The sequence below is a fragment of the Archocentrus centrarchus genome, chromosome 14 (assembly GCF_007364275.1).
Source record: "Archocentrus centrarchus isolate MPI-CPG fArcCen1 chromosome 14, fArcCen1, whole genome shotgun sequence".
NCBI lineage: Eukaryota > Metazoa > Chordata > Actinopteri > Cichliformes > Cichlidae > Archocentrus > Archocentrus centrarchus.
Window position 1 is genome coordinate 22,849,965 of NC_044359.1, and position 54,457 is coordinate 22,904,421.

Here is a 54,457-nt window from a genome sequence, read left to right on the forward strand (position 1 = left end):
TGCAGTGTCCAGTGGACAAAAAACCCACACATGCCCAAAATCTGTGTCAGTGACCTGAATGGCAAAGATTTTTATGCCAGCTCGGCCTGTTTCCCTATTTGCTATCTGACTGCTATTTTCCAAATGCTTTTTGTGAGAATTTTCCAATAGCTGTGATAAGCAGACACCTCAGTTTTCCTTTTGGAGGTGTTTCTCGGAGGAAGAATCGAAAGCTTGTAATTACCCGAGTTTGAACGTGGAGCATTTCATTTTAATGAACTCTTTTAAGCCATAAAGCATTTAAACACTGAAAGTAGGTCCTAAGTGCTTCACACATGAACTCTGGCCGATGTTGCCCTTACTAACAGGCAGTTTACAGGAACAGGAGAGGACACATGACTCCTACTTGCTGTAATTTCTATGGACAGTTACCTGGACTGTTCTCACATGGGCTCAGTTGAAGATGACACTGATTTTGTACCAAAATGCTGGAAGGGCAAAGTCTGTTTAATATCCCAGCTGACTGATTTGGACATTTGGAAAAGTTCTCGGCCATCGTGCATGTGTGAAAACAGCTTGAGAGATGTCCAGAGGCTATACTGAGGACTTCTCAGTGAGATCAGTCAAAGGCTCAAATTTGAAATATAAGTTTGAATTAATAAAAGAAAAAGTGATTAAATTAACATACGTCAAAAGGTATTATTCATTACTTTAATGGGACTTGATTACATATGTAGGCCTACATGATATTCATTTTATGTGATTATGGTTTTATTTATTATTTTACGTGTAATTTAACAGATTCCAGTCATTTTCCTTTTTAAATGCCTGTTTGTTTAATATGGTCACTGATGCATACTGGTCACCCCATAATGAGGCACTGTGGACAAGCACAGTGGGTAAATTAATTCAGAAAGACATCATCCTGGCAGCGGGGGTCAATCTGACCCCGGAGCCCTGCTGTCCTTCAAATGATCGATTTGATGTCATCAAGCAAAGACCCGAGAGAGATGGCCTGTCCTCAGTGCAGTGGAAGCTTTTTTGAGTCCTCTGCCTTTACGAACAGGACTTCAAGATGTCATTTGGGCATTTTTTTTTTTTTGAACATTGATTTATAGCATCTTTAAATTAGGGAAACTGGGATTGATAATGTGCTATAAAAGACCAGATTACAACAATATGAGCAGAGGTTTCTAAACTGCTGTATGGTGAAAGTCCAGCAAGATATTTCCATAAGTCGAATTTAATCTAACCTGATAAAGTCAGCTAATCCTCATGGCGATTTTTTTCCCCTATGTTCTCATTTGTTATACATTGATGTATCAGAATTTAAAGCTCTGCAAGTTAGCTGTGCGACATGTATGACCTGGAATAACTGCCACACACTCTGGCTTGTGTTAAAATAATCATCTAATGCAGATAAACAGCTGCATGAAGTCTGTGTGATGATGCATAATGTCTGATTGAATTCAGTTCAGTGTTTCTCAGGACTGACACACGACGATGTGACTAAGCACGACCGCTCCGATCACGCATTAAATCTGCGCAGAGGATGCTGGAACACTGCAGCTTATAAAAAGGAAGCTTCCATGAAGTCCTCTTTCACACCTTGTTGCAAAGCTGTGGACAAAAAGAGCATTGTTGGGATGCCACTATTTACATCCCCTCATTCATGTTTCTGCGACATACTACACCATCACGATTTACATTTTTTTCTCCCCAGCACAAAAGGATAATTGTGTGTCAAGCTTTAGATCACATTACGTCCTTATAGTAATCATTTATATGTTGCCTGGTGGGTGTGCTATAATTAAAACGCAATTTGAATCTTTCAAAAGGCTCCAACTCTCACAGGCACGAAATTTGGTATACATCCAGCTCCTGGCACGGAAGAGTCTGACAGCACAACAATTCATCAGCAATGGCCCCAAGAAGCCCATGCATTCACAGAAGCAGAAATGCGAGGAAAATGTCAGCCACTGTGGTATAAATATTGAATATCCTTCAAAATATGATTAAATAACGCTCCTGGAATTTCTACAGCAGTGGGACTTTGGTCCCACCTTTAACTTAAAATGTCAGCACAGTATAAGCTAAACAGAATTTACTGTGTGTATATAGGTGAGGTACGGAGTTTAAACCGTATACCTCAACTTTATACCTATGATTTAGGGTTTTAAGGAACAAATCACATTTGCAAACACTGATAGAAAATGGGTCACATTAGGCTGATAATAGGAGCTTCTTTATGTTTTATTGTTTGGCAGATGGTATGTTTTTATGCCTGGTTTTGATGATTTTTCTTCTTTTCTTCCTGCGCACACTGAGACTGTGTTGGCTTGCTGGTATAACTTACAGTTAGGTCCATAATTTGTTAAACAAAGACACAGCTGTTTTGTAGTTTTGCCTCTGTGCACCACTACAGTGGATTTTAAATCAAAGAATGACTGAATCAATGAGTGACTGAAGTGCAGACTTTCAGCTTTAATTAAAGGGGTTTTACAACAATTATGCATTAACTGCTTAGGAATTAAAGTCATTTTAGTTCCCTATTTTCAAAGGTTTAAAAAAACAACTGGACAAACTAACATAATTTTAAATATAAGGATTGCTTTTAATTGTTGGATGAAAACCTTTACAGTCAATGACTGCCTGAAGTCTAGAACCTATACTGAGGTGCTCTGTGAGGTCTTTACTGCAGCCACTGTTGCTGCTTGTTTGTGGGTCTTTCTGCATTTGCACTTAGCAACTGAAACGCATGCTCTGTTGGGTTGAGATCAGGTGACTGACTTGATCATTGAAAACTGTCCCATTTCTTTTGCTTTGAGAAACTCTTGGGTTGCTTTTGCAATACGCTTTTGTTCTTTATCTTCTTTATTTGCAATGTGAAGCTCTGTCTGTTTGGCTGAATCTAATCAGAGAGTACAGCCCTGCACACTTTACAATTAATCCTGCTACTTCTATCAGCAATCACATCGTCAATAAACACTAGTAACCTGGTTCCACTGGCATATGCCAATGCCATAACACAGACTCCACCATGTCTGACACATGTCTGACACATCTCTACTTCTCCATCCTTTTCTCTTTCCACCACTCTAGTACAGGTTCATCTTGATTTATTTTTCAGAACTGTGCAGGCTCTTTGAGACGTGTTCTGTCAAAGTCTAATCTTGCCGTACTGTTGCGCAGCGTAACCAGTGATTTGCACCTTATTTTAAACTCTGTATTTACATTCATCAAAGCGTCTCCTGATTATAGACCTTGAAAATGACACCTCTACCTCCTTGAGTGTTCTGGACCTGGTCAGATACTGTATTGTGAAGTTGTTTCTCTTAATAGCAGAAATATTTCTGTCATCGTGCACTTTAGTTATTTTCTGTGTTTGTACATGTCTGTAAGATGTCGGCCTTTTTTTCTGCTTAGAGAGCTAACAGTAGTTATCGTCACAGCTGTGTATATAGCATCCGATGCTAATGTTAGCACGGCGCTCTCTCTTCTGCTGAACACCATTAACGAACCCCGACGGTGTTCATATTATCGCGGGAGACTTTAAGAAGGCCAACTTGAAGACTGTACTCCCGAGATTCCACCAACATGTCAAATGTTCTACAAGAGGAGAGAACACTCTTGACCATGTTTACTCCAACATTAAGCACGCTTACAGAGCCAAACCTCTCCCCCACCTCGGCCAGTCCGACCATCTTTCCCTGCTGCTCACCCCAGCATACACCCCCCTCAGACGGAGAGCCAGGCCTACTGTAAAAACCATTACAGCCTGGCCTGAAAACGCGCTCTCCGACCTACAGGACTGCTTCACATACACAGACTGGGACTTATTTGAACCTGAGGACCTGGAAACATTCACAGGGACGGTACTAGACTGCATTAAGTTCTGTATCAGAAATGTGACTGTTAGAAAAAACATCCGGGTTTTCCCTAACCAGAAACCCTGGATGAACAGCCAGGTCCATTCACGCCTCACAATGCTGCCTTCAGGTCAGCCAACAAAGCTCTGTACAGTGTTGCTTGAGCCGACCTGAAAAGAGGAATTAAAAAAGCCAAGGCAGACTACAGGAGGAGAATAGAGTCCCATCTGTCCAGCAATAACACACAGGAGGTGTGGCAGGGCATTCAGAACATCACAAACTTCAGAGGCTGTGATGTGACTGCAGGAGACCTGAGTGTGTCACTAGCAGAGGAACTTAACTGTTTCTTTGCTCGCTTTGAGACACCTCAGGACCACCCATCTGGTCATCCATCACCAGCCTAAATGATTGCCGCCCTGTGGCCCTCACACCGGTAATCATGAAGTGCTTTGAGAGGCTGGTTCTCCAGCGCATCAAAGACCATCTCCCCCCCACTTTCGACACCCATCAGTTTGCATATCGTGCAAAGCGATCCACAGAGGACGCCATCGCTGTAGCTCTCCACTCTGTGTTGAGCCACTTGGAGCAGCGGCAGAGCTACGCTCGCATGCTCTTTGTGGAATACAGCTCAGCTTTCAACACAATCATCCCGGACATTCTCACTACCAAACTGCACACCCTGGGCCTCCCCCCTCTCACATGTTCCTGGATAAAGGGCTTCTTAACCAACCGGCCCCAGACTGTGGCCCCCATCTCTCCTCCACCCACACACTGAGCACTGGCTCCCCACAGGGCTGTGTTCTGAGCCCCCTCCTGTACTGCCTCTACACCCATGACTGCAGAACAGCCCACAATAACAACCTCATCATCAAATTTGCTAATGACACCACAGTGGTCGGACTCATCTCAAGAGGAGATGAGGCAGCCTACAGAGAGGAGGTCCTGAAGTTGACAGCCTGGTGTTCGGAGAACAACCTGGCACTGAACACCAAAGAAATCATCATTGACTTCAGGAAACACAGGACTGACCCAGCCCCCCTCCACATCACCGGCGAGCGTGAAGGTCCACACCTTCCGGTTTCTTGGTGTCCTCATCTCTGCTGATCTCTCTTGGTCAGATAACATCACAGCTGTTATCAAGAAGGCTCAGCAGCGACTTCACTTCCTGAGGGTCCTCAGGAAGAACAACTTGGACTCAAACCTGCTGCTCACCTTCTACCGCTCATCCATTGAGAGCCTACTGACGTACTGTATCACAGTATGGTACGGCAGCTTCACTGAGGCAGACAGGGTGAGACTTCAGAGGGTAGACAAGACAGCACAAAGAATCGTTGGCTGCCCTCTCCCCTACCTGACGGACATCTACACCTCCTGCTGCATCAGCAGAGCAGGAACATCATCAAGGACAGCTCACACCCTGGCTTTGAACTGTTTGACCTGCTGCCCTCTGGCAGGCGCTACAGGAGCATCAAAGCCAGAACAAACAGACTCAAGAACAGTTTCTTCACCAGAGCAATCACCACCCTGAACTCACACACTCACCCACTCTAACTGTGCAACACCCACATCTCTGTGCAATATTATATTATTCATACTGAACAATATCTATCACTCCTATATTGTGTAATATCCAATATTCATTCAACAAGTGCAATACTCACCATCTTCATTATTATATGTATACACCTATTTTATTCTTTACAACATATATATTTTTATACATTGTTTTATTTCCTGTATATTTTATACATTGTTTTATTTTCTGTATATTTTATACATTGTTTTATTTTCTGTATATTTTTAGAAGTTCTAATTTATATTTCAGAAGGTTTGACTTAATACTGCATGGCACTGACAGGAGTGGCCCTCCAATCTCACTCTACATCCTGTATAATAGCAATAAGGGCATTCTATTCTATTTTAGTGTTGCTGAGCTGGCCAATGCATTCTGTTAGTTTAAGAATGTACAGACTGTTGAGTTGGCTACTCCTAAAGTTTTTATTGATCTCTGATATATATATATATATTTTTTAACCTCTCTCAATTGCACAGACATCTCTTTGGGACGTTTTAAAAGATTGTAACAGCATTACTGTTGCACATCTATTTCACATTTATTGTACTCTTCCCTTCAAATCTTAGAAACATGGTGTCTAACCACATAATTACTCTGGATGGCATTACTTTGGCCTCCAGTAACACTGTGAGAAATCTTGGAGTCATTTTTGACCAGGATATGTCCTTCAATGCACATATTAAACAAATATGTAGGACCACTTTTTTTGCATTTGCGCAATATTTCTAAAATTAGAAACATCCTTTCTCAGACTGATGCTGAAAAGCTAATTCATGCATTTATTATTTCTAGGGTGGACTATTGTAATTCATTATTATCAGGCTGTCCTAAAAGTTCCCTGAAAAGCCTTCAGCTGATCCAAAATGCTGCAGCTAGAGTACTGACAGGGACTAGAAAGAGAGAGCAGATTTCTCCCATATTGGCTTCTCTTCATTGGCTCTAAATCTAGAATAGAGTTTAAAATCCTTCTCCTCACATAAACATCTTGAATAATCAGGCCCCATTTTATCTCAAAGACCTTATAGTACCATATCACCCCCATAGAGCACTTTGTTTTCAGACAGCTGGCTTACTAGTGGTTCCTAGGATACTTAAGAGTGGAATGGGAGGCAGAGCCTTCAGCTTTCAGGCCCCTCTTCTGTGGAACCAGCTCCCAGCTTGGATTCAGGAGACAGACACCCTCTCTATTTTTAAGATTAGGATTAAAACTTTCATTTATGATAAAGCTTATAGTTAGGGCTGGATCAGGTGACCCTGAACCATCCCTTAGTTATGGTGTAATAAGCCTAGGCTGCTGGGGGGTTCCCATAATGCACTGAGTGTTTCTATTTATTCACGTCTTTCTACTCTGTTTATACCCCACTCTGCCTTTAATCGTTAGTTATTATTAATCTCTGTCTCTCTCTTCCACAGCACGTCTTTTGTCCTGTCTCTCTCCCCTCAGCCTCAACTGGTCACGGCAGATGACTGCCCCTCCCTGAGCCTGGTTCTGCTGGAGGTTTCTTCCTGTTAAGAGGGGGTTTTTCCTTCCCACTGTCGCCAAGTGCTGCTCATACAGGGTCATTCTGACTGTTGGGTCTTCTCTGTAATTATTGTAGGGTCATTACCTTACAATACAAAGCTCCTTGGGTTGACTGTTTGTTGTGATTTGGTGCTATATAAATAAAATAAAACTTAATTGAATTTCTCAGTATGAATCAAAACACAAGATAATGTGAAATTGTTGGAGGTCTGGAAGCTCCCTCATGTTGCTTTTTAAACTCCTATTAAGCTGCTGATTTCCACACCTCTTTTGAAACTGAGAAATGCTGCTAATTAGTGTTTACCCTGTTACATGACCCCTTTGTTGCAGTGTTTGTAACTGTGATTTAGAATCACTGCAGAGTTAGACACAACAAAGGCATAACAGGATGTCTCTTTTGACCCAGTGAGTTCTGCAGTGTTCTAAATTTGACATGTTATTACTGAAAACCTGTGCAGCACTGTGAGAGAAATATGAGATGGTGAATCATTCAGGTATTCCTACAGAAATAATGCATTTAACATGTGACCATTAAGTACCTTGTAACAGAGGAATAATTACTCTGTAGATTTTTTATTTATTTATTGACTACCTCCAACATTTAATAGATAAAATGTATTCATGGATCTGATTATCAGCCTGTTGGTCTCCAGGTCTCCATTTGTAGGTAATTTGCTGATACATAAATAACTAAAGGCAGACAGATATGCAGGGAAGCTGCTCAAAGGGTTAAGACACTCCTGACCTCGGTGCTTTTTCCAAATTAAATCTGAATCCTGTCACTGTGACCCCCTTTATTTGTTGATTCGTCTGTTAGTACCTACGTTGAACACAATATGGCCCATCAACAATGCTTTCACCAGCTATTAGGACAACAAAGGGAGAGCTGCCAATGCTTCTCCCATGAAACTGCATCCTTTGTTTATGATCTCTGCAACCCTTGTCTTTTTTTTGCTCACTGCTTTCATCTTTTCTTCGCCTTTCTTTGTCCAGCTCGCTACACTCATTTCCCATCGTCTCCCCTTTTTTTCTTCAATTATCCACCCCCCCCACCACTCCTCCTTAATGCTTCCTAACACCCAATCTTCCTCTCCTTTTCTTCTTTATCCTCTCTCCATTTCTTGTTTTGTATGCAAGCCCTAAGGGAGAGAAATGGGTGAAAAGCACTCTCTCTGCACCACTGTCACAAAAGACTGGTGAGTCATCTCCACTTATGTTCCAGTCTCCCTCCTCCCACAAAAACAAAAAAAAAAAAAATCACACATATACAGGAAAAACACTCAAATTACCTGCCGTGCATTTACAGGAACATGTGCACAGATGCACACACATCAGTGAGAGCGCTGGCATACAAGGAACAAAAATTTGGAGATATAAGTATGCACACAGACACATTCCATAGCTTTACAAAGCAGCCCTGAAATTAAAACCCAAGGCACATAATGAAGTTAATAAGGGTGGTTGAAAATGGCTTTCACTGATGTGTGCTGCTTTTTATACCATACCAGATTACTTTGAATTACTAAAAGGCAAATTCATGTCAATGAAGATGCCAACCCACAGAATCAGAAAGCTAAAAAGACAGCAGTTCATGCAAGAGACACTCCAGGACTGGGAGACACAAAATTAAATATGGAGAAAATGGAGAAAATTGAAGTCAAACGTGTGCAGGAGAAATTCCAAGATTTAGTAATGTGGTTTTGGTCTACCTGTTATTTATGAGCCACATATGAAATTCTCTTCCTCCATCTGCTGGTAGAATGAGTGACTTACAATGCAGTCATGGTGCTGCTGTGTACAAATACTCTATTACAAGTATGAATCCTTAACTACACATGAATGACCAGAGTGGCTGCTTTCAAATCCCTACAATCAACTACTACAATTATTCTTATTCTAATTCTTATTCTAGCTGTTGATTGTAGGGACTGTAGGAGCACTGCTGGGTAGTTCATGATTTACTGTACGATGATGTTCCTTATTCTAAATCTTAGAACTATTATCCTCAAAGGAACTAGACTGCAGTGGAATAATGTTTCACACTGAAATGTGGTGTAATGGAAGTACGGTGTTGTGCAAAAGTCTAGAGCCACACTACATTTCTTTAGATTTTGCTATAGGAAATAGGTGCAGCAATTTATGGAAAATACAACTTATAAGGCAAAAACAGAATTTGTACAATTCTAACAAGCTTAAAAGACAGTATTTGGATCTTAAAATCATCTGTAAACTATTGGCAAAACGGTTGCAAAAAAAATACTGCCAGACATAATAAATAAGGATCAGAATGGGTTTATCATAGAGAGGCAAGGATACCACAATATTAGAAGGGTTCTGAATATTATTTGTTCCAAAAAGAATGCTAATGATAGAGCTCTCCTTTCATTGGATGCAGAACAGTCTTTCAATAGGGTAGAATGGCCTTATCTATTCAACATTCTGGATAGGTTGGGTTGTGGAAGTAACTTTATTAAATGGGTAAAAAAAAATTATATAATAATCCAACAGCAGAAATTGTATCAAACAAAATACTTTCAAAGCCAATTAAAATCAAAAAGGGCTGTAGCCAGGGATGTCCACTCTCTCCATTATTATTCACGTTAGCAATCGAGCCGTTGGCAACAGCCATTCGTCTTCATCCACGAATCACAGAGATCACAGAGGGATCCACCGAACACAAAATCTCTCTGTTTGCAGATGATGTCATTTTGTTTTTGTCAGATCTAAAAAAGTCGGTTCCGGCAGTAATGGAAGTGATCCATGAGTTTGGGAGAGTCTCAGGCTATAAATTAAATAATAGTAAATCTTCTTTTTTGTTATTAAATATAGATGAAAGGACTAATCCCATCAGGGAGGTTATGCAATTTAAATTAGTGGGAAATTTTGACTATCTAGGTGTTCAGATTTTCCCAGAACTGGAACAGATTGAACTACAAACACCTAATGAAAACAATAACTGCTACAATCAACAATTGGACAACCCTGCTTATATCCATATTGGGAATAACTAATGTCCTGAAAATGAGTATACTACCAAAGTTACCTCTTTCAAAGTATTCCCCTACCACCTTTATTCCACTGCAACTATTTATTTGGCTTAAAAAAAAAACATTTTGGGCTTTATGTGGAACAATGGAAGGCCTAGGCTATGCCTCCATTTGACAGAGGGGGGTTAAAGTTCCCCAACTTCAAATTATACTATTGGGCCACACAATTACGGACCATCATGTTCTATTTTGCAGACAAAAATAATCCACACTGGTAGAAATGGAGTCCCACAACTTAAAATTACCCCTTCCTTTATTCATATACTCTGACACAGCAAAAAAATTACAGAAACAAACCACAAATCCTATTCTGAAAAACACGATTAAAGTCTGGCATTATGTTAGAAACTACCTCATGGAGCCAAACAGTTTGTCACAATTTAGTCCAATATGGGGCAATCAGTGGTTTACTCGAGGAAGGGCAGATGGCACTTTCAATCTATAGGCATTGCTAGGATTAAAAAGGATTGGTGGCCTTTACCCATCAAATTCTGATATATTTTTATCTTTTGGAGAGTTACAATCCAGGTTTAGGCTTGACAAAAAGCATTATTTTAAATTTCTTCAACTGAGAAGTTTGTCAATGTAATCTTAACAAACCTCCCCTTACATCACTTGAAAAATTAATGACTAGGAACAAATCAAGGAACGGCATTATTTCAGACTTTTATAAAGTGCTCATCTTTAACTCACCAGAGAATTCAAGTAACAAGCTCATGAACTGGAATGTGGATTTGTCATCAACTATTAGTGAACAGGAATGGGAAAGTGCTAAAATCCATACAATGTCCATAAATAGCCATCTTAGAATATTACAATTTAAATGGCTAATGTGCGTAAATTACAATTCTAAAGGGACTTTAATACACTGCATGTGGGAATACAGACAAATCAATATATTTTGGAATTGAAAAAATTCTCTCAAAGCAAATTACACTTGATCCTAAATTGTTCCTATTAGATTTATATCACGAGAAGCATAATTTGCATTTGCATAGTTATGGAAAAATATACATCTTTTGGATGAAAATAGTCCAACATGTCCAAGAGCAGGTCAAACACCCTAAATCGCATATTTACTAAAAAGTCCATGCCCTCTAGATTGGAAATGGCATGCACTGATACTTGTCCCACTCTCCTCAGTGTCATGGACATGACATAGGTTTACAATGTGTATCATATTGAAATACATTGTTTTTCAGTGGGCCTATGCACATCAGACTGAAACAGCGATGCATCCCAAAAAATTTATATTCAGCTTCAACCCTCCAGCATTAATAACAGTTAGGCTCAGGGGACAATGAAATGGTTGAGGGGGCCCCCAAATCAATTTTTGCTTAGGGCCCCTTCAAGGCTTGGGCCGGCTCTGGCATTGGCAGTGTGTTTGGGATCACTGTCATGCTGAAAAATGAAGCCATTGCCATTCCAATGCTTACAAGATGGTATTGCATGGTGGATCTGATGGTACTTTTCTGTGATCATAATTTCATCAACTTTGACAAGATCTCGAACACCACTGGCTGAAATGCAGCCCTAAACCATGACATGCTTTGCAGATGGCTGTAGACACTCACTGTTGTACCTCTCTCCTGACCTGTTTTGTACATACGATGACGATTTTAACCAAAAAAATTCAAATTTGGATTCATCACTCCATCAGAACTGTCGCCACTGATTTTCTGTCCAGTTCTTGTGTAATTTGGTATACCTCAGCCTTTTCTCCCTGTTTCCCTTCCTTAAGAATGGCTTCTTGACAGCCACCCTTCCACTGAGACCATTTCTGATGAGGCTTCAGTGAACAGTAGATGAATCAGTAGATGTTCCTTGTTTATGCTTGAATGGCCTAAGAAACAAAAGCATTCCTCTGCCTCCATTCCCCTGCCAATCTGAAACCTGAATATAATTTAATTAGCTAATCCACTGAACACCAATTGTCAAATTTGAGAAGCATAATCAATAATTTATCAAAGCAGAATTCATATGGGCAGACAAAGATCAAATGGCCACTGATTTATTCATCAATAATGGCCTTAAATTTGAAAAGAAATATATTTTATATTTATAAAATAGTTTTCAGTAGCTTTCTGTATCAACAACAATACAGACAGTTTACCAGTGGGGAGCAGAGTGATTGTGTTTTGATGATGTTGCCCTCTGTTGGTCTATGCCAGAGCAGACTCCATCACTCAGAGCCACCACCTGATCACTCTTTACAGAAACCTGCTTGTGCGCTATTCAGAGACATCAAATATTGAAAGCCTGGAGTTTCCGTTTCACACACAGTGAGGGAGGGAAGAGAGCAGTGACAGAGCAGGCAGACAGAGCGGAGGAGGAGAGGGAAAAGCCAAACCCCCCACCCCCAAAAAACAGTGGGATTAGGAGGGAAAAAAACCCAGCAGGCACCCTGGGAGGGAGACACAAGAGCTGGGATGGAGGGAGAGAGGGAGGAAAAGGGACAAAGCACCGAAAGGTAAGGACAGGGGTGAATGAATGTTTACGACTAATCAGGTCGCCTGGAGTGTAACAACAGATGCTGATCCCTTGTAAGCAGCTGATGACTGATTGGTTGATAACCTTCTGGTCAGGCCGTTAGGAGGGCATGTTTTTTAACTCTTCTGCTTCTCTTTCAAACTTCAGTGGGACAACTTTCACTCAGGCTGAAACAGTGACTCAGAGCTGTGGCAAGGAAAGTGATGAGTCACAAAGCCTTGAGGAACCAGGGGAGGAAGACCAGGCTGAAGGAGGAGCCTTTGATGGAGATGAAGAGCCCAGCCAGGTCAGATATGATAAAACCAGAACTGATAATATAAATGGAACCCAGACCCGTCACAGTTAATGCAACTCAGATAAAAATGGTAATTGGAATAAATGAGCATTTGGTTTTTCACTTTGTGTGGCTGATAAAGGGTGCAAGCGATCAATGTAGCGGAGCAGAAGTGTTAGCAGAGAACTCTCTGGTAGTCGCAGACACACAGGACGATGCTGCGTGCCTCCCATCTTCCTCCCTCCAGTCGGACGAAGAGCTGACCCCCGCTTTGGTGTCATCTCATCCCTCTAACACACATAGTAGGTCACACGCCTGGCTGACAGGTGCATGGGGTCTGTGGGGTGCATTTGTGGCAAGCACTTGCTCGTGTGAACTATTTAAATGAGAATGGGTTATAGTTAATGCTGATTAAGTGCTTTTTACCATTTGTGTCTTCACAGATCGCCCATCTGAACCCTGCTGGTACTGCTTGAGGTCACTTGACTCAGATTATCGTCCTGAAACTGCAAAGCAGGTTTTAATATTTATGACAAAATTTCAGTGTTGAGAAGCTGCTTCATGCATTCTGTCCATTTTAGTTTTCTATAATGTAACCCACACTTTTATGAGTTCAGTGCCCCATATTCCAATAAAATCAGAAGTTCTTCATTCACTGTCTGAGGAATGGAGGATTTGTTGTTGCCATCCATATTTTTGCAACTTTTAAAGATTCAAATTAAACCTGAGCTGGAGAAAATAGGGCTCTGCCCTTTATTGTTATGCAGCTCTCTGCTTTCTCTGTGCAGCAGGACGACGCTGATCCTTCGTCACCACTGCCCTCTGGTGGCCAGAAAGTGAGCTACCAGACAGACCCTCGGCCACACTTCGGTGTAGCTTGGTCCTCCCACTCCCCGTGTCGCCCACTGTGGGGCAGCGAGGGGCCCTGCTGGGGACAGAGAAACCAGGAAGTGCACTATCAGACACACACCTGTCCCCACTGCCATCTGGACTTGCCCCCTGACACACTACGCTGGCATGAGGTTCAACACAGACACAACTAAACACACAGAGACATAAATAGATCATAGCTAAATATACCACAGTTTATGCCACTTTATTTTCTTTCTCCCTGCACAGGCAAAGTGTCTGCTGTTTGAAGATCTGAGGAAATAAAAGAAAAAGAAGAAGAAACTGTTCCTTGTACTATTTTGTTATTAAAAATACTGTCTACTGTCTATATTAGAATATTCTCAGGAATCTTTAAGCATCTTAGTTTTGTGCAGTATCTGCTATGCGAGTAAAGAGCTGTCTATTTACAGCTAAGATGATTTGTCGTTTTCATTCCTTACTTATTTTTGACTTAATGTTAAATTTCTGTGTTTGTATACTGTTACCATTAAAAATGAAGGCTGTGGCAGAGTGAAAGGAGGGAAATGTGAGCAAGCTCTGTCTCCTTAAACTTCTTGCTGATTTTTATTCAGCAAGATGAAATCACCTTTTGTTTCTGACATTACTCCCTTTGTTAAGCTTCGTATACAAACTATTTATTTTCTTTTTTGTTCTTTTGTTAGTAGATCGTGTCAGAAATGGACTACAAAGACAAAGAAGGCACAAAAATGCACTAAGACCCTTTGTTTCCCCTTTTAGTCATGTGTTTAACTTAAGATTTTTGGGAATACTTTCTAATCTGGTGTTCATTTGGAGTTTTGTCACATGCATATCTTGTCTGTTTTAAACACTAGCAATGAATTTAACATATGTACAGGTATAAACATTAGGGAGTTAATAAGTGTTCATAAGCAGGGCTTTATCTCAGTGTTTTCTTTCTTCTTCTTTTCTCTATTTTTAATCCTATTTATAGACACTTACCCAAATTCACCTAATTTCCTATCTGCCCAATTAAGCCTGACTGGTAAAACTGCTGTATAATAACTAATAAGACAAGTCCTAATTCCTCCCACTGTGAACAAAAAGAAAAAAAGAATGCAGTTTCACCCATTTGTGTCAGTTTTTCATTCAGTTCATCAGCTGTCAAGTAGTGTTGTAGTCAAGACCACCTAACCCGAGACCGAGACAAGACCAAGACCAGAGGGTATCGAGACCGAGACAAGACCAAGACTTTTAGGGTCCGAGACCAGTCGAGACCAAGACCGAGGGGGGGCGAGACCGAGACAAGACCAAGACCAGAGGGGTATCGAGACCGAGACAAGACCAAGACTTTTAGGGTCCGAGACCAGTCGAGACCAAGACCGAGGGGGGGCGAGACCGAGACAAGACCAAGACCAGTGCCTGACACTACATGACACAATAAAATGTGAAACATGATCAAAATCACTTCTCAAATTGATCTGAAAGATCCGCATTCCCATAAAATCATCCTGATATTAAACACTCACAGCTCAAATAAATATAACCATCTTTATTTAATACTCCTGGGTGACTTCTATCATTTATCACAGAATGTAAAACAATTATTCATAGTTCATCACAATAGTCTTAACTTTTCTCTGCCTTTCATAAACTATGCATAAAGTTGTGTTGTTTTTAAACCAACAGCCTTTGTAAAAATGGGTGCTTTTTCAAAACCACATAGCTAAATGTGTAAAACTGAAAAAACACTCATCAAGAGTAAGAACTAAAGCCTTTAATCTTATACAGATTAAAGCTGCAGGATGTAACTTTTATAAAAAATCTGGTTTTTACATATTTGTTAAAACTGTCACCATGTCAGACAGTATGAGACCGATAATCTGCGAAAAAAATGGAGCTCCTCCACCTCCTCCCTGAACCGCTCCCAGTCAAAAACAACCGGTCAGAGCCAGGAGGAGGGTCTTAGCACTGTCAATCACTCCTGGTGTATGCTGCTCAATGTAGTTGTGTGCAACACTTCATAATTTGGTATCGATCCTATGCCACAGGGCCATTATCACCGATACTGATACCAATACTTTTTAATAATTATGAAGAATTTCCATGAAGTTTAATTGGTTTGAGATTTTTTTCCTTTGGATCATTAATTAGTTAAAACCCAGAATAGAATTGGGCAAAGTTTATATGTAAGTAGAAAATACTTTATCAAAATAAAAGTTATTGTTCTGAAACAATAGAATAAAACAATTTTCCCCATACATTGATGTCTGGAATTTTTTTTCATAAATTAAGTGTACAAAATCATCACTCAAGAACAAATGCAAACTTTTTTCCAGGTAGATCGTTCAGAAAGTATAATAAAAAAATTTTATAAAAAATGTCCCTTCATTCACTAATTTTCTACAAATTTAAATTTAAATTTGATTTAAATGTTTCATAGCAAAATCCTTTTTTTTCCCAAATAAAATATGTTATGCATCACATGACAGTATAACAAAACACTGTGGGGAGGGGAGGAGCAAAGTGCTCTGTGCTGTGACAGGAGCGACACTTAGACAGTCAGCTCGCATCTTTGATGAAACCGCAGCACTGCATACAGGAGAGAAACTGAAGCCAAAGTATCGATCTCATCACACTGATATTGATCAATACCAACACAACGTTGGCATCCATATTATCGATATTAGGATCAATCTGCCCACCACTAGCTCAATGTACTAATGGCGGAGAAACAACTTACTTACTTCTCTGCTGTTACCAGTGGTGGTGGCCATGGTAACTTCTGGGTTCTAGCAAGAAATATTCCTCACCCCAGCACTAATGCTAATGCTAATTAGTAAGCTAATACTAACCACCAAATGCCGCTCCCACTTGTTAATTGAGTGATGGGGCCTAAGACATAACCAGAAAGCAGTAATCAGTTTTTTTGGACGTGTAGTTACATTTCTCGAGGTGCATGTCAGGTTTGCTTCAGAGAGGATTTTCAGTTATACACAAAGGATCAATGCAGAACTCTAAATCAGGCCTTATTAGATCGATAGAATGATCATTTTTGCATATAATCCAGAAAAGGTACATTTATACATCAAGCATTTAATGTGTCCCAGAGTGCCGTTTCCTTCCACTGTGTTTGCAGAAATCACATAAAAAAATACACAACAAAAACATAATCCAGATTCCTCCGCTGCTAATAGCATTTCCTACATTTGAATATCAGCCACCATATTGTGAGCATAAACTATCACGTTTTTAATGCAACAATAGGAAGTGACATCATCTTGCTGGGAACTGTAGTATTTTATTCTTGAAGGCCTCTCATAGCTCTACTGGTGCTGAAAACTAATGTTTGACTATGGCTTTCTGAATACAAGTAGGGCTGCAACTATCAATTATTTTAGTAATCAAGTATTTAATTGATTACTCCGTCAATTAATCAAGTAATTGGATAAGAAATAATTTTTCATTTTAACAACTCATCAGCATATTTTAACTTCCGTACTGCAGATGTTTCTCTGTGTGAAACAAACAGGGTGGATGGAGCAGCTACAAAGTTCTCTGTTCTTCATGTTGCTGATCAGGTGGTTGATAAAAACATTTTGAAGGAGCCCCTCTGTACTGATGGTGGTGGAGGGGGCACCGAACGATTGCTAGTGCTAATGGCAGCCCCCCTTTCCCCAGTACACTGTGGTTATAGATCTGTTCTGGTGGCTACAGCTGACGTAAAGAAAAAAATAACAGCTGACATCCTCTGCACAACACGTGCGCACATTCAAACATGCGCACTCACAGCACAGAGAAGTAGGGGCGTGAAAAAACATCTCAGCGATCCACTCGTGTTAAAGGCTCGTTTTTGTTTTTTAGGAAATGCTCCGCTTACACAGAGACACCTGAGCTGCAGAGCTGAAACCAAACATCAAAGCAACAAATTTGTGTCGAGGATTTTTAATAATCGAATTGCGTTATTCCAAGAATCGTTGCAGCCCTAAAACTTGCATTAAATTTTTAGTTTGTGTATCAAAATACATGAAGGTTGGTATTTACCTTTCATGCTGGGATTTTTTTGTTGAATCGGAAGCCTGAAATTTTCCTTTGATCTTCATTTTCCCTCTTACTTCTCTTCGTGTTCATGCAGTTATTTCGATTTATGCAGCACACGCGTGACCATAGTGAGATCAAACATACACATTGTGAATGAAACTGTCCGTGCTCTGTGGTAGATTGCAAACTGCGGTGAAATGATACAGGCGTAAGCAGCGATAATAGCAGCGACCTAGCCGGGGCGGAGTCTGTGAAGTGCGCTCCTTTGAGAGGCAGAGGAGCGCAATATTTGTGGGATTTGAATCAGTACGTTTTGCATCCAATAAAAGCAAAGATGTTAACAAATAAATTGGACAGTATTCTGGCAATTTAGTGATATTTCCACAGCTGTGGTCTTGACTGGTCTTGAAATAAAATCCCGAGTCCGCAAGGTCCGAGTCCATGACAAGACCGAGACCAAATGCGGTCGAGTCCATGACAAGACCGAGACCATCAAAAAGCGGTCTCGAGACCGGTCTCGAGACCAAGACCGATCTCGAGTACTACAACACTACTGTCAAGCACATGCTACTGTCATAATTCAAAAACTGCACTGGCTCAATTCTTTGTCTTAACCATCTTGGCTTCAAAAAAAAAAAATCTTTTAGGCATTTTTATAAATTTTGCAAAACAAAACATATACGAAGAAGTTATCTGTGTCACACCCCTGATCTTGGAAGCTCAGCCAGTTAGTTTACAGGTTTCACAGGTTTGTGGCATGACCTGGTATGGAATTAGGGCACCCAGGGACCATGGGGTTGCAACATTATTAAACAAAATATCCACCTATCCATTCTCTTCCGCTTATCCGGGGCCGGGTTGCGAGGGGCAGCAGCCTAAGCAGAGAACCCCAGGCACCTCCACCAGCTCATCTGGAGGGACCCCAAGGCGTTCCCAGGCCAGCCGAGAGATATAATCTCTCCAGCGTGTTCTGGGTCTACCCTGGGGCCTCCTCCTGGTGGGACATGCCCGGAACGGGCATGTCCCACCAGGATGTCTGACTAGGATGCCTCCTGGGTGCCTCTTGGGTGAGGAGTTCCTCCTCACCCAAGAGGCACCCAGGAGGCATCCTAGTCAGATGCCCGAGCCACCTCAACTGGCTCCTCTCGATGTGGAGGAGAAGCAGCTCTACTCTGAGCCTTCAGAGGAAAGGGTCAAAATGTTTTTTCCGCCTCTCATTTGCAGCCACAAACTGTTCGCAAATTGACTTCTTTGTCCAGTAAGTCAACTTTATCCTATATATGAAATTAAACTGACAAGACGTTATAAATAAGCCATATTCACGGCAACATTCCCAACAGAGCGTTTTACCTAATTCAAAAGTTTCTGACTCCTGTCGCTGTCTCCTGCCTCCTGGAACCGTTCAGAGCAGTGTTGCCAGATCTCACGATAGAAACAAGCAATCAGCTCTGTGAAAACAAGCCCAAAATAAGCTCAACTGGCAATCTGCAACACTGTGTAAAACTGAGGCTGCTTTTAAACAGTATAGCTTCAATGCAGTATAGCTCATTTCTTTGTTTTGTATCATTGTGTTTTGGAGCAGTGAAACCCATGTTTCTTAGCCTCATAGAAGAGAAGGGCGCACATTCTTTTTGTGTGCTTCTCGGTATTAGCACATTGCATTAAATCAGCATGGTGAGCACATATTTCACACTTGCAAAATCTGAAAAATGCCTTTGATACGTCTCTCATCAGTACCGCAGCTACTTTCTGAGGTGTTTGCGTACACAATTTTCCACTTTGTACTGTTAGTCAGTTTATGTCCATTTTCACAGGCTAGCTCCCACTCTAGATCCTTAATCACAACATTCATTTCTAATTCCCATCTTTCCTTTGTCTCAGGAGGGCCCCTCAACATATATGACTGCAAGCACTTGTATAGATTTGACACCATCTTATAACATTTTCTTTCTTTATTGGCTTTTATGGAGAACATTTCTAAATCAGTAGGTCGTGATTTAAGAAGTGACCATTCTTTATGGGACATCAAACATTTCTCATCTGTAAAAACCTATAAAAGTCAGTTGAAGTTAACCCATGTTTCTCCTAAATTTGACCAAATGACTTCAGAGTCTCCCCTTCAAACAAGTCATCAATAAAAATTAAATTCTTATTTTCCCAGTCTCTGAACCCTGGATCCTGTTGCCCCAGGAGAAAATCTATTATATCCATGATTTTCATCAGCCTGGATATAGATTGAGGAGCTTTGATACTTTTTCTAATAATGCTTGGAATCTTTTGGGTACATTTCATCCAAGCGTTTGTGATTTTGTACTATTTTGCCAATTTAAATCAAACATCTCTTTGGTGATGCTTTATTCTTGCCTTAATGCTTTATAATGAATGCCCCAGTTTTAGTTTGGAGGTGTCTGTTTAAAGCTGCTGTAAGCAGAAATCTAGGCCAGAATTCCCTTTTTTTTAAAGCCCCTCCCACTGGATAAGGACAGGCTAAAAATGCTGACTTTTGGCTTCACATCAATCACAAACTCCTAAATATCTAGCTTAATGCATGTCATGGTCCTGGGCCATGTGCTCATCGTTTTGTGTTTAGTTCTGTTTTCACTTAGTTGTTATTTCTTAGTTTGTTTTGTTTTTCATTGTTCATCTTAGTTCTGGCTTTGTTATCAGTTGTGGTTTTTTTAGTTCCCTTTGGTCCTGTCTCCCCTGCATCCGTGTTCTTGTGTCTGTTTTGTCATGTCGCAGACCTCACGTGTTTTCGTATTCCCAATGTTGTGACTTGTCAGCGTCTCTGTCCTGTGTTTGTGTGTCTCTTTGTCTGTTTCCCTGTGCCTTGGTACCTGTTTGGTTTCCTCTGTGTGCCAGTCTGTGTGTACCTTGTTAGGTGTTTCCTGTTTTATTTTGACAGTCTCGTGTTCCCTGTACTTTGTGTTTAGTTTTGCTTCCCCTGTGTTATTAGTTTCATTTGCTCCACCTTTATTATTTGGAACATGATCTTGGATTCAACTTGTGCTGTTCTCGGTTGTCACTACATCAGTCTGTACATTTTTTTCAAATTATTTTATTCTGTAAATTTGTTCTTTTTCCCCCAAATTATACTACCCAGTTGCATATCCTATTACTGTATTTTTTCCTTATGTTTTAAGTTTTCCTTTAATGTACAACCTCTTACTTTTTTTTTATGTTATTTTATTTATAGTGTGACACTAGCCTACACAAAGCTTAAACACTGCGTGGCTTCCACATGTAAACACGTAGCAGTTAGCAAGATGACAGCTGCGTGTCTCCACGATCACAGCCTTCGGCCAGTCCAGTGTTTCTGTTTCAGTGATCTGAACATTCTGATATCCAGATAAGTGATATACCTTCCACAGAATAGCTGTATCGGTGATACAGGAACAGCTGACTGTCTCCACCGCTCCACTTTCCCTTAGCGTGACCCATGCTGAGTGCTTAGCTTGGCCGATGCTCTGGCTCGGCTCTACAGCTGCTTTAAGGAAAACAACGTTGCCTTGTTTGTTCAGCATTACTTTATTGATTTTATTGCTTCTAAGGTAATCTGGTGCTCTTATAATTACGTGATTCCTCGCCATCAACACCTTCGGGAAAAACAAGGTAACTAATAATGTCGATGTAGCTGACTTCGGGCCATAATTTCATGTCGTTTACACAAGTGTGAGGCAATGTTACCTCTCTGCTTTTTAAAACATCCTTGCAATGTATCCACCTCCGATGTGATACCATTTAGGCCAGGTAAAAGAAACTGCAGTGTCAAAATGTTTAAATGAACGGCAAGTGTGTAAACCCGCAACCTAAACAACAGCGCAAACGGAAGTAAACTACCGGCTTCCACTATGAATTATGGGTAATGGCGCGAAGTCAGGAATACTGTGGATAGCTCTGTTTCAGTCATCCCGTCTCAATAAACAACCCGTTAGTTAAGTTTGCTTTTGAGTCCTGCATTTTTGGGGTCTGCCCTCTCCTGCTCTCCTCTTAAAAGACCTGCCACAGGGCAGAGTTATCTTATCCAGGCTTGATTGATTTCTGTACTGATTGCAGTTTTTTTTTTTATCTTTATACCGTCTCTGAACCGTTACCTTCTAGGGCATGGAGCTGCTTTCTGTGCTGATACATCATGAAAGGCGCTTCTAGCCTGGCGCTGTCAGATGAGCTGCTAATGGCACTCCAGCAAAGAAGCGCAGCATCGATTCGAAACTCCTGTAAAGATGGGAACAAGATGGCGGCCACGGAGTGTTTGTTGTGGGCTCCCTCTACGCCATATTTATTCCATCCGTAATAGCAAACTTCCCAGCTTTTTTCTTTTCTTTCTTTTCAAAAGAAAGTTGGAAACAACTCTTAAAACAGACAACATTGTCTCAGAAAGGGAGCATGGCATCAAATCTGCGGAAATTTAAACATACAGGTGGTGCTAATGCTCCTTTGAGACAGAACCCCCTAAAAACCACGACAAACCACCCCGGATGGCATTGCAACGTGACGAGATGGACGACCTGGAAACTGAGATTCTTCTTGCTCTGAAAGCGGATATCTCAGCTGTCCTAAAAACTGAAATAAAGAACGTCCTGGCGGAAGACTTCAGTTCCCAAAAAGTGAGCTTCAAGCTGTGCAACTACTCTCCATGGAGAGGTTTATCAGTTGAGGGCGGAGGTGAAGGAAGTGCAGGAGTACCCCCGTTTCCAAAACGCACCGTATTCAGCCGTTTACACGAGCACGGAGGCCGGTGCGTTTCTGAAACGCTCCACTCTAGACCCTGTTTTGAAAACGCATCGTTTTCACTCTGTTCTCGTGTAAACACATCAAGACAAAACCGTTTTGATGCGTTTCGGCCATTTTGAAACGGTGTCGTGTAAACAGGGCGTAAGGGGCCACTGACGATATATAGAGTGTATGCTGGGGATACGCAATTTCATAGAGAGTGGTCTGTGGTCTGAGATGACTGTACTTCCATAATCACACATTGTAATTTGCTGCAAGATTCTCTTATCAAGAAATATTAAATTCAATTTTATTTATATAGTGCCAAATCACAACAAACAGTCTCCTCAAGGCGCTTTGTATTGTGGGTAAAGACCCAATAATACAGAAAAAACCCAACAGTCAAAATGAAATATATAGTCTATATGTGAATAGGGTTTATGAACCCAAGAGAAGGAATAAATCCTGGAAGTAGGGTTACAGAAGCACCAGATATCAATCATACTGTAATAGAATTACAAATTGTAAATAAATTACAGTCAAATTGTAAATAAATGACAGTAAGGTTACTGTAAAGATTACAGTAACTGGATGGTGACCATGCTGCCAGTAATTTACTGTAAATTCTTTTTTAACACAACTGTTGGGAGGTTACTGAACACCAGACTAAACAAAAGGAGCTCCCTCAACAAAATCAAAGTAAGAAGAAATGCCCACCTGAATCTGCACACACAGTAAAGATATGCAAATATTCACAATAATTCTCTTGGTCATTGTGTCTCACAGGTAAGAAGTTACACCATGAATGAAGACACCAGAGAGCAGGAAGAAGAACTGGAGGAATGTCTTCCTACCCTCATCTACCTCCTGAGTTGGATTTCATTGCCAAATTATGCCCCAATGAATGGCACTTGCATGAGAACTTGTAACAAAGGAGTGCGTGCACACAAGAAAAGAAATAAAATGAATGAAACCTAAAAAGGATCTGTTTTGCAAATCATCAAACCAAATGAAAATCAGCTGGCCATTTTAATTTGGATTACTTCCCACAAGCTGTCTCTCATTCCCTCTCCTGGCTTTTTTTCCCCTCAGGGGTGGGGTGAGTGGTGGGTGTGCATGGAATCACTGACCTAGTTTCACTGTAAAGGGTGATCAGGGGAAGCAGTGTGCACATGTGTGTGTATGCATGTGTGTGTGTGTCTGTGGGAAGAGCACTATTTAAGGGAACAGGAGCTAAGAGGCAACAGCAACATAGCAAACTCTGGGTTACAGAGCTCATGACTAACTACACATGAAGTCAGGTTTATTCTGGGGTTTCAATCACATTCACTTAATTTCTTTTGTCATTATCGCTGTAATATACATTAGTTAAATATGTGTTATGACACCTACTTTTCTTTACATGCAGAAGTTGCACAAAAAAGTATGCCAGTGTGTAGGCCAATGTAATATTTATATAAATGCTGGACTATTATTTTATTTGGAAATACACAATTTGGATGCTTACAACATAATTTAATTTGGGACTGATTAAGCACCATATATTTGTCTATTTGTACTTAATTGTATTTAATTCATCGCGTTTAGATTAACTGGTAATCCAGCGCATAATATAAATCATTTACTGAGAGGCTCACAGTCAGGTTCTTACAGTCAGACCATAAATTTCTCTGCACGTCAGTCAAACAGCCTCCTGCACCTTATTGGTCGCCCGAAGCCGTGCAAATCACATGACCAAATAATGGTATTAGGCAGAGTGCTGGGGCCGATGGCCTGCCCAATCACCTGACCGCAATTTGAATATTGATGCTCTGCCTGCCGCCACATTGGTACGCCCTTCCTATGTTGTTGTTGTTGTCTGACATTGAGTGGGACCATCATAATCGAGATTTGTGAGATCAGCCCCGGCGACCAAAATGTCCTCGCTGCTCAAGCCGTTTTCAGTGTGTGAGGGGCCTTGCGAAAGCTGCGGTGTAAGGAGAGGATGCCAGAGCTCGGCTCCCGATCGGCAGCCTCCATCCCAGCGTCTGGCTGCCGCGGCGGGGCTGGGCACTGTGCCGGCACACCAGCGGTCGTACGCGGCGAGGAGGAACCTTGCGGCTGCGGCGGTCGGAGGGAGGAAAATAACGCATCCTGGAAAGGCCATCCTCGCAGGTTGATATTGCGGCGTATTCAACCCGCAGATTTATCCCCCTCATAGTCGCTTAGTGCTTGCTACACACACAACCAGCGCAGACTAATCTCAATCTGTCGCCCATTAAGGCTGACCATGCAGAACTGGGTCAAAACTGCACTCATCCAGCAGTGATGTAGTTACATGTTAGTGTGTCTTTTCCTGTGTTTATTCATTATTACGCCTCTCAGTCTATCACTGAAATAAAATAAAAATATATAAGAGATGCTGAAGGGATTGTGCTGCAGAGTCATCACTCTGCAATTAATCCATTTGTCTCTACTTCCCCTTCTCACTCAGGTGGCATCGCAGGAGGAATAGAGATCTGTATCACCTTCCCTACAGAGTATGTCAAGACCCAGCTGCAGCTAGATGCAAGAGTCAACCCACCACGATACAGAGGGATTGGTAGGTCACTGGGACATACATGACAGTGGAAGGCTTGCATGCTCAGTTACTCACTCGTGGGTATACTGTGTGCTTCCAGGTGATTGTGTGAAGCTGACTGTGCAAGACCATGGGCTCAGGGGGTTGTATAGAGGTCTCAGCTCCCTGCTGTATGGCTCAATACCCAAGTCTGCAGTCAGGTAAAGATGCATGCATCATATAGAGTAACATTTACTATGAATATTTTATGTGAAAAAACACAAGCACTTTCTGGCTCTTGCATGCATTTGGCTTGCAGAATCACAGATGAGCAGGGTTGCAAACTTGAAACTGATGAAGCAGCTCACTGATGTTGAATCAGTGACGCAGCATTTCATAGTACTTAGCCAGACAGTTTTTTTTTAATTGTTTGGGCTTATAAGCATTAGAAACAGAAAACCTCAAAAGAAAAAACAGCAGCATAAACTCACATTAGAGAAACTGCATTTCAACCCTCTGTTTTATTCAGATAACTTTTGCTGATATTGCTCTATTGGTGACCCTTTTATTTCTCAGATTCATCATTTTTCTTACAGGTTTGGCATGTTTGAGATGCTCAGTAATCCGATGCGAGACGCCACCGGCCGGCTAGACAACACGCGGAGCCTCCTGTGTGGTTTAGGGGCAGGAATAACAGAGGCAATAATAGTCGTCTGTCCGATGGAGACGCTCAAGGTTGGCTGGAGGAGCATGGAGTCACACTTCCAGATCTGTCGTATCATCACTGAATAAAATAGTCTTATTAAATCTTTCAGGTTAAGCTGATCCACGACCAGTGCTCCCTCCGGCCTCGCTACAGAGGCTTCTTTCACGGAGTTAGTGAAATTATCAGGGAACAAGGTAGGAGAAGACAACGTAAAGTAGTTGAGAGACTGTAACTGCAAATGTGCGTATGTGCAGTTGTGCTTCACAGTGAGTCAAAATGTTTTAACTCTTTCAGGTGTGAGGGGGACGTATCAAGGTCTAACAGCTACTGTGCTTAAACAAGGAACAAATCAGGCCATCCGATTTTATGTCATGAACGCGCTTCGCAACTGGTACAAAGGTGAGAAAGGCTGCTTTACTGCAGAACATCACAAAGGCCCGATCTGTTTTAGAGCAGTTGCAGTTATTTTTCTGTCCATTTTACTGATGGGCTTTCCTCTTATTTCCATTCTCTTTTTTTCTCCATGGTTTCGACATGAATGCATCTTTGGATTTGACCTCTAAGGTGACGATCCGAGAAAAGACATGCACCCAATTGTCACAGCCATGTTTGGAGCGACAGCGGGAGCAGCTAGTGTTTTTGGAAATACACCTCTGGATGTTGTTAAGACGAGGATGCAGGTAGGGAAGCACATCTTTTTTTTACTTTTTTCTTGTTGGATTGTCTTTTGGAAAACATTGTTTTACTGCTTTATAGGGTTTGGAGGCTCACCGCTACAAAAACACAATGGACTGTGCCTTCCAGATCTTGAAACATGAAGGACCACAGGCGTGAGTAACCAATATCCTGCTTCTCTTTTTTTAGGTTTTACTTCTACAGACAAGCTATCTAACCTCAACTCATCTTGTTTTTTTCCTGCAGGTTTTATAAAGGGACAGTTCCCAGGCTTGGCCGCGTGTGCTTGGATGTTGCCATAGTCTTCGTAATCTATGAGGAGGTGGTCAAACTCCTTAACAATGTGTGGAAGACCCAGTAGACCAGGGCGAAGCACAGACCAGTGCCTCATGCTACACACAACTGAACACCTCTAATCTTGTTCATGTTAGATCTCATTCCCCTGGGCAGCTGACACGCTGTCCACAATGTTACATATAATAACTAATTTGCAAGACTCGAAACACAGTGATTAAAAAGGAAAATGAGAATTGTTAGTTACACAAAACAGCTCAGTGTTGAAGGACAAGACAAGGCAGATGAGGTGATGATGTGTTCTTTTCACCTGACCAAACTTGTAGGCTCAGTTTTGTGAATCTCATCCTCAGAAACATACATAAAGAAACACAAGCAAACGTTTTTACCCAACGGTTCAAATTTGAAGGGGAACCAAAGGGAAGATAAACATGACCAATGTTTTAGCTTCTGATGACTGTTGTTACTGTACATGCTGTAGAGTGAACACTTTGTACTGAAACCATAAATGTGTCTTGACTCACTGAGTACTTACTATGCTGAGCAAAGAACGAGAGATCATTCTGGACGAGCTTTCGCCCTATTTTCACACGTCTGTGCAGTGCTTCAACACATCATAGTGTTGTAATGGCTTACTCTGCTGTGCTCGTGGCATCGTCACCCTGTAACATTCACAGAACATCTTTGCTGTGTCTTGGTGATGAACTCTGAGATGCGTTTCATTGTGCATTTTACAGCCATTGCTGCATGGATGTTGATGTGGTATCTGTTGTAATACACTGACAATGGCTTGTAGGCTTTCATGAGGCTACGCAAAACTGGTCTGGAGTGCGTGCGTCTCCAGCAGAGCGTCTCGGGGTCTCAGCCCGACAGAAGCGATGATTAATCTGACGGCGTAGGAAGCAGATCTGTATGTAGCACAGTCTTCACGGGGATTTGTGAGCTTTTGGTTGCTAATCTGGTAAGATTCTTAAATTTTGGAATTCTACCAGTAATGCTTTTTTTCTGACCCGCAGTCTGAGCCATTTTCAACCAGATGCAGGTGTGTAGCATGGGGGGTGGGGGTGCCGAGCTGAAAACATAAACCATATTGCTTTAATGCTCCTCAACCTCCAGCTGTTCTGCTTATTGAGCCATTCAGCAAAAGGACTAATTGGATATTAGGCAATTTTAGGCTTCATAAGCTAAATAAAATCATTAATTAGCTTTCCTACTGTTCAGTACTATAAGTTTTAAGCACTGAAAGCATGTTTTCAAAATATTGGCAGGATACACTGAAAAAAGACCCTCATTTTTGTACCATATCTACAACATACAAACATCTACAGTGCCTAAAACTTTCATAGTACCACGTGAGATGCTCAGTCACATCACAGGTGACACATCTTGGGGGGGATAAAGGCTGGATTTGGATCAGCCTGGTGGCACCACATTGCCTTGCGCAGATGCCTTTCTGTCCTCTTTGCCAAACTGCTTCAGTAGAATCTCCAGTGTAACGTCCTCAGTGGCAGAACATCTTTAAACCAAGAGCAACCATATAATGATTAGCCATTGTTTTCACTTACTAAAGCACTTCTTTTTTTTTTTTACAGTACAGACTTTGTGTTTATGCTTTGCTGCTTTTCATAAGAAGAGGAACGGCATGTGAGAGGTCATTGTTCAGATTTCTGGTGATCCTGTTGGTCACATTAAAGGTTTGCTGTTCTTGGTGAAAAACATTAATGCTCAAGTATGATCCATATAATCAGATATTACTAATAAACTTATGATTATTAAACTGCAGTGACTTAAGTTGTCTGATTACTCTGGTCTACAAAAGAATATTTTTTTTGTTTGCTGCTGGGAACTTCAGACCAGCTCCTTTGTTTTTTAGGCTGATTTCAGATATGAAAGCTTGCACATCAGGTTTTTGAGATGTACATCAACACCATGTTAATGTGTTTGTGTAAAGAAGCCAGGAAACGATACCAGACACATTTAAGTGTCTTCAATCATTTTTGAGGCTCTTGTTTTTGCACTTGTATTGCACATCCATCTCTCTGCAAGAAACACCAGTAACCCCCCATTATGCTCAATTTTTTTCCCCGATTCAGTTTTGCATCACCTTTATATCTTGATGAATTCTTTTCTCATGCGCATCTCTGACACTGCAGATTTGGTGGTGAAAAATCCAAGATGAGAATGTAAAAAGTGCATCATCAGTGACATTCTGGCACTCTGCTTTCAGCATGTTATCCACAAGTTTGGTATAATTCTCAGCTCTGTGATTGCCAAGAAAATTCTGCACAACCTGCACAGATGCGTCCCATGCTGTTGAGTCAGTTGGCTTCGGTTTCCTTTTGAACTCATCATCAGGCACCGGTTCACGGATTTCAGGACCTTCTTTAATTTTGGCTTCACTTTTCTCGATACCAAAGAAGTCATCCTAGTTATCCCATAATTAGAACATCATAGCTAAAAGACGGTACGTGCTAGATGAAAAAAAATTTCAGATTTGGAGTCAGCAAGTGAAATTTGTTAAAGTGCAGGTGAAAGACTCCCAGCAGCAAAGTGGTTGCTGACCAGTGTTACATTTGTGTAGATGATAAAATTCAGTTTGGAGCAGGGGATACATCATCCTTCCTGCTGAACCCCAACAATATCCAACTGTATACAGTTTATCTACAAACATAATGTGACAGTGACTTTTAAACAGTGGGCTAATAACCTCAGAGGACAGTTTGCAGTGGCTTTAAACCGGAAAAATCTGTGGCGGATAAATAAGGGTAACAAAAAACTGCTTTCAGTGACTGGATTTAAAAACATTTATTTATACATTAAGAACTGCTATTGCATAGTTTTTGAAATAATCTGCTGTTGGAGGTGGAGTTAATAATTAACAGAGCTCCATAGACTTACCATTAAAGTAAATAATTAACCATATAATTCACATGCAGTTTCCACCAGTGCTTTTATACCAAATGACCACTTCAAGCTGATTTTTCAGACAGTTGTGAAGTGAGGCTGGGAAACAAATACAAATATACTCAGTTATATTTACATTCCTGGAACAAGAATCTGGCACTTCTGTTGTTGGTTGTGCCTCAGACAGTTCAGAGTTGGTGACACTTGGCTTCACCACAGAGGCAGAAAAAAATCAACAGATTACAGCTTTGCTGACAGAGGAGATTAAAGGCTGAAGGAGCAGGGCGAGCATCGTCGGCCTTTACATCACAGAGGAAGGCATTAGTGCTCCCACCTGTTATTCACAGTGTACCGTTCATCTGGTAAGGCCTAAGGTGACAAAGTGGCAAACATGTTGCGGAGAAATATCCACGTCCTTCTCAAATTCACGAATTCATTCCAAAATGGAATATCACAAGCATGCGTTAGGTTATGTTTTAATAAATGCACAACCTTGTTTGGATTTTGGCAACCCAACAAGTTTCTGAAGCCATGTCAGAGTGCCTGATCTAAAATCAATTTGTACACCAAGATGAGATAACAGGAGAAAGTACACTACATTTACAATCTACTAGCAATAAATTTAAGAGATTGATGATGATTTTACATTCTGGTCCTCCTTTAAGCTCTTACACTGGTAATATTCCCACACGGGCATTTGTATTGTGTCTGCAGTTGCATTCGCTGACACACTGCCGCTTATTGACAGACACTTATGAAGTCAAATGGGTAATTAGATGAAGTCTAGCCACCCTTGTTCCAGCTGGGTGTTGACAGCAGAAGATGTGATACTGTGATAGCCACAGTTCTCTTCCTGGACTATCTTCTCCATCTAAAAACAAAAACAAAAACAAAACCAAAACACACACACACACACTTTAGGTGTGAGGAAACGCTGGTATTTAATAATTCTGTAAAACTGATAAATGGATGTGTAGAGGCTTCCCGGGATCATACTCACATTCTGAGACATTTGTCTTTTCCACCGCTGGCCACTCTCTGCCCATCAGGACTCCAGTCCACAGCATAAACCTGCACAGATAAGATACAAGGCCATTCAGGAAGAATAATCAACACACTGGACAAAGCATTTATGACAAATTTCTTTCGCGTACCTCATCAGCGTGGCCAGGCAGGTCCATGTTGAGCTTTCCACTCTTAATATCCCACACTTTAAGCGTGCTGTCACTGCTGCCGCTGACCAGCAGCCTGCTGTCTGCTGACCATGCTATCTGATACACAGATGCCACATGGCCACGGAGGGACGTTAAGTACCTGTGGACAAGCAGGTAGAGATTACTGCACAGTTAAGATGCACATCTTATCTTAGGCTTTACAGCACCATCACCTGGTTAAAAGCTGTATCAAATGCAAATTAATGCATCGCTCCTAGTGATGGTGATTCTTACTTTCCAGTGCGTCCATCCCAGATTTTAATAGACTTATCAAAGGAGGCAGAGGCAAAAAGCCTGGTGTCTGGGGAGAAGAGCACTTCATTGACCAGAGCGCTGTGGCCGGTCATCCTGGCCAAAGGCTTTTTATCTTGTGCTGGATTCCACAAGAACAAGGTGAAATCATCTGAGCCAGAAACCAAGCGTTCTGGAGCTGAACCCTGCAGCAGAAGGAAAAGGTCAGGGTGCTAAAACAGGGAGGTGAAGTGTGATTTTTTTTTTTTTAACAAATCTCAAGAAATGGTTCCTACCCTGACTTTATTATATCTCTCCAAAGCTCTCTCCTTCAGCTCTTCCACTGGAAAAACAAGAAAACATAAGCAAAAAAACTGTTATATAAAAACAACCTCATTGAACTTTATGAGACCCAAAATGTCACCAAACACACAGCAACCCTAGCTGTATTTCACACTTTGACAGCACACATGCCTGCTACAAAAAAAAAAAAAAAAACCCTAGTAAAAAGTAAATTCTTCTTTAAAAAACAAAACAAATCACAACACATGGAAATGACCAATAACTAAAACCAAAATATTAAAAACAGCCAAATTTAACCCAAGCATGCTACAAGTGTTTTGAGCCTTACATGATCCTGTGAGATCCTGGGGGTTCACAGTGGCAGTTGCAGGTTCAAAAGCTCCTGTACGCAGGACATAGTCAGTGCTGAGAGCAAGGGTGTTCACCCAGTGGGCGTGGCCCTGCAGAGTCCTGCACTGGACACCCTGCATCAAGAGATGGACACAAACAGATATTTCATCCTAATATGCTTCACAGAGTTCTCATTCCTCTTATTCCACTCAGTCTGTCCTGTGCTAACCAATATGTTAGCATCTCAGCCACACACGAACATATACTGTTAATAAGTTTATGTACAAGACTGAGTTCAGGTTTCAACCCTTCAGCTGACCTGCACGAGGACTTTGGGGTCTCTACTAGCAACAATTATTTTATGTTAACAGTATGCATATGCTTGAAATACGATCACCAGCCAGTACATTAGGTACACCTGTTCAACTGCTTGTTACCACAAACATCTTATCAACCATTCATGAGGCAGCAACTCAGTGCAATTAAGCATGTAGACATGGTCAAGATGACCTGCTGAAGTCTAAGTGAAGCATCACAATGGAGAAGAAAGATGACTTTGAACATGGCACGGTTGTTGGTGCCAGAACGTCTTTCTATATTAGAAATATTAGCCTACTTTCTTTCTGCACAGGAACTGCAAAAAAGGGTGGAGTGGATTACTGAGAAATTTTTGTGCACCAGAATACACTCCCATAGTGTTACCATATAACCTAGAACTCATCATACCGTGCTCCTTTAATAGCAGATATTTCTCTCTCTCTCACACACACACACACACACTTACATCTTTTGCTCTCCACACTTTGACGGTCCTGTCCTGGGAAGAAGTGTACAGAAGTCCATCCCCTCCCCATTTCACACACGTCACTGACTGAGTGTGTCCAGTCAGGATCTTCTCACATCGTCCCAACACCGTGTCCCAGATACGTATTGAGCCGTCCTTAGAGCTACTGGCTAAGTACCGACACTCTGGATTACTGAAAGGGATTAGAATAAAAACTGTTATGAGAGCAGAATTTTTAAGTTATTCTCAAATAATAATCAAATGACACCTGCACAGTACAGAGCTGTAATGTAATTAATTCACTTTGGGGAGAAACTCTCTTTGTGTGAAAGACAATTATGAAACAGAACAAATGTGTTCCAGTTTTTTTTCCAGCTCTTAACCTTTTAGTGGACTGTTTTGCCAATTTCTATTCAACTAATTGCCATCTCTATAAACACACATTTACAGATAAGATCTATCAGGCAAGGGACAAGATTTTTGGTAGCACAAATCTTTTTTTCCTTTGTTTGTCGTCTGACTGCAGGTAAAAAGTCCACACAATAAGCAAAACAGGGGATACAAAAATTTTTTTCTTCTTAAATGCAGTTTTGAAACCACTGGCTATTATCTGACAACAATTCTGCTTCATATAATTTGGATGCATTCAAAAATAATGACTGGTGGACAGAACAGTAAGTCTTGGTTATCCAGTGAAAAACTGATGGGTGTGCTCACAGATGGAGAGGTTCCCAGCAGAGCCAAGTAATCCACTTGGTGTGTCCTGTTAAAGTCTTCCCCATCTGTGCACCTGTCACTGGATCCCACAGACATATCTACAAAAAGCACAAACAGCGAAAGGGTCATGGAATACGTCTTTGAAAACTAATTATGGGTCAGGTGTGTTTGTGTTTGAAGCATACCTGACTGTTCTTGCATCCTGAAGCCAGTTTCTTTCCATCTGGTGACCAGGCGATGCTCAATACCCAGTGTGTGTGTCCTAAAATAAACAGCAGTGAATTAAAGCAATTCATCATTTGTAGTTTGATTATTATCAGATCATGGTGTCTGGCAGTTTTGATTTTATACCTCTAGATGTGTGCTGGGGCGTCTCAGTTGTCAAGTCCCAAAAGCGCACTGTGGTATCACCTGAACCACTGGCCAGATATCTGACACAAACACAGACAAATACATCAGTCAATGTCTAAATCTAGAGGTGTAACTTCATAACATAATTCATTTTTACATATACTGTTACATAATTTAAACCTAAATATTAGGGTCATGACAAACTGGCAAAGAAAGCCTGACATCTGTCCACTTTATATCAGAGGTACCCACTTGCCAGTGGGGCTGAAAGCAACTGAGATGACAGCTTCTGAGTGTCCCTGCAGTGTGCTTGTGCAGCGTGCCACAGCCCGAACCCTGAACACAGCTTGAGGTTGGTACACCACTGGCAGAACTTGTTCGGTCTCAACCCCGAGAGCCTTGACACATGACTCCAGGCTGGACACCACCTCCACCTCACCATGCACAAAAAATGCCAGTGGCACTGGCTCATCCTAGAGTGAATGACAGCAAAAACAAAGGTGTTTACCAGATTTTAAGTTCAAAATTGTCCTCATGACCATCATATTTCAGGCTGAAAATGAAATCTGCATTTTGTTACACAGTTCTTTCAATCTGGGCTTTAAATTTACACTTTATATTGCATATTTACCTTCTGAAGCAATGCATTGCAGACGAGCTGTAGTTTGTCTGGGGTGATGTCTAGAGGCACATCAAAAGGTGAACCCAGGATCTCCCCATTCTCGTCCTGAAACTGGATCAAAAGCCGCTCCACGTCCTCACTCGACATGTCTGGTTTAGATCCAACTCTAATAAGACCACATTTTAAATATGTTTATCATTTCTAGAAAAATAAAATAAAACGCCAGTAGAGATAGTTGATGCAGGCAGACAATGAATAGACAATGTTTCAAATGCAGAAGGTTCAGCGATGCTGCATTACTAACAGATGCTAATGCTGCTGTGCATCCCAATTACAAAGTACTGCTCAGTTTTATCAAGTGATTACTAGTAGCTAAAGTCAGTGGGACTTTAATGAGTTACGGTATGAATACTGTTGGCGATCCAGGTTTTTCTGTAAAATTATTATGAAAATCTGAATTGAACTGTACAACCTGAACATTTGCTTTGGTTTACTTTTTTGCTAGCTGCCCACAGTCTGTCAAGCTAACGGAGCTAGCCTGCTCTTAGCCAGCTTTTTAAACACCTAGATCCTTTCAGAACCGATCCCGGGTCAGTAAGGTAACAGTGACTTGTTTGCAAAACTGTATCCGGGTTTATATGACAATACATTGTCAAATTACTGTGCTATAACCTTACCTTTAGCGCGGCGGCGATGAGTTAAAGCTTCCCACGTGTGTATCACCGCAGAGCCTTTACGTGAAAGATATGTCAAGAAGCCGAAATTACCAGGCCAGTGAATGGGTTCACGCAATGAATTATGGGACGTAGCGATGCTCTTTCCTTCTCCATACACGGTAGAGTCATCTTCACCTTCATAATGTCTCTGTTCGAGTTTTCCTAAACGTCCTGGCAGGGTCGGAACCAGAGTTTATGAACTCAGCTGAGGCGGCACAGTGTTGCATCGCTTGTGTAATAATAACGATAATTTCTTCTATCATCACACCTTCCTGCCTACCGTTTGCACTTGCAGGAAACATTTCTCAGAGATTTTAAATTATGTTGACACGACAGCATCCCAAAGGGGCTCCACTGGGTTGAAATCTGGTGACTGTGGAGACCATTTGAATACAGTGAACTCAGTGACATGTTCAAGAAACCAGCTCGATATGATTTGAGTTTTCCAATTGTGGTGAGGCTGTACAAACTGTAGCTTTGCTTCCCAGTGTGGTCTTCTGCTGCTGTAGCCCATCTGCATCTTCAGATGGTTATGTGGGAAAATCCCAGCAGATTAGCAGTTTCTGAAAAACTAACTCCAACAACCATGCTACGTTCAAAGTCGCTAAAATCACCTTTCTTCCCCTCGGTTTGAACTTCAGCAGGCTATCTTGACCATGTCTACCTGCCTAAATGTACTGAGTTGCTGCCATGTGATTGACTGATTAGATATTTGTATTAATGAGCAGTTGAACAGGTGTACCTACCAAAGTGTAAACAGTGGAAATTATTTCCCTGTTAACAGAAATGGCTTTTCCAATTTTACCAATGATGTTTATATAAAATCAATGACACGCAGGCAACCAGGAATAGATATCCTGTAGTTATACACCATCACCTTCTTAAAATAATGGCTTAAGTCATTTTTTAATGAAAGTTATATTTTTCCTAAATCATATTTTCAATATTTGGTTGTTTTTTGTGTTTTCTGGGGGAAAAAAAAGACTTTAAGAGGGTGACAACATGTAATCTATCTATGCAATGAGCAGTTTTAGGGTTTCTTTGTATTACACTCTGGGCCATAATACTTTAGTCACAGCTGTGTTTATTGCTTCTGTTGCTTAATGAAAATTTGACTTTGTATATTTGTTACTGCAGAATAATATGATCAGTCTCAGATTACAGGCCTTCAGGCCTCTAATTACTGATGATTAAAGTGACCCACTGCTCATCATTTTTCACAGATTAGTCACACATCTATAACATGAAATTTTTAAAATATTATTCTTTATAAGTAAGTTCACATAAATGTTTCTTCTTGTAATATATTTTTAGTCTGCTGATAATTTTCCATTTTGATCAGACTTCCAACATGTAAAAGTGTGGGAAATTTTTACAGATTTTCATCAAGAGGAAAATAAATAACCCACATTCATATTTTATAGATAAGCCACTCTGATCACAGATACACTAGTTCCAGCACCTCCCTGCCAGTTGTTCAATTACACACATCCTACAGTTTGATTGTGCTGTTGTGGCAACATCATTCAAACACACAAATACACACAGGTCACGCTGTTTCAGCTCATCTTTTTTTTTTTTTTTGCATTGGCACAGAAAAGACATTCTGTGTTGCACCAGTGTGAGCAATGATTGAAATCTTCCAGTCCGGATAAAACTGAAACATAATCACAGTTCTGTGAGTCTGCCACTATACACATTGTATAATATTATTGCATTAACATTAGATATAATTGTTACAAAGCCACATGACTCAAAATAGCTCAGCAAGACTTTAAGACACCATGAACCATGTCTAATATTAAATGCTGGATGAGAGGTTTCTGTGTCTTGCTCCTTTCTAAGATACTCACATCCAGCAGTTTTTGGAGACCATCCATATCAAGAATTTAAAAATTTCAATTACAGGATGCATCTTTTGTCACTAAGACAGTAGATATAAAGTAAAAGAGATTGCATCTATGCACAGTTTTCTATACACCAATGTTCTATGATTGGCAGAACTTTCTTGCACCTATTGTTTAACCTGCACTGGCGACTATAGGATACCAAATCTCTGCAGTCCTTAAACAAGGTCTAAACTGAGCGAGAGTACATGCCCACTTCTTCCAAAACAAAACTTAAATGCAATTTTTGTTTTCAAGCTACTGTGTAGGCTGGCATGTTTATCCCTGCATATCTGCTCTAATAGCCTAAAAGGGCCTGTGGATAGACCGAGGCTACTCATTAAAGTTTTTATTAGAGATCTTGTTTCAGCAAGAGTGAGCCTGAACCTTTAAGGCAAAGTAGGAAATAAACTGAAGTTAACATGATGACAAATTGTGGTGGCCAACATGAATGACAGAGTCAGCTCATCCAGTAGATTAAGGAGTTATAACCTTGGGGCAATGTAAAGTCTGATTCAGATCTGTGTGACTTTGCGGTGGGGAGGAATAAGGATGTGGCACTGCAGTGAGTTTGTTCTTATTTGTTGAGTCCATTGATATCCTCAGGAACCAGGCCTTCCATGACAGCACGCTTAGACTCCAAGATCTGCAAGACAGTTTAAAAGAAAGCACACTGTTTCCTTCTGCAAATACAGTAAGCACTCAGTAACCTCTAACCTAGGTGCATTTGTAATAACAAAAATTCCACCTTCATGAAGTTTATAAAAGTGGAATTTAGTATCTAACTATACTATGTAACTACAGATATGATAGTCGTACACTTACCTGGAAACTAGCACTGAGGCCAATGAGGCTTTGTATGTTTGTACTGTAGTAACCCAAAACATACTGTCCACCAAGCAGAGGAATCTGCTCTTTAGCCACAGAAATCTGCAACGCATGCATGCATGTTATTGAATGATGCATTCATAAAGCATTTGTTAAAACATGACACAAATGCTGCGTTTCCACTTTACCTGTATGACTTCATTTAGCTCTGGCAGCTCATTTTCTCTAACCCAAACAAAGGTTTCATAGTCAGACGCACTTTTAAATCCCACCTGAAGGAAAACAAATTCAGTTCAAATCCATACACTTATAAGCTGCTTTAACTACTTACTTTTTTTTCTTTTTGCCTTTACATCTGTCCCAGTACCTTGTACAGGCCAATCCAGTCCCATGTGGAAGACATGAAGTCCTCCTGGACAGAGTAGGTCAAAAGTGCATCCTGGTCAGCGCTCCATACACCCTCAGGAGATACATGCACCAGTGGTGTGTCAAAGACTTTCCTCAGCTGCAGGAAAAATAAAGAGAAAAGAAAAAATTCTTTAAAACCTTTTATTTTATTTTCTTTAAAGGGGCAGACCTCTATGCAGATGCACTGCATCTGTTCTCACCTCCAGGCTGAAGTTTGCAATGACAGGCTTGTGATCGCTCACTCCATAGCTCATGTCACTGGCGTATTTATCCTGAGTGACCAGGATTGGATACTGATCTTGTTCTTCATCTGTGGAAGCTGACGCCTTCTCATCATCATCCTCTGATGGCAGGGGTTTGGGTTTGACCCGCCAGAGGATCCGGTCTGTCCATGCCGGCTTCCTCTTCTTTCCACTGAGCAAATGGAAGGCAATCGTTCAAAGAAAATATCTATCTGAACATTTACATTTTGTCTCTATTGCTTACCGTACACGCCACATTTCCATTTACGTCTAAATCTACATACTAATTCTTATGTTTAAATAAGTGCCGCTAAAAAATACAAACCAAACACATACATGTGCAGTTCAGAGCTATGCCTACAGTGCAGCATGCAAAGGAGAAATGTGGACAAGTGGATAGTACCATTCGACATGGCACTACAGCTCATGCACATGCTGACTCACTGTGAAAAGCAAAACATGCATTACAGAGGAACGAACAGTGAGGTGCTGGGTGCAGGAGGGAGTTAAGGTCTAATGACCAGAACATGTCTGCTTATTCATCAGTCTTATTATGTTTACTAAACCCATATGAGTCTTAACATTTATCCCAGTGTCTCCATACACTTTGTGATTGTGGATTATATGCCTATCTTATACAGGCCCTCTTCCTTTTCTCGAGGGCATATCTATGGAGACACCCACCTCACCCGGACTAGCTTCCTGTACCAGGCCCCCAACCACACAGAGAGCAGCACCCAGGTGAGGGAGGTGAGAAGCAAGAAGAGGGTGGTGCCGCAGCACTGCAGGGGCCTGGGTCTGTACATGGTTAGGGGTAGAGCCCCAGCGCTCTTTCTGAGAGAGACACACAGTGTTCATGTCAGGAAGAGCTGCTCCCAGCTTCATCTATAAATCAGGTTTAATTGCCACGGCTGCTTTGAGCTTTCGTTTAGTGTCTCTCGTGGGAAACATGTTTTGCTACATCTGAAGATATGGTGGCAAAAGCTCTGGGAAAAGAATGGATGAGGGAATGTGGGGCGTGCAACACAAAATAATTTCTTACTCAAAACCCAACCATGTCTTTGGAGTGCTGTGCAAAATGAAAATGGAAACAAGAGCAAAGATACAGCTTACAAAATTTGCTGAGCATTTGTGTGTAATATATATATTTTTTTCCCAGTGGCACGTTACCTGGTATCATAGGTGTCAGAGTTACGGTCAAACTTGTAGGTGGGTTTAAAATGTAATGGCCCCTCCTCAAATTCCTGCAGGAAAGCTTCCTTCTTCTTCATCATGATGAGCTGCAAGAATATTAAAATAATTAGCAACACTGTGTGTGTGTGTGTGCATGCTCACACTAGTGCAATACCTGGTCTTTGCTCCACAGCAAATTTAGCCGTCCACTGTTGATGGATGAGCGGAGAAAGTGCAAACCGTGGTCTGCGATGCGGAAGTTGAGATCACCAAACCAGAACACCACCCTGTGAAAGAGTGACAGAACCTCATTGTACTCGCACAACATCACTCAGTGCGTACATAGTGTTTGTGTGTCTGTGTACTGACTTGTGGTCCAGAACATGTGGGGTGTCATAGATGTCAAAGTCTTGTGTGTCCAGGATGTACTCAAACTCGTCGACGCGCTGCAGGGTGTTGTTCATGTGAGCAGCTAGGTGGCAGTTGACGAAGCACACCATGTGTCCATAGAAGGAAAAACGCACAGACACTCCTCCTTTATTACCCTAACACAGACACACAGGAGAGGAAATACAGTCACAAGTAAAAAAAACTGATTTATTTATACTTATACTTTACCTCCTCAACCCTATGTTTTATCACGATAGAAAAAGTTTTTCTTTTGAACCTGGATTATGGATTAGACACAAGTTTTATCCACTGTACTGACCATTTTCACTGTTCTTTGTAATTTCTTCCTGTCAAAGCTGTTGCACATTCCACTAAACAAACACAATGGGTCTTTCATGGTGCGTTTAAACCCTACAGCATCTGATGCCAATGGGATTCCTGGTGTGCAAACAGTGTGGCTGTCTACAAGGTTCTGGGCTAACCAGCGCTCCCGTTCTAACTTCCTACCCAGTAGCCAAACATGCCGGTCCGAGTGTAGGTGGTCTGGATGTTTCTGATGTAGGGAAGATGAATCTGTTTGGCAAATACCAGCAGCAGCAAACCCTGCATCCTCACCGATGTGACCTAGACACAGATGGAGATATTAAGATTAATAATTTTAGATTATTTAGAGTTTTTTTTTTCTTTGCATTGAATTTCAAATGATTTAACTGTAACAGCACGATAATGTATTTTATTATATGTCTACTTATGGATGAAAGAAAAATACAGCACATTAAAGATACAATGAGATTAAATGAAATCTCATAATATTTATGTTAACACAACCATTTCTCCTTTTCTTCTTCTGTCCTCTCTGACCTTGACAAAGCCTCTGGGGGCCAGCGAGTCCATGAAGACGTGGCTCCAGGAGTCCTCTATTATCAGGTCTGAGATGAACTTCACTGGTGTGGCACTCACTTCCTGAAGGCTGACACACAGCAGTGACAAGCAATGAAACACCAACATTGCTCTCACGTATTATTAGCAGCACTTTATAGATATATTGTTTGCAACTTATAAAACCTCGCTGTCAATTATGTTATGCCTCACCCAATCACATAGAGGTCTGTAGGGGGCTGGGCATCTAGTTGCAGCAAAGAGGTGATGTCTTCAGGAGGCTCAGCTGTGGCCACATTCCAGGTCACAATGTGGAGCCTGTCAGCGTGTTTGTGGAGAAAATAGCAACAAATATAATTTGCAAAGCTACAGAGCTATGCACAGTGCAATTCAACAATTTGTGTCCTCAAAAAAATTGCAATAAAAAGCCAGAAAACCTTGATAACATTTCCAACATGTATCTCACGAGTTATGGAACCTACTAAGAAGTGTCAAATCTAGAAATTATTGTCAAATACCACTTTAAAAGCCTATCAATAGTGTTTGCACTTTGACATTAACCATATTAATTGCTAGTGTAGCTCCTTTTCACTATGATTAATCAATAAAAGTATAAAGGTGATTATATTTTACAACCTCTTCAAGAACCTAAAGTGTTAAAAGTCAACCTGAATGCATCTGTGGGAATGAAGCGTCCACAGAGCTGAAACGCTTCATCCAGCGTGCGTGACACTTCTTCGCTGGCTTCGTCATCAGAGCTCATGTCCTCTATGCAGGTCAACAGCTGGGACAAACGCTGGCGAAGGACCAACTTCGAGCCCTGAGACGCTGAGCTGCTCGCGCTGTCAGAGCGCACACGTGGACCGTCTGTTAAAGGATCCATCTTTGAAGTTATGCCTGAAAACGGGTCTTCTTGATGTCTGTGGTGTGGTAAACGTCAGGAGGTTCTTCAGTACACGACAGTATTACAGGTAAGTACTTAAAACAAACATAAAGAGGGAGGGAAAATCCAGGGGGCGAAATCCCTTTGGTTTGATTTCTCCTCAGACTTCTGTGGTTGGGCTAGCCATTTGATGTGAGAGGCCACCGGTCCCTTTGCCCAGGCTGCTGGAAGTAATACGAACTGATTCCTAGTTAGTAAAATCTCTGCATGAGCTTTGGCCAGTTTTTCTTTAAGGTCCTCCAAAACGGCCAAGATGAAAAACTAAAAATGCCGAGGTTGAAGCAGTCCTTTCTCTGGCAGAGTCCTGCGTGATCTGGCAACGATGGAAGAGCGATTGACAAAGCAGTGGGGTCAACTCAGGAATGCAGGCAAGAGTGAGTCAGATTCGGAGTATAATCGCAGGCAGGAGACAGGCATGTGAATGTGTGTGTGTTTTACTGCGAGTGTGTGCAGTCAAAGAAAGTGCAAGAGGAGGACTGGAGGCTGATCCTCCATCAGTATTGCTCCAAGACCTGGGCAAACCTTCAGCTTTCTAAGAGGTTTACCACCACTATTCTTTATCAGCTAAACACAGAACAATGCATGTGACCTACAATTACACCCGCGCACTCGTGAAGAGATAATAATAGCTTTAGTTTCTTCAGCTGTAAATCTGGGCTCTTCTTATATAGATGAAAGATTATCAGACAGAGGAGTTAAAAACAGCTTTATAAGCTATGGCACACATTTTTAGGACAAAAACTCAAAAAATTCTAACTAAAAAGTGTTACAGTGTTAACAGTTAATAGTGGAGCATGTTAAGCAATCATTGAGCAATCTGCAACTGCAGCGCTTTTTGCCTAATACTTAAATGGATTAAAGATTTAAAAACTGTAAATGCAGTAAGATAAGTATTTCATTCTTAACATTTTAACAATTGCATAGCCATTAAAACATGTTTTTTTTTTTTTTTTTTGCAAAAATGACTTAGATTACAAACAGCTGGATAATTCTTTACTAAAGATTTAACAGAATTAGAGATTCAGAACTAGACAACACACTGTAAATGATTGTGGACAAGCAGTCTTTTTTTTCTGAAACTATGGGAAGTTTTAATGGTTGCATAAGTCAAAGTCAGTTTAACATTAAATTCCACAAAATATTGTGCTGACTGTTGTGAGTGATTGACTAAATGCATGGAAAAAACCTTCCTATGACGTTGAATCTATAAATAATGACTGTAAATCATCCAAAAAAAAAAAATAAAATGTAAAATACAGCTGTGGAAAATAGAAATGAGACAGGGATAAAAGTGTTTATAATCCTGGCTGTCTCAATTCTCCCTTCAGCTTCATGTAACAGTGTCACATGCAAAGACTTAGGGCAAACTCTTTAGCAAGCAGAGGTGTTAAGCAGATAATCAAGGGGCTCACTGGTCAGAAATGATGAATAGGATACTATTTAAATTTTCTCACAGACCTATTTATACTCAGACCCAGTAGCCATAAGTTACTTATAATATTATGAAACTCAAATGCTGTGGGGGGGGGGGGGGGGGGGGGGGGGGGCTTGCTTCCTTTGTTTTACTAAATACTACTCTACATGTACTCTGTGCATTTCTCTCACAATTATTTCCATCTCCGTCTTTGCTCCTACTAAATTGTATCCTTCCATGCCCATTAGAAGGCAAGCCGGATCATGTTGCTCGGACTGACTTGTCGTTCACCTTTCCAAGTGTTCATTTTCTCCCCTGTAGGCACACACAAACACCCAAAAGCTTGGACAAAATGTAAACAAAGAGAAATACCATGCACAAATCTTTGTCCTTTGATACAGTCTGTTTACTGGGAGTGTAGACCAGAGCCCGGCAAAAATAACTGAACAGACAAAGCCAAACCTGACAGGGATGCCCGAGAGTCATTTCTCAAATGGCTTTGTAATCATGTCTAATCATGGTTAGCTTCAGCCATGTTAAAGTGACAGTCCCCTGAAGATCGCATGTAAGCACAGGAACACTTGAGAGTCATTTCAGGACATATTTCAAAAACTTGATCAAAACTTGCTGATGTGTAGAAATTATTAATTTCTTTAAGCTAATTACAAACAATGTATTAACATTTGAGAGCGCATTCATTCAGCTGGGTGCTTTTGGTTGCTCTGGTTTTGCAGTAAAGCAAACAACAACTACCAGGAAACAACAATACGGACTATTTGTGACTAGACTGTAACAGCTACACCTGCATTCACTTTTGTCATTTCTAAAGAGTTTTTGTCAAACTCTTCTAATAACTGTGGTTTTATTGAGCTAGCTTTGATTATTTGTTTTTCTTTGGCCACTTGGGGGCAACAAGCGTCGCAACAAGCTGTAAGCTTTTATCTTTGTTGTGGTTTCCATTAAGCGCCACACAGAAATGTGTATTTTAGCTAACTGTTTAAAAGGACTTTGCTTATACTAGCTAGTAAATATCCCTGTAGGAATGAAGCCTCGTAAAAACATATCACAATATAATAATAATAATATTGCTGTCGTTTTTCATTCATCACAATATTTGAATAAAAAAGAAGGAAAAATACACCTAAAAAGGCAGAAATTATTGTATTTATTCCCTCCATTGTAGTGTCAGCATTTATTATGTTATTATTCAGTTTTAATGATGCATCAATTCAGCCAGTTGTGTTTCCCTGCTGTAAGTTTTTGCTTCATCACTACAACTTTGTTAACTTCTGTTATTAATATGATAAACCACACCACAAAAAAATAATGAAGCACTAACTCTGATAAGTCAAATTGATGGGGGAATGCTTAATAAAATGATAAGCAAACTAATGTTACTTGGCAACAATGTATTCATATTGTGGTAGGAAAAGATAAGTTATTGTGAGGCTGTAGCCACACTTGTTCTGACTGCGTGAATAAGCAAATAGATAAAAGTAAATCAAACACTATAGTGAGTGAGATATTTTTTTCTGTATGTGAACAAAAGCATCCCTCTGTCTATCTAAAACATTACCTTTGGCTGTATTTCTGTCTTGTGGTATCCAGAAAAAGCCGCAGACCCCGTGTGCACAGATGACAGAGATCTCCAAAGGGAATCCGTTCACCTATTGTGAGTCTTGTTTGACTGTTTGTTACTGTTTTTGGTTCCCTCACTTTGTTCTCAGCTGTTTCCCTCCTGGGTGCAAATTCCCACACACAACCCACGCTGGACTTAAGCGTAACATCGGATCAAGCTATTATCCCAGGTTGGTTAACAACCCAGTGAGAAAGTGTTCATGAATAGACATGTCTGTTTATTGAATGTCACCATGACGCATGGTTTTTGTTGCACTAAAGCCCTCTTTGTATGTCTATAAATAATCCTTCATTTTCTTAACGGTATGGAATGTGCAAGGTGCTCTGCAATACACACCAAGCAGCTACTCTATAAGGATTTTATTAGCTGTGTAATATTTTAAGTGGAAGGCTCTTCCTCAGACTTTTTTGCCATTTTAAATACCCACAATCCATATGACAAAATACAAGCATCACATCTCACAATATACACAAATACATGTACCCAAGTATATATTGTATACCCAGGTATACAATATTTTTAAATATTTTCTTGTGTTTATAATCCATAAAGCAGAGGTGGGCAATTAATTTTCCAAAGAGCCACATGAGACACTGGGACTGTTGCAGAGGGCTGCACCAATAAGCTTATAAAGAACAGTCCCAGTTTCTCATGTTGCCCCTTGGAAAACTTAGTTGCCCACCTCTACCCTAAAGGAAAGGCTGAATAGTCTACTAGAGGCACTTTCTCTGTTTACATATTACACTGCTCAAAAAAAAAATCAAAGGAACCCTTTGAAAACACATCAAATCTCAATGGGAAAAAAAATCATGTTGGATATCTATATTGATATGGCCTGGGTGATGTGACGAAAGGATGCCACATCATTTGATGGAAATTAAAATTTTCAGCCTACAGAGGGCTGAATTCACCTCGAAAATCAAAGTGAAAAAATGATCCAGCAGGCTAGTCCATTTTGCTGAAATATCATTGCAGAAACTCAAATAGTACTCAGTAGTTTGTATTGTCCCCACGTGCTTGCATGCATGCCTAACAACATCAGGGCATGCTCCTAACGAGACAACAGATGGTGTCCTGGGGGATCTCCTCCCAGATCTGGACCAGGGTATCACTGAGCTCCTGGAGAGTCTGCAGTTGCAACCTGATGGTGTTGGATGGACTGAAACATTATGTCCCAGAAGTGTTCTATTGGATTTAGGTCAGCGTGGGGGCCAGTCAATGATATCAATTTCTTCATCTTCCAGGACATGCCTTCATACTCTCGCCACAGGAGGCTGGTGTTGTGCACCAGGAGGAACTCAGGACACCACAGTACCAGCGTAGAGTCTGACAGTGGGTCTAGCGATTTCATCCCAATAGCTAATGGCATTCAGGGTGCCCTTGCCCAGCCTGTAGAGGTCTGTGAGTCCCTCCATGGATATGCCTCATCAGACCATCACTGACCCACTACCAAATCTTTCATGTCGAACGATGTTACAGGCAGCATAATGTCATCCACGGCTTTTCCAGATCCTATAACATTTGTCACATGTACTTTTCACAGATTATGTTCTCATCCGTGAAAAGCATAGGGCACCAGTGGTGGACCTGCCAATTCTGGTATTCTATGGCAAATGCCAATCAGGCTCCACGGTGCCGGGCATTGAGCACAGGCCCACTAGAGGACATCATTCTCTCAGGCCACCCTTATTAAGTCTTGTGTTTGGTCAGACACATTCACATCAGTGGTCTGCTGGAGGTTATTTTGCCCATCCTGTTCCTCCTTGCACAAAGGAGCAGATACCAGTCCTTCTGATAGGTTAAGGATCTTCTGTGGCTCTGTCCAGCTTTCCCAGATGCGTGATGCCAAAATAGTCACCCTTTACAAAAACAAAGGTGACAGGAGTGACTGCAATAACTACGGGGGCATCTCCCTTCTGAGCATCGTGGGCAAAGCTTTGGCTTGTGTGCTATTGATCAGACTCCAGAAGCTTGCAGAACATGTGTACCCCAAGACGTAATGTTTTCGTCCCCAGCTATCAACAGTAGATATGATTGTCTCCTTAAACAGAAGATGCCCCTTTATCTTGCCTTCATAGATCTCACCAAAGCCTTTGATATGGTCAGCAGGCATGGCCTCTTCCAAATACTACCCAAGATAGGCTGTCCACCCAGGCTGCAGATCAATGTATAGTGCTCAGCTACTGCTCTGAAAGCTTTGACATACACAGTGGAGTAAAGCAAGGATGCGTCCTCGCTCCAACACTTTTGGTATTTACTTTGCCATGCTCCCTGTCCCCACGCCTTCGGTATAGCATCAGAAGGCATCTAGTTTCGCACCAGGTCTGATGGAAAACTCTTCAACCTGGCCAGGATGAGAGCCAAGACAAAAGTGAGAAAATCATCATCTGAAACATGCTGTTTGGTGATGATGCCGCAGTGTCCACCCACACGCTGCAGCAACTTCAGTTATGTCCAGGTTCTACCAGGCCTACAAGGACTTTGGACTCACTATTTACTTCAAGAAGACAAATGTGATGGGAGAAGATGTCGTAGCCCCACCTATCATCTCCATTGATAACTTCAAGCTGGAAGTCGTCAACCAGTTCACATACCTAGGTTCCACGGTCACAGACAGTCTGTCTCTGGGTGAAGAAATCAACAAGGCAGCAATAACTCTCAGAATGAGTCTGGGAAAACTCTGTGAAAGCTCTCTGTCAAGACCAAGATATCAGTGTATATTGCTTGTGTCCTCAGCACGCTACTTTATAGCAGCGAGACATGGATCACTTATACCAAGCAGAAAAAGAAATGGAACTCCTTCCACCTTCGCTGTTTCTACCGTATCCTGCACATCAACTGGCAAGATAAGGTGCCCAACGTTGAGGTCCTAGCTCAAACTGGCCTACCAAGTTTGCTCACTGTCCTAAGACAACGTTTTCTGCACTGGTTGGGTCATGTATGCCGTATGGAAGATGGCCGCATCCCAAAGGCCATCGTTTACGGTGAACTAGTGGTTGGAAAGAGGAACACCAGCCACCCTAAAGTGCACTACAAGGATGTCTGCAAGAGAGATCTAAAAGCTGTGGACATTGACATATACTCCTGGGAAGACCTGGCAGCTGACCACAGCAAGTGGAAAAATGTAGTGAAAGTGCAGACCACTCTCGGTAAAGACACACTCACCAGTGCTGTCAACAAGGGGTCAGAAGGAAAGAAAGACAGGTTCTCTCACTCACCAATGCCACTTTGGCTTGTTGCAATTGAGTATGCCAGTCTTGGCTTATCAGTCATCGCCAAAGATGCTCCAAAACCACCTGAAGAGACATGCCCATAGTCAACACTGACTGACGGAGGCCTACAGATGGCCCTGTCTGTCTCTCCCAGAGTAACTGCATGTCTCCTGGAATCTCCTCCATCCTCTTGAGACTGTGCTGGGAGACACAGCAAACCTGGCAATGGCACCTATTGATGTGCCCTCCTCGAGAAGTTGGACTACCTGTGCAACCTCTGTAGGGTCCAGGTATCGCCTCATGATACCAGTAGTGACACAGATCCTAGCCAAATGCAAAACTAGTGTTTTGGGATTGTCTCATTGCAGCTGAAACTGATTAACAACCCCCCCCTCTACTAACTGATCAAAGTGTTCCTTTAATTTTTTTAGTGGTGTATAAAACCCCAAAAGTCCCTTTAGGAAAATTAGGAAACAGAATGGAAAACACCAGTGTTACTATTAGAGAATACACAGGGTATTCAATCACAAAAATGGTCTAATGTGAGGTTGGCACTAAGGCCTTTGTAGGCTAAAGTATGCTGTGTTGTTTATACAGTGCTTAACAAATTTATTAGTTCACCACCAAATATAAGGTTTATTCCACAGCTGCCCTAACTGAACATTCTTGGTAATTAACCAAAATTACTTTTTATGTTTCTTTATGTTTCTGTACTGTTTTACAAAAAGAAGCAGAAAGAAATAATAAAGCACATTATTATTTATATTTTTTTCATTAAGATGGCAAATGACAGCTATTGCATTACTGAACATAAACATTTGTTTTAGAGGTTGAATGTTATGCTTGATTAATTTCTGAGTCCAGTGTGCAGGCTCTAATTTGGGTATAAATTTATTATTTGCCTAATAAATAATTATTTTAAGTTTTTGACAGACTTCTAAAATATTTGCATTTTCTTGTTTTTATGAGAGGTTGCTTGCCTCTCCCTTAGAGATAGGATGAGGAGTGCAGCCATTCGGGAGGGGCTCAAAGTAGAGCCGCTGTTCCTCCACATTGAGAGGAGCCAGTTGAGGTGGTTCGGGCATCTGACTAGGATGCCTCCTGGGCACCTCTTGGGTGAGGTGTTCCAGGCATGTTCCACCGGGAGGAGGCCCCAGGGCAGACCCAGGACACGCTGGAGAGATTATATCTCTCAGCTGGCCTGGGAGATATAATCTTGGGGTACCCTGGATGAGTTGGAGGAGGTGGTTGGGGAGATGGAGGTCTGGGCTTTTCTGCTAAGGCTGCTGTCCCCACGACCCGGCCCCGGATAAGCGGAAGAGAATGGATGGCTGGATGGATGGATGGATATGAGAGGTGGTCTAATATATTTGTTAAGCACTGTAGGCAGAAAAGTTAATGACTTGAGAGTATAGAATTTGTGTGGGTAAAGTATTTTTTACATAAAAAGTGAAGGAAATTAATGGAATCATGGCAATTAAAACATAATTTCTAGTGTTTTTAATGTGCAGTATGTATATTAGGATTAGGCAGTATAGAGTACCCCTGCTGAAACAGGTGTGAAAACATTAGGCTAATGCATAGAAGTAGCCATGAGTTAGTTATGTGTGATAACAAGATTGACCAGTTAGTATTGTATGGGAATTCAATATTAAATTTATGACCAAGAGACAGTAAGGCATGGGAACGTGATAATGAAGACTGCTCACACTGGACGAGCAGTGTATTATCACAGATGAAGCATGAATACATTTAAAATATGTTGTTTCAGTGAAAGCTTCAAATGATGATCAATACAGGTGTTGTTCAAAGTGACTGTACTTGACAATTTAAATTTTACAAACTCAGTGTCTGTTGTTTAAGATGTCACTAAAACCTCCTGCCCATAGTAAACAGTGTGCAGTTGTTTTCTGTGAGACTTTGAGTGATCATTCTGTGCCCTGATTATTAAATAACAAATAAATTGTTCTTTGAATGTAATCACAGTTATACAATTTATTGTCCATTGTGCTCCAGGCTCTCTGGATTTTTTTTTATGTAACCATGATGAATATTGCAAACATTATTATAATTCATCCCAAAATTAAAATACAACAACAACTAGGTAAACCACATCACTTCCTCATGTGTTGTAATATGGAACGTGCTCAGTGGGATCAGTAAAAAACAAATTCTGTTTGCTCCAGCCACATATTAATATGCAGTTTAGTTGTCAGGTTTCCATGTTTTCCTACACATTACTAACTGGTAGCAATGAGTTATTAATCATATGGCTCTGCAAGTAGTAGTTTGGAGACAAAGTTAGATACACAAGGCTGAGATGGACATGTTCAAAGGAGCAATAGTGGATATATTGGACAAAGGATGTTGAATATGGCGCTACCAGGAAAGAAGAAAAGAGGAAGACCTCAGAGGAGGTTCATGAATATAGGAGTACATGCAGAGGGTTGGTGTGACAGAGGAGGATGGTAGAGGTAGGGTGAGATGGAGGCAGATGATCCGCTGTGGTGACCCCTAAAGGGAGCAGCTGAAAGAAAAAGTAGATTAGGTAAAGATGGATACTAATCCCATGCATGTCTTTATGAAGTTAAAGTGAGCATCCAGGTACCCTAGCCTAACTTAGCATAAAGGGAGAAACAGGAAGCCTGACCACATTTGAAAATACAAAATCACACTACCAAAAGTTTCAAAACATCCTAATTAATACAAAATAAAAAAGTGTCACTGGACACCCCACCAAAAACAATACAAAACAAACAAACAAACAAAAAACAAGAAGCCATTCTCTCAGTTTCTAGCCTTTATGATAAGCTAACTAGCTGCTAATGGTAGCTCTATAACAACAAAAGAGTGGGATCAATTTTGTACAATGTGGATTCTGTGCAGTGTACTTATCTGTAGTAGTATCTCCCAAACTGTCAAATGACTTATTAAAATGATGTAAAAAAATAAATAAATAAATAAAAAAGACAGTACATAGTCACTTCTATACCTACAAAACTATCAGCAGTGAGAAATATTTAATTGAAAACTAGGTTCATTCTGACATTGTTGTGGTCTTGCAGGATGTTTGCGTACATGAGCTTAATAAGCTGCCTATGGAAAGAGCACCCATCAAGGTTTCTAACAGAACAGTCACAAAGCGAGCAAACAGCTTAAAACTAGCATTTACACTTTCTGACCCTGAATATTGAGATTCAAGAACAGAACTTATTTTCATTCAGTCTTATACTCATAAGCTCAGTTTTTTACTCAGAAAAAGAAATCAATATCCTTAATTGTTCATTAGTAAATTCAAATATTCCCTCTCACACACCCACACACTGTGTAGTATCATCATTATCTAACAAAATGTGTAGCAGCTCTCAGCTCTCAGCCCTGGCCCGTCCTCTGCCTCATAATCAGGATTTAAAGTAATCTTTGCCACCCAAAGCCTGATTAATTCTACCCTGCCTACAGTATTTGTGTGTGCAAGTGTGTATTTTGTGCTGTGTGTTTTACAGGTCTATCAGGAGCACCAAAAACAAATATTCAAATGTCATACTTTGTGTCTTGAATTAATGTTGATTTCAGCAGCTGTTGATTACATCAGTAAATTTACTTGTTTAATGAAGACATGTCATTGTTCGTTTTTTCGTTTATATTTCAACCCCTGTTAATTGCCTTTGAATGACATGTTTTAGAAGTGTCACACGTCTATGATATCCCTTAAACTGCTACAGTGGATGAAAGAAACAAACTCCTATTCCAGGAATGCCAATCATAGATAAAAACACATTCACATCAAAATTATGTAGAGTTGCTTATTTTCTTTTTATTCAGTTCTTTATGTCTCCAATGTACAGTAGTGTTATTAGAAGATAAAATGACAAAAAGGCACAAATTCACAATAAAAGAAAGAAAATACAGGAGACAGGTTAACAGGAGTGCGAGAGAGAAAGTAAGAGAGAGAAAGAGAGCTTTAACAATTTAAAAACAGTTTGGGATTATGGAATCATTTGGTTTTATATTCTGATTATAAATCGAGGAATCTAACAACAGATATCTATGAGATTGTCTCTGTTAAACCACGTTCTCTCACAAGTTTGTAGGTTCAGACTCTTAGAAACAGATATACTGTCAGCATCTGTTCTCAAACAGCCACAAATATTTGTCATTTCTTATGTGTAGTTTTAACTCCCAACACTCCAGCACCCAATTGAAGCAGCTTCAAAATCGAGAATAATTTCCCCTCAATCCCTCATTGCTAAACACAGGAGGGCAAAATCTAACTTGCGCCAAGGCTTCATGTAGGGCTGACAGTCATCTAATTTTGTGGATCAATGAACTGACCTAAGCTGCCGTTCCTTTGCAGAGAGAGAAGTCAGTATTGTTCAGAGACTGACAACAGAGGTACAACATTCAGAACAAAAATATATATTTATACACTGTCCTGCCAATGAGACGTGGTTCCTGTGAGGGAATAATGAAGGACAGGGAAGAGTAAATAGGCGCTTTGCTTATTCTTCTTTAAATTTTTTTTTAACCTCCAAATGCAAAGTGCTGCTTCGCTGGAGTATCCTAAAGAGCTATAACAATATGTAAGAATGCATTTTTTTTTAATGACTACAGTTGACAATATTCCTCAAAACTTCTTATCACTACTAAATTTCAGCAACTATAACTCAACATTTTCTGATTCTGTGAGAGGAGCTTGGCCAGCGTGGTATGTGTAATGCTGAGTAGATAGCGATGAATTAAGAAGATCAAGTGCCAAGAGGGTGTGCTGTAGGTTTTGGCAGGACAGTCTGATCTATATATATGTGTTCATCTACAATAATTTATTTACTATTTACAAAGTCAATACATACAGTACATCCACAAATCTCCATGAATCAGTTGGTAGCCCCATCACAGACACTGAATGAGATGCTCGTTGGACAGAGGTGGTGGGGTTGGAACATCCAGGGCCAATGTTTAGTGTCAAAGAGGAGGCAACAGAAAAATAGTTTGCCATGATAGGCCTATTCACATTATCTGGCATACGTGAACAAAAAAAAGTTTCAAAGTTAGATTTCACAAGGTTTCTAATGATCCTCAGAAAAGCTTTCAACTTTTCTAATGCCTTATGAACACTAAAAATGTGATTTCTTGGCCACATATATGCACACAAGATAAGGGTCAAAGACAATGCTCAAATGTCTGTTAATCATTTGCTTTGCCTTTCCTATTAATTAGGAAATGCTGAAGTTTCACTGTGAAACAAAAACCTAAAACTAACCAGATGAAGCAGATTAAACCGAACACTCCTTTAGAAAAATGCAGCTGAATATGTGAGCAACTTTTGGAAATCTGCCAGAAAACATTTGCGTTATTAGGAATTTCTACAAGGTAGCAACAAAATGACTCGAATTCAAGTGCCAGTGGAAGAAAAATGCTTGCAATGGGCCAAACAGACATCATTTTGATTGATAACGGTACTTATACCATTTGTATTCAGTAATTGCCAATGAAAAGCCCTGCAGTGAAACTGATATTTATACTGTAACATTCTCATTCCACGCAAGTGTGCATTTTTATACTTTAATAATGATACAATTTTGTGCATAAATTACAAAAAATAGGTTTTCATTTATCAGTGATTTGAAAGTTACTAAACTATTTTACATGAATTAATATTAGCTTGTTAGTGCAAAATGTCTTTAACATCTTCTTTGCTAAAATCCAGATATGGATCTCATAATCCTCGTGTTATTTTATTGACATTATCTGTTGCTTTCTCTTTAAAGTTTCCATACTATTAAAACACGTGGAGGATGTGAAGTAAACGGGGGCAGATGGAAAGAAGGAAAATAAAGGTAACTGAAGGCAAAGGAGGCAAAACAGACACCAGCAAGATGAAAAACAAATTAGTGCCCGCTGTTATCACTCCGCTAGCTTAATTTGTTCCTTGTTTCTTCACCCAGCTAGGATCAACTTTCTACAAAAACACTCCCTACCCTACATGACGCATTCACTCATGCATACCCACATACACACAAAAAAAACCCCCTCCAAAACAAAGCTCTAATTCCAATAACCTTTAGATCCTGCAAGAGAGAAATCACCTCATCCAAAGATACAATAAAGCTGGACTTTAATGATGAATCAACAACTTAAGCCCTCTCGAGTTGAGGCTTGCGCTCCAGTTTAGTAAAACTGCAATGACTGAGGAGAGACCAGTGTGTCATGATAGTTATTGCTATTGCTGGATAACACCATTTATCCACTGAAGATGACACAATGGATGACAAGGCAAGAATTGATGCAGAAGAGGAATAAAAAAAGACACAGTCCTACACTCGTTTATGGCTGTTCCAGTTGTGTGCTGTGTAGTTTTATATGCAGGATGACACGTTTTACCTGTATCCCTGTAGACTATCTCTCTCTCTCTGCATTTTTATGTAAATGCATTACGGGATATTTGTGTTCAGATATAACCTTCGATTACTGCACGTTTAAGCAGCTTGAACAGCCGGATGACACTGAAGAGGATCTGCTGAAAGAAGCCTGAAAAATATAGCTGAAAACCTTGGTGACCTAGCAATGTTAGAAAGACACACACCACTAACCCCCCCAACCACACACACACATATACACACACACACACACACAAGCTCACAAAGCAGCAGAGAAGCTAATGAACTGGAAAAAAATCTTATCTGTTAGGTCAAATTTA

At 40.8% G+C, this 54,457-nt stretch overlaps 3 protein-coding genes across 5 annotated transcripts; 1 reads left to right on the top strand and 2 right to left on the bottom strand.

Annotated features, from left to right (window-relative positions):
• Window positions 1-21,540: 21,540 nt before the first annotated feature.
• Window positions 21,541-27,097, top strand: slc25a1a (solute carrier family 25 member 1a). 3 transcript variants are annotated; one of them, XM_030745512.1, is made up of 10 exons: window positions 21,541-22,254; window positions 23,147-23,296; window positions 24,834-24,941; window positions 25,021-25,120; window positions 25,496-25,634; window positions 25,715-25,799; window positions 25,900-26,004; window positions 26,170-26,285; window positions 26,362-26,435; window positions 26,527-27,097. In XM_030745512.1, the coding sequence occupies exons 5-10, from the start codon at window positions 25,503-25,505 to the stop codon at window positions 26,639-26,641; spliced, it is 627 nt and encodes a 208-aa protein (XP_030601372.1). In that variant the 5' UTR covers window positions 21,541-22,254; window positions 23,147-23,296; window positions 24,834-24,941; window positions 25,021-25,120; window positions 25,496-25,502; the 3' UTR covers window positions 26,642-27,097. The 3 variants fall into 3 exon arrangements, with proteins under 3 accessions (XP_030601372.1, XP_030601373.1, XP_030601371.1); XM_030745513.1 differs by lacking the exon at window positions 21,541-22,254 and adding an exon at window positions 23,044-23,059; XM_030745511.1 differs by lacking the exons at window positions 21,541-22,254; window positions 23,147-23,296 and adding an exon at window positions 24,187-24,514.
• Window positions 27,098-29,402: 2,305 nt separating this feature from the next.
• nle1 (notchless homolog 1 (Drosophila)) lies at window positions 29,403-34,792 on the bottom strand. The gene is made up of 13 exons (XM_030746449.1): window positions 34,708-34,792; window positions 34,040-34,196; window positions 33,661-33,881; window positions 33,409-33,488; window positions 33,243-33,319; window positions 33,058-33,155; window positions 32,341-32,533; window positions 31,555-31,690; window positions 31,220-31,266; window positions 30,927-31,129; window positions 30,633-30,792; window positions 30,479-30,549; window positions 29,403-30,349 (listed from the first exon to the last, which is right to left on the bottom strand). The coding sequence occupies exons 2-13, from the start codon at window positions 34,175-34,177 to the stop codon at window positions 30,337-30,339; spliced, it is 1,437 nt and encodes a 478-aa protein (XP_030602309.1). The 5' UTR covers window positions 34,178-34,196; window positions 34,708-34,792; the 3' UTR covers window positions 29,403-30,336.
• Window positions 34,793-35,990: 1,198 nt separating this feature from the next.
• On the bottom strand, window positions 35,991-41,919 carry inpp5kb (inositol polyphosphate-5-phosphatase Kb). The gene is made up of 12 exons (XM_030746447.1): window positions 41,221-41,919; window positions 40,766-40,870; window positions 40,535-40,643; window positions 40,181-40,297; window positions 39,653-39,828; window positions 39,459-39,570; window positions 39,281-39,390; window positions 38,069-38,282; window positions 37,828-37,965; window positions 37,649-37,732; window positions 37,458-37,562; window positions 35,991-37,278 (listed from the first exon to the last, which is right to left on the bottom strand). The coding sequence occupies exons 1-12, from the start codon at window positions 41,433-41,435 to the stop codon at window positions 37,210-37,212; spliced, it is 1,554 nt and encodes a 517-aa protein (XP_030602307.1). The 5' UTR covers window positions 41,436-41,919; the 3' UTR covers window positions 35,991-37,209.
• Between the last annotated feature and the right edge of the window lie 12,538 nt (window positions 41,920-54,457).

Bases quoted from the DNA above. Each gene is read 5' to 3' on its own strand.
- slc25a1a (XM_030745511.1), top strand. From the start codon at position 24,277: ATGTCCTCGCTGCTCAAGCCGTTTTCAGTGTGTGAGGGGCCTTGCGAA. The intron at 25,635-25,714 runs GTTGGCTGGAGG...TAAATCTTTCAG, and splicing joins GTCCGATGGAGACGCTCAAG to GTTAAGCTGATCCACGACCA. The intron at 26,286-26,361 runs GTAGGGAAGCAC...ACTGCTTTATAG, and splicing joins TTGTTAAGACGAGGATGCAG to GGTTTGGAGGCTCACCGCTA.
- nle1 (XM_030746449.1), bottom strand. From the start codon at position 34,177: ATGTCGAGTGAGGACGTGGAGCGGCTTTTGATCCAGTTTCAGGACGAG. The intron at 31,691-32,340 runs GTAAGTGTGTGT...CTCTTGATGCAG, and splicing joins AAGTGTGGAGAGCAAAAGAT to GGTGTCCAGTGCAGGACTCT. The intron at 31,130-31,219 runs GTAGGAACCATT...CTTCTGCTGCAG, and splicing joins AGAGATATAATAAAGTCAGG to GGTTCAGCTCCAGAACGCTT.
- inpp5kb (XM_030746447.1), bottom strand. From the start codon at position 41,435: ATGGATCCTTTAACAGACGGTCCACGTGTGCGCTCTGACAGCGCGAGC. The intron at 40,871-41,220 runs GTTGACTTTTAA...ACACGCTGACAG, and splicing joins ATTCCCACAGATGCATTCAG to GCTCCACATTGTGACCTGGA. The intron at 40,298-40,534 runs GTCAGAGAGGAC...ATCTGTGTCTAG, and splicing joins CCCCCAGAGGCTTTGTCAAG to GTCACATCGGTGAGGATGCA.